General features: G+C 35.5%; 2 protein-coding genes across 9 annotated transcripts; both read right to left on the bottom strand.

The window, feature by feature from the left end:
• Positions 1–495: 495 nt before the first annotated feature.
• Positions 496–49,371, bottom strand: dnajc6 (DnaJ (Hsp40) homolog, subfamily C, member 6). 6 transcript variants are annotated; one of them, XM_058779778.1, is made up of 19 exons: positions 49,187–49,371; positions 42,690–42,822; positions 28,924–29,074; positions 20,724–20,773; positions 20,214–20,362; positions 18,050–18,172; positions 17,752–17,885; positions 17,282–17,476; positions 16,714–16,822; positions 16,507–16,586; positions 16,101–16,294; positions 11,837–12,229; positions 10,651–10,800; positions 9,162–9,257; positions 8,100–8,240; positions 7,507–7,839; positions 6,121–6,269; positions 3,714–3,890; positions 498–3,053 (listed from the first exon to the last, which is right to left on the bottom strand). In XM_058779778.1, the coding sequence occupies exons 2-19, from the start codon at positions 42,700–42,702 to the stop codon at positions 2,952–2,954; spliced, it is 2,739 nt and encodes a 912-aa protein (XP_058635761.1). In that variant the 5' UTR covers positions 42,703–42,822; positions 49,187–49,371; the 3' UTR covers positions 498–2,951. The 6 variants fall into 6 exon arrangements, with proteins under 6 accessions (XP_058635759.1, XP_058635760.1, XP_058635758.1 ...); XM_058779780.1 differs by having other exon boundaries at positions 49,244–49,356; XM_058779779.1 differs by lacking the exon at positions 49,187–49,371 and adding an exon at positions 49,026–49,154.
• Positions 49,372–50,989: 1,618 nt separating this feature from the next.
• On the bottom strand, positions 50,990–57,646 carry ak4 (adenylate kinase 4). Of its 3 annotated transcripts, XM_058779058.1 has the most exons (7): positions 57,508–57,646; positions 57,367–57,425; positions 57,117–57,275; positions 56,045–56,164; positions 55,108–55,280; positions 52,504–52,622; positions 50,990–52,386 (listed from the first exon to the last, which is right to left on the bottom strand). In XM_058779058.1, exons 3-7 carry the CDS (start codon positions 57,256–57,258, stop codon positions 52,260–52,262), a joined length of 681 nt encoding a protein of 226 aa, XP_058635041.1. In that variant the 5' UTR covers positions 57,259–57,275; positions 57,367–57,425; positions 57,508–57,646; the 3' UTR covers positions 50,990–52,259. The 3 variants fall into 3 exon arrangements, with proteins under 3 accessions (XP_058635041.1, XP_058635040.1, XP_058635042.1); XM_058779057.1 differs by lacking the exon at positions 57,367–57,425; XM_058779059.1 differs by lacking the exons at positions 57,117–57,275; positions 57,367–57,425.
• Positions 57,647–63,072: the final 5,426 nt, after the last annotated feature.

Consider the following 63,072-nt stretch of genomic DNA (forward strand, 5'->3'; position numbering starts at 1 on the left):
TGTTAGGATTACAATTCACCCAAAAATAAAAATTGTCATCAATTACTCACTGTCATGTTGTCCTTAACCTTCATGTTTTTCTTTCTGCAGAACACATAAGATATTTTGAAGAACACTGATAACCAAACAACATTAGAGACCATTGACTTAGTAAAAAAACACAGAGACATTTTTCAGATTTCTTCTTTTATGTTCCACATAAGAAAGAAAGTCATACAGTTTTGGAACGACTGGGATTATTATCATTAACAAAAACTAAAACTAATAACAATTTTAAAAATTAGTTACTTGAAATAAAATAAATGTCAGCTGAAATAAAATGTATTTATTTAGTGTATCATATTGTATTTCTATTTATATTGCTAAGGCAGCATTTCTCCTTTTGATTTTAAGTTCAAGTACTAAAATAACTTTAAATAAATGTAAACTAATAAAAGCTATACAACCATATTAAAATAAATAAATAAATATATATATAAAAGACTTTATGTAAAATTACTTTAAAAAAATACTAAAACTTTACCTTTTAAATGTCACTTAAAAAAAAAACACACTAACATCATTGTTTCCCATTTATTTGTGCAATGCACATTATCATATGTACAGCTCCATATGGAGAACAGAAACAGAAAAAAAGACACAGAAAACAAATTCATGTCACAATAATACTGATACAGCAAACAAACACAGAGCTGTATCCAAACCTTACCATTTCCTTACAGAGAACAGCATTATTGAACACCACACATTCACTACTGTATACAGAGGTTAGCTTCCGAACATTATGATATCCTAAGGTTGAAGATAAACGGCTCAGTCCACAAAAGGGGGAAGGAGGTGGAAAAGTTCCATCCTGCATACAGGGCTCCTTTCTTTTACTCAGTTCTCGCTAATCTTTTGTCTTTGTCCATGGTTAGCATTCAAGTTGATAGCGTCGAAATGTGTAGAAGGGAAGATACCGGCAAAACGAAAGAGATAGTAGAGCAGACTGCTTTGATACAGTTAAAGCTTCGGTATATCACCGCATGATTGCGAAAAGAGAAAGGCAAAGCATGAACGAGATGTACAGCAAGTACTGCAAGTTACGACACAAGTGTGTTCTGGATTTACCTAATGCCATTCAAGTGCAAATATACTGAGAAGAGAAAGGGCAGATTAGTGGCTGTACACTCTAGAAACTTCCTTTGGACCACGTGCCACTTACAGTCAAACATGCAGTACATTATGAGGATACCGATATAAAGAGCTGTGTATCCACTTATGTTGCGTAATGGTGATTTCATATGTCAAAATATTAATGATCCACTCCGAATGATATGTTCAGTCGGTTTAAAAGACACCTACGGTAATGAAACAACAGGATTTGAACACTACCCATCGATCATATTCCTCAGTCAAAAAGCTTTGTTTCAGTAGCAAGCATGAATGCGTTTGAATTGTATGCTAGGCAAAGCTTTAATCAAATTTTAGTAGTCCTGATAACCGTCTAGCACTTCAAAAAAACTAAAGTAGCCTTCACATAGAACGTGTTTTTCCCTTCCAATACGCTATACTTTTTCTTATTGTTTTTCCATGTAAACGCTCGCTAGATGGACGTGTTTGAATCTTGCGTTTTGTGTATGATAGCGTTCTAAAAACGCGGCACTCAAGTTTAAATAAGTTTTGCGTTTTCCCCCATTCCACTGGCCGTGTCTTGCGTAGCAAAAATGCGTCCTGTGTGAATATCTCATACGAAAGCGTGACTAGTTCTTTAGGGCACTATTAACCAGTTAAAGAAGTCAGGTTAACATGTATGTAAAGACAGCCTTAACTTTCACCTCGAAACAAGCCATGTCAGAGTTACCTGCAAAACGTTTCTTTTTTCTATGGAATAATTACATGAATAAACAATTTCCTTTGACTTTTTATGTTGTAAACAGTATGTTATTATAGTGCAACATATACATACAAATCAATATTCAGTAGAAAACAACATAAGAATAAACTGCTAGTTAAATCTACTGCATTTCACAGATCAAGTTTGAGAAAACCTCCCGTTTCCTGTACAGTCTCTTATATTTATTGTGCTTCTGCCCCACAGTACTGCGTTGTTTATCTTCTGAAAGAAGTTACTTGTTACATGATACAAGACATTTTTAGTGGCTGCAGGTTTTTGTTGGAGTGTTCTTTCTTCTTTCTAAACCTCTAGCCCCTGACTGAACTAAATACAGAGTCGTAGCTTACTATACCACTTTTATTTTCACACATTTCATTGTTGTCTTGCAAAAGCCAACAAATAAATAAATACTCCTCACACATATGAGTGATTGTGAGTATGTTTGTAGGATTCCGGCAATACAATGGAAGAAATAGATAAGGTCTCGATTCCCAAATACTGCTGTAGCATGCAAAACCTTATTAAAAAACAGCCGACGAAGGTGTTTGACCGAAACATTGAGTTATTTAATGAAGTTTTGCAAGCCAAAGCAGAATTCTGAAGTGTCCAGACATATTTTTTCATTTGTTCAAGATGTTCTTCCTTAGCACTACTAAACCCCTTTAATGAATCAAAACTCACCCGAAAGCTCCTGAATAAATTCTACCAGACATTCTATGATGGTCTGGTTGACTGACAATGTTCACAGAAATATTTCACAGCTGTTGAATGACAAAGTCTGATCTTTGTTATGCAAGTGAGTCCTGGGAAAGACACAAATAAGCTGAATGCTACTTTTTCCAACAGCAGTCTTCTCATACAGCAGTTATGTTGGCCTAGTGCATGATGGGACCTGATACATGGATCGATAGAGAGATACACACAACTATACTGTAGATGTAAGCTCTGACGTCTCTATGAAGCAGGGTCCTGGAGGTGGGAGAGATAACAAAGGAGCGTTTCAAAGACTGGTGGGTTGCAGGATGTCTAATCGGGGCAGGAACTGCTGACTGGTTGTGATCATTTACAGTAAGTCTTAGTACAGTGCTTTCTGTCCTTGGCTTTCAAATTCTGACCAGGCATCATTTAGTTCCATAAAAATCATCTTGGCGTATTGTTCGTAGGGCTGTCCAGTAGCCTGCAAATGGGAAGAGAGAGAAAACTGATGCATTTTGTCTTTAAAATGCCTTAACTAAAGGAGTCCTATCATATTTTCAGGGTCAATAAGATTTTTAAGAAATTAATTAATACTTTATTCAGTAAGGATGCATTAAATTGATAAAAGTGACAGTAAAGACATTTATAATACATTTCTAATTGTGCAAATAAAGGATTTTATAGATAAATGCTGTTGATTATAACTTTTAATTCTTCATAGTGTACTAAAAATATTAAGAAACAACTGTTTCAACATTAATAATTATAAGAAATGGTTCTTGAGCACAAAATAAGTATATTAGAATGATTTCTGAAGGAATCACTTGACCCTAAAGACTGGAGGAATGGCTGTGAGAAATTCAGATTTGCCATCAAATGAATAAACTACATTTCAAAATATATTCAAACAGAAAACAGTTGTTTTAAATTGTAATAGTATTTCACAAATACTACTGTTTTACTGTATTTTTGATCAAATAAAAGCAGCCTTGCTGAACATAGGAGACTTTTCAAAAACATTTTAAAAATCTTACAGATCTCAAACTTTTGAAAAGTAATGGGTTTTTTTCAGCTGTGCTTTTAAGGCTACATTGTTTCGCTTTGGTACATCAGTGTAAGCTGAAGAAAATATGTCTCTCACCTTGTCAGGGTGCACTACCAGCACAGCTTTGCGGTAGATCTTCTTCACTTGCTCTGGTGTGACTAGGTCAGCCATGCCTATAGGTTTCCAGCGTGTCTCTCCCTCCCAAAGCACCGTGTGCATGGTGGACAGCAATGCTCTGATGTTCCTCTCCTTCCCCTCAATCCAGTCCAGGATCTGCCACAAATAACATTATATTAAAACATAATGATGCCATTCACAATTTAACAAATTCATTAAAGGGGTCCTATTATGCTTTTTCACTTTTTGAATTTTAGTCAGTGTGTAGTGTGTATGTTTGGGCTTAAAAAGATCTACAAAGTTACAAATCTCAAAGTCCACTCCAAAGGGAGATATTTCGGTAAAAAAAAAAAATCCCTTTTCAAGAAATACAACGAACGGCTCGTTTGGACTACAGTGTTGTTTTCCGGGTGTTGTGACATCACAAAGTGGCCCATTAGAATTAAAATAAATCATTAAAATAAATCCCGCCTACGTAAATTCGAATGATGCCACAATCCTGAACAGAACGATGGTCTGCGAAGTGCGAACCTACAGTATGGTAATTGACGTCAAGTGGACCGTTCCAAGATGGTGGCCGCATCTTTCTGGAGCGGTCGAATAGGGTGTATATACAGTACATGTCTATGGTTAGAACACTTGGTTGAGTATGGAATGCCAATCCTGCCATAATTAGAAATAAATAAATAAATGTACAAAGAAATGTAAAAAAGCAAATATAAATAAATAAATATATAAATAAATGTACAAAGAAAAGTAAATAAACAAAAATAAATAATTATTTATAATTTTATTTCCTTATTTATGTATTTTAAAAATTCCCACATTTATTTATTTCCACTTTTATTTATTTTCAAATTTATGTATTTATTTACGTATTTATTTCCACATTTATTTATTTATACATTTCTTTGTCTGTAGGGTAATGAGGAGGGTGTGTTTTACCTCAGGAATAGCAATCGAGCCAGAGTAGGCGAGGGGTAAGCTTTGAGGCCACAGTGACACCTTGTGGTGCCCAAACGAAATACAAGAAGTGTAGCCTACATGACGTGCCTGTTGATAGTGTGTGATGAATGACTTAGATGGGCAATATGGCCAAAATCTTATGTCACGGGTCAGTGGCGCAACTACAGACAGTGCAGCCGCACAAAGTGACTATGTTAATATACATATAAATATTAATAATACAATATAATTAGTTCCGAGATTCTTCACAGCAGTGAATAAATACATGTATTCGCATGTTTTGCTCGTGTGCTTTGATAGTCTAGCGGTAGAACTTCTGTCAAGCGTTCTGGGTTCTAATCTACTCTCATGTAGATTTTTTTTTTTTCTTCTTCATTAAAACCAAAAGTGTTCATCAGTGATTGTATATCAAGAGCAGGGACACGTTTTGTTTTCCACAGAATAAATAGACTTGTTTTGGTGTTTTTATATCACTGTATTTCTAAAGGAAACCGACTGTCTTCAGAAAATTTTGGATGTCATTTTAATTTCATCTTGCCTGTAATGACCGATAAAGCAGCGTTTGTGAGAGGAGCTCTGTTTTGTGTACAGCGTTACCAGGGAAACCTCGCTCTCTTCCATTCCAACAGCGCCTCCTGCTGGCAGAGAATTCATTTGCATATATATGCCGCCACAAATAGAGTGTCTGTGGGAAACACTGGACTATGGTATAAATAAATTCAACTGTATAACAGTTTCACTGCAATTCATGTTATAATGTTAGAATTAAAGAACAATAAACATAATGCATATTACCGTTGCACTTATCTGTACATTGTAAATGCAGTTATTTTTAAGGGTGTTAATCTAAATTGTGATTTAGCCAAAAAACAATAACGTTACCACTCTAATATGTCTTGCAATATTCGTGTGTGCAAAGGTTTCAGCGCGATTCAATATTCCTCTTGTTCAGTATTCTCGGGGTCTGAATCCGGCTTAAATAGATATGGCAATACGCCATCCTGCTTTGGCAAGGGGTGGGGCAGTATTGAAACGCCGTCTAAGCTGTTCGCCAATCACAACGCACTGGTACAGCTAACAAATCACAACACATTTCGGTTTTTTTTGGAAGGCGGGTCTTCGTCAAACCCAGAACTCCAGGCTGGGGAGAAAGGTATTGTAATAATGTAAATTATGTGAACAAGAATGTGTTTTTCGAACCACCAAGAATGAGAGCACGTTCTAGTACACCCCCAAAACAAATCAAGACTTTGTAAAAGTCTTTACAAAAACAAGGAACATGTGAGGGACAGTGTAGAGTCAGTTGGACATAATCAAAAAATAAACAGCAAACATAAAACAAGCGACTGACTATCAGAATCAAATATTCCAATCAGCCATGTAATATAAATATCAGCTTGTGTGTGTGCTTTATTTTCACCTTGAGTTTCTCTGGGTCCATTTCTTTTGCCATCTCCTCTTTTCTCATTTCTGCTATGGTTTTTGGCCCCTTCTTCTCCTTAGTGCCAGCAAAACCCTGGCCTGAGAGTAGGTCATCAAAGTTAGCGTCCGCAACCTTTGGTCTGGTTCCTGAAAGAAAAAGGAAATAATTCTTAAGGTTTGAGTTGCTATTTATAATATTCTTTGTTGTTGTAGTAATGAAAATCTCAGAGATACACAATATCGATATCACTGACCGATATTAGAGATCTTCAGTATTAATTTATAATAGATACATAATTGCATGTCCTTATTTTCTCTATTTAACTTAATTTCAATAAAATTTTATTTTTAATTAATTTAATTTAGATTTTTTAAATCTAATATAACCATTCAAATGTAATCATTAGCCATTTTCAAAAACAACATTGATCTTTCATATTGTTCATTATAAATGTTGTGATTTTGTATTTTATCAGTATTAGCTTATAATACATATTTAGTTGTATATGCTCATTTCCTTTATTTTTATACTTAGACTGTCTTTGCCATTTGCCATTTTTCTTTACATTTTATATAAAATTAATTTACATTTATTCATTTAGCAGATAGTTTCATCCAAAGCATAATGATTCATTTAATTTTCATAAAAAATAAATAAATTAAATAAAAATAAAAATAATATATATATAATCTCGCTATTAAATGTAATCTTTTGCACGGCTCAAAAACAATATTGATCTTTCATATTATATATATTACACTGATTCTCAAAGTGTGGTACACAGAGGAATCACTGAATTAAATATAAATGAATGTTAAAACACTTTTAAAAAGTTTGCAAGGTGGCTAAATGATGCCTGTGTTAATTTTTTGATCAAGTACTGTACATTTTGTACTTTACATTTAAGTACAGTCCAGTTTTTTTTTAACTTTTAGGTACAGTACGTTTTAATTTAATAATTTAAGTTTTTTATTTACCTGTATGTAAGCACAGTGCAGTGTTAATGTTCAAACTGTATTTACAATGTTTAAAGTGGCCGACAATAATAAACATTCTTATCAGGAATAAAACTGCCTTGTTTTTAAACTGTGCATAGCTGTAGCTGAATAATTAGGCCTACTACGCTACTGTATTTTAATGTTGGTCATTATGGTGGTACTTGGAGAGCCAAATATTTTCTGAGGTGGTACTTGGTGTAAAAAGTTTGAGAATCACTAATATATTATCTATGCATGATGTGATGCCTAGATTCACTTGTAGCATTTAAAAAAATATATTTTAGTTTAGCATATACTGTATATAAAACTAACTAGTATTAGAACTATGTAAGACTGTACCAGATTCTATGTCGAGTCACTACACAGATTGTGTCCAGTTACTCACCCAAGTTAGGCTGTGCTTTTGCCCCAGTGGCTCCTGGCGAAGCTCCACCCATGCTGGAGAAGCTGACGTTGTAGTTTGGTCTGTTCTGTGGTGAAGTGTGAGGCATAGAGGGTCCTGGTGCTTTAGGTGGGGTCTGGTGCTGTGCACCCTGGGCCTGTGGCTGCCGCTGAGCCCCACCTCCAGGCTGCCATGAGGGGAAGCCTGTGCTGGGATGCCAGCCTCCAGAGGCAGTGTGCTGGGGAGAGGGAGCAGGACGCTGGGGGGAGCCCATGGGTGGAAACGCTCCTCCGGTACCAGTAGGTGTGGTGGGCTTGCTGGAGAATCCTGAGCCACCTTGGAATGAACACACAGAGGTTAACGGTGAATCCATGATGAATGTATTAAAGGGAGAGTTCACCCAAAACTGAATGGGGAAAAGTCAATGGCCACTATTAACTATTTGGTTTCCAACATTTTTCAAAATATCTTCTTTTGTGTTCAGCAGAAGACAGAAATTCATTCAGGTTTGGAACTACATGAGGGTGAGTAAATGAGTAAATTTTTAATATTTGGGTGAACTATCCCTTTAACATAAGGTTTTTTTTCCCATTTACCTCCTCCCAGACCGGCTCCTAGGTTACCCAGATCAGCAAATGGGTCCAAGGTGTTGGGTTTGGCCTGGTGGGTGGGAGTACCATGAGCTGAGCTGGTTGGGCTAGTGCTGGCAGACTTACTTCCTATCACAAAACCTGCACCTGGTAAGACAAATCAAGATTCATAATGTAGTACCTCGAAGAGGGAAATATTTTAAATTATCTGGTTTTCCAAACATTTAGTTGTGAATTCTGCTTCTGTCAACATTTAAAACTTGTCAGCCAAGTAATGTGAACTGGCTAACATAAATGAGGTTTTGTTAAAATTGCAAGAAGGATTTGTGATTATCTCTTGATAGCATCAGAAAAAAATAGGTAAAAAATGACTAACAAATCAATAATGTCCTTTTCTAGAAAAAGTGTTTATGAATTTATGTTTTAAAGTTTCCTGTATAACTATTATCCTACATAATAATATTATTAATAATAATAATAATAATACTGATGTATGATTTCCAGTTATTATTGCAAATTTTGTTAAACAAAATGAATCATTTGACTTTACATAACATTTTTATGTATGGAAATGTATAATAATAAATATTTGTTGTATTTTGTAATAATCTGATAATTTAAAAAAAAAAAAGATTTTTAAAAATTTAAAATTAAATTAGATTTATTTATAATTTATTAATATAAATATATTTTATTTTATTATAAATATATGGTTGTGTGTGTGTGTGTGTGTGTGTGGGTGGGTGTTTGTGTGTGTGAAATTTAGAATTCATTTGTTGGGGCCATTGAAAATATTGAATATTGAAATAATGTACACATTTGACCTTACTATTGAGCCCTGTAAAAAGCTATTAAGAATAACTATAAGAAGTATCCAGCTCTATTGATTTAAAAACCAAATAGTCAGCCATGTAATGTTTCACAAGACATTAACATTTATGAGCTATATGAGCTCATCACACCAGTCCAGATGGCAGGTCATAGTGAGTCATTTTGTTGTTAGGTGTAATTTCAGAGGAGGCCACAAGGAGTCCCTGTGACACATCTTGTGTTTCTAACAGCACTTACCCGCAGGTGCTGGTTTGTTCCATTCCCAGGCTCCTGTAGTGCTCTGCTGCTGGATGTTGACAGTGGGAGTAGTGGGCGGCACAGGTGAACTGCGACCTATGAGGGGAACATACTTATCTTGGTGGCTCTCCAATTTTGTCATTTATTTACATATTCAAACACTGAAAATCAGACAGTTAATACAAATGTGAATGGTATCATGCCATATAATAACCACAGGAAAATGACAACATTAGACTTCATTTCTTAAATTTCTTAGACTAAGAAATTACTGCAAATAATGATAATAATAATAATAATAATAATAATAAAAAACAATATACATTATCGTGTAAAAGTTTTGGTTGGAAAGGTTTTTGAAGACTCTTATGCTCACTAAGGCTGCATTTATTTGAAATAATGACATTATGACAGCCCTGATTGGTTGATGGCATAACAATAACTTTCATCAGTTACTGTAACATGATGTGAAATGCACTGAAAATCAGTCACTTGTAAAACATCTAATATAATCCAATAAAAAAGACATTACATTGGCTATGATATTTATGTGTACTCTAATTGGTACCTGATTATAAATTATTGAAAATTGCCTTATGGTATTTAATTCTAAAACAATTAAAATGCTATAGCAAAAGAAAAAACAAAAAAAAACTACACATTTTCCTTTCGTTGTGTTTTCAAGCTAACAGCTTAGCCTACTAGTTTAGCATAGGATTAAACAAGATTAATTCTTTTGATTAAACAAGATTAAAACAAGATGTTATGACAATGTGCTACATTTTTGTTAGACAATGAGGAAAAGGGATAGGATTTCTCTCATATTTCTCTCATTCTCTCAAGGCTCTGAGTAACAGAATGTAGCAATCTGCAGTATTTGGCATCACGCAGTGCTTCTTTCCAGCTCTGTCGCATGCTTGAAAAATAAAAAGCGCTCTTTGATACAGTAGTGTTGTTTCAAAGCATTTATATTAAAAACCTCTCAATTTTTAGGCAAACAAAAAAAAGATGTATTAAAAGCATATGGCACTGGTGTGACTCACAAATTCACATGCTGTTTCCATACGCATGCAAACTACCAATAACACTACATCCAACAAACAAGACTTTATACAATTTATGTTTGGAAACAGTGCAAAATCGTGCTGCTTTATTCCATATTGATGTTAATCTGCCTCGCATATTCCCAGATACATAATACAGGGTATCAGCTGTCCTTCACAGAGCACACGCTGCTATCGACCACACACATTGTACTTAAAACAAACAGTTGAGCTCAAGGCCCAATAATAAATCCACTTTCTCCAAAACATCAAACATCAGCACTTTAAATACGACGTTCACTACAGAGCTGTTTTATAGAGATAAATTTGCAAGGCTATTTTGCTGATCATATTCTGGAGGATTTGACACAAAAGAGCTTTGCTGGTTGTTATGGTGATGTTGCCCACACACTGACAGTACTGAGAGGCAAAGGCACATGCCTTACCCATGCCCATGTTCTGCATTGTAGGAGATGGAGATCGTGCAGCATGCAGGAAGGGGTCTGGCTGCCCCATATTACCTGGACCCAGGAAAGCCCCCATAAAGTCCTGCGGCTTAGGGGCAGGAGCGGGCCCAGACCCAAATGGGTCAAAAGCTGAAGAATTGAAGAGAGGATTCAGTTTCTTTTGCTGAAATGCACTTTTATAAGACATATAGTTATGACTCTCATCCGATTGGTTAAAACAAATTCAAAGCTGTTGGGAAATTACCAATAAAATGGTACATTATTGCACAAATTTGTCATGTTGCTTATGGTAACTGTAACAACACAGAGTTAGACTAAGAACCTAAGAAATTATTGCTTTATATGTATATACATATATACACACACACACACATATATATATATATATATATATATATATATATAAAAGTGACAAAAAGTTTAAAAAGTTTGCAGTGGGTTAGATTTAATAGTCTCTCATGTTAAGGCTGCATTTATTTGGTCAAAAATGCAGTAAAAACTGTAATATTGTGAAATATTATTACAATTTAAAACAACTGTTTTCTGTTTTAATTTATTTCAACATGTTGTTTTTTTTCTGTGCCGGCAAAGCTGAATTTTTTCCAGTCTTAAGTCTTCTAATGCACTCTTTGATGTTCAGCATTTTTTTAAAATATATATATTTTTATAATATTACTTTACTAACATTGCAAACTTTTTCTTAAATTTCTTTAAACAAATTGTACTGAATATAAATTTGTGAATGGCAGTGTAAATATAATCGATGGACAAACTGCTTATTATGATTAATTAATTGTCATTTATTATTATTATTAATAACAACATAATACTAATGTGTGAGGTAAAATAATAACATGAATAAAGTATCATATTGATAATGTAACTTTAGTTGAATTTGAATGCTTTTATTATATTGCTGTAACAGCAATTTTATAAAAGCAATATACCACGATACAGCAGTTTAAAAAAAAAATTACTGTTCAGTAAATTAGACACTCCACTTTGTGTCTTGATGTTGAATGAATCCCATTCAAATGAATAATTCAGTCATTAAAATTTCCTCTATACCAAGATGCTGCTTCACTTCACTGACTCCTGACAAACATCTCAGCTAAATCACTTCAACTGTCTGTCTTTGTTTAAAAAAAACATAAAACATACTTACTGTTTCCAGATCGAGGTGATGGACAGGGTGAGGAGGAGGTTGCGGATCTCCGCGGGGTGGACTGAGCAGAAGTGGGGCCACTGGCCGGCTGTGGTGTGGGAGGAGCTCCAAACAGGTCCCCCAGCAGGTCTGTGGTGGTGCTGGTGGTCGGAGGTTGTGGGGAGGATGGAGGAAGCGTAGCGGCATCACCATCCAGACCCAGCAGATCTACTTCCTCAGCTGCTGGAGGAGGGGCTGATGCAGGCTGGGGCTCTGGTTTCTTAGCTGCTTTTGATTTCTCATTGCTCATGTTGCTCTGCTGACTAGAAAGGGAGAGCATTTCATCATCTGACGGTTCGCTCTCCTCATTCGGGCCCACTCTGCCTCCGCAACTCCCATGTCCCTGGGCAGGATCTAAGGGACAGACCGGAGAAATGGTTAGATCTAAAGAAGAACATCAAATTAGTCCATATGGTTTGTGTGTTATTTTCCATGTTTCTGAAGCCAATCAACAGCTCTATGTGAAAAACATAATACTGTACCTCCCAAATTCCTTCTCGCTAAAATCTAGTTTTTAACTACTCATCAAATAATTGTCTAAAGTCAACTACAAATCTATTAATCAACTACTTTCTGTTGACTCTCACAAGCCTCCTACACTACATCTTACCTTCCAAGTCCAAGCCCTCCATTTCATCTTTTCAGCAGAGAATAAAGTACATTAAACAGATGGTGTTTAGTTTAATGGGGCACAGACACTTAACAGAATGCCAGCAAGTGACTGATGAGTTGGCTTGTTTAAAGGTTCACTGAGCTCTTAATGGTGACTAAACTCCACAAGGCCATTTTGTCACCCTCTGCCGATTTAGTTTTTTAAAGAAATTAATACTTTTATCTAGGAAGAACAAATCCTGACCTGCTGTTCTTTTGAACGTTCTATTCATCAAAGAATCCTGAAAATAATTTGTCATAGTTTACAAAAAAATAAAAAATATTACACTGCATACCTGTTTTCAGTGTTGCTAATATTGAGCATATTAGAATGATTTCTGAAGGATCACGTGACAATGAAAACTGGAGTTATGGCTGCTGAAAATTTAGCTTTGCCATAACAGGAATAAATTACATTTTAAAATATATTAAAAAGGAAAACAGTTATTTTAAATTGTAATAACAGTTCACATTATTACTATTTTACTGTTCTTATGGTCAAATAATTGCAGCCTTGGTGAGCTTAAAGGGGTGATCGGATGCCCATTTTCCACAAGTTGATATGATTCTTTAGGGTCTTAATGAAAAGTCTGTAACATAGTTTGGTTACAATTTCTCAATAGTAGTGTAAAAAAACACCTTTTAAACCTGTCAAAAACAGCTCTTGTCAGAGCAAGCCATTTTGTAGCATTTTCCTTTAAATGTTAATGAGCTCTTCTAACCCCGCCAAGAAGGGTATAACTGCAGCCTGGAGATCTCCAAATGGGGGCGGGAACTCCAAAACGGGGTGGGAGTTCCAAAATAGGGCGTGGCTTCCTCCCATTGACAGACAGGCACATTACACGCATGCACAATTTTTCCTCCCAATCAACTTCAGCACAAACTCCGCCCCACAGCTGATTCTAAAGATTTTATTGGTTGTGTCAATCACAGTGTTAATTTAATCTCCTATACTATGCTACAAAAAATGCTAACCCCTAAACCTACCCCACATCTGACCCTAACCTTAACCAGTGAAATTGGCTGCACGGCAGGATTGGCGCTGAAAAGAAAGTTGCAGTTCAGGAGATAAGCAGTTAATAAGATTATGCGATATGAGATCTCCGAGCCGGGCCGTTCATAACTCCCCAACCGGACCTCACCGGACAATGGCACCTTTTTTGTTACACCCAGCTTCACTCGTGGGTGATTCTCGTTTATATCATGAAGCAGAGGTTCAAACTGTGGTCCGAACAGCACTGACCACGAGCTTTGGGCTCTGCTCTCACAGAGAATATTGTGTGTGTGTGTGTGTGTGTGTGTGTGCACGTTGGATGGATTAAATGCAGAGCACGAATTCCGAGTATGGGTCACCATACTTGGCCGTATGTCACTTCACTAAAAATATTTTATTTTAGTCTAAACTAGAAACAATGTTTAATTTATAAAGTGTTATTTTGAAATGTAAGTCAATAACAATTGGCTGAAGCCTGAGCCAATGATGAAAGTGAAGTGAAGAGACCCCGCTCCATTTTGGAGGTTCTGCCCACTTTTGGAGTTCACGCCCCATTTTGGAGATCTCCGGTCTGCAGTTATACCTACTTGGAACCCGCTCCTCTCTTCCGAGCTGCTCTCTGAGGGACTGTTTACTTTAGCCACATCCATCGTGAAACTTGCTAATTAGCACATTATTAGGAAAGGCGATTTGCAAAGATTCATTAAAAACCCTTATACTCCTTCTGTAGGTGAAGCTGGGTCACGAATGATCAGGGGGCGCATTCTCTTCAAAAACAAACGTAATCCACTGCGTCTTCAGCGGCTCAGATTTCGGGAGTAAATGACGACTGCTGTATTCATTATTACATCCAACAACAGAACGCTTTTTACAAGATGTAAAAAGACTCTCATGTCCCCAGAGCGTATATGTGAAGTTTTAGCCCAATATACCCCACAGATAAATTTTTATAGCTTGTTAAAATTGCCACTTTTAGGGTATGAGCCAAAACGCGCTGATTTTGAGTATGTTGCTTTAAGGCTAATTGAAGGCTAACAGAAAACGTACTTGGTTTCAAAGTCAGTCATCTGATTATACTGTGCATAATAAATTTGCGTTTATGAATTGCACAAATGGGGAGCCTGGCGGGATAAAAATAACAACATAGCTGGTCTCATGCTATCACAAACTTTATAAGTCCCACTTCTGATCATGAGCTTGACAACTTCAAGCGATCGACTCACATTGCTTTCATGTGCAACCTTTAATGACCACATTCCTATTTAAGATCATTCTGGTAGCACTTGAAGGCAGCATCAGTAAAAACAGGAAGAGACAATGGTAGCTTTAGCAATAAGCCTTACAGAGTGCCAAGAAGCTCTTTCAGAAAGGCAATTTGGAAAACAAACGCGTGATACTTACTTTGTCTGGAGCTGACGTTCGCGCACGAAGCGTTGGTATTGATTCCTAAACATTTACGGGACGTTACCGATTTTTTCCTGGATATTTCCTTCGAAAATGAAATTTAACAACAGTGTCCTCGGCTCAGATGGGGGAGATTATGGCGACTCCTATGTTCATTAGTGCATCCCAAAACACAACACTTGTAAAGCCTCTTTGGTGCTGACATTGTATATATCCCCAGTAATGGCGGACCGCAGCTTCTCACTCAGGGCTGTGTTTATGCTAATAGGGCAGAGAGCATCACAAATGGGTGGGACTTTTTCCCCTCGGTGACGTGAACAGAGGGAGAATCTGAAATAGCTCGTTTGGAAAGACTGTTCATGATTTATTGGTTTTATAAAAAAATTAGTTGGTGGATTTTTAACATTATAGGCTGGTTGTTTTCACATACTGCGGCCACACAACTGTGTTCAAACACCTAAAACACCTAAAAGTGATTTTTGCATAATAGGTCCCCTTTAATCTGAGACATCTTGTCTTCCCCTGCACCGGAGTCGACACAATGGCAGACAGCTCTCAGCTCACTCAGGGCGGGTCTAAGGTAAAACGGCCTTGTCAATCAACTATCCTGGGAGTGGCCTGTACAGAACTACGTCATTATGACAGGAATCTCAGAACAGCCTGATTTGAGAAAGGGGATTTTAAAATAGGGATTTTTAAAAAAAAACACTGGGTGGATTTTTATCATTATAGGATGGATGTGTACACACACTTCCAACACACATTTATGTTCAAACAACTTGAAAAGTGAATTTTGCATCCGATGACCCCTTTAAGAAACATCAGTCTATTTTTGAGATTCAAAATGTACCTCAATGCTTATGTATTTACTAAAATAGGTTAAAAGGGTGATTATTGTTACAACTGAGTTGCAAGATACAAAAGTTTCATAACATGGCCACTAGGGAACTTAATATCCAGAAAAACTATATTAAAATCATTATTATATTCACAATGTTGCTTTAACTTTATATTGTTAGCAAAATTATCCTGAATTTATTGTGAATAAAATATCTCTCAGTCATACTTCTAAAGCTCTCATCAAAAGTTTTTTTTTTTTAAAGAAAGAACCAAAACCACATGTTTGGCTTTTTCATGTTGTATAGCATTATACAACATAGTAATATACAGGATTACCTGCAATAGCAAGTGCATCCTGGTGTTCCTGATGACAGGAGAAAAGCACGTTGGGGCTCAGGTCTTTGGTGGGGAACTGCTCCCACGGTGGCGTGAGATCTTTCTGTTTCTCCGTACTTTCAACCTCAATGTCTAGCAGCACATGAAACAGCTGTGGGTATTTCTCTGGAGAATCACAGGCATCCAGCTCTGTCCTGGACAAACACACACAAACACAGATTTCAGTCCAAAGCTGCAAATAATTCAATAACATGTCCATATTTTTTTTGTTTTTTGATCGTGCCAAACAAAGAGTGACTGGACATTTTGTCTATGTGGAGCAGGATTTTGCATCAATTTGAAAACTACATTAACTGCTTTAGATTACAATGTGATGATTACGAAAGAAGTGAAAAGAAACACTTACTTTATAAACTTTAAAACTGTGGTGCCAGGTGCGATGAAACCAGTATGAAACTGAATCTGGAATATCTGGGTGTTTGTTACCTGCAAACATAACAGAATTTAAACACTGCCAACCTTTAAGTCACTAACAACTAGCAAGAACAAAAAGCCTACAAGTTCTGACAGATTTAAATTCAAAAGAAGTAACATTTAATTACTAGTCTCATACCTTGGCCTGTAGTGCATGGGAACGCATGTGATAGACTGAAATCACCACATCTCCTTGGGCACTCACACTCACAGGAAACACCACTTTGCCCTCTTGAACCCTGTGTTCCCTGAGAGCAACAAACATGATATACTTCACCATTACACAAAAAGCATTATCATTTTTAAATGCTACATAAATTATCTTGTATGCAATTCAGAAATGCTTTATAAAATAATAAAACATTTTCATGGAAGTATAATTAAAATCTTTTTTTAATAATACATTTCACTTTTCAGTATGAATTATTCATAAATATGTTCATCATACAAAACAACATACAGAGTTTTTCCAAGAAACATCAGATAGCATTAATTAATTAATTAATCTTTGAAATACCTTATATTTATTAAATTAACTTTCATTTTATTGACCATATGGTGGACGTACATATTTTCAAATTGGATCAAGACGACACGAAGTAAACTTTGATAGGATACTATATGACCATTCATTACAATTTCAGTTACACAGATAATATAATTTTAAATGAACCATTAGTAGAGTGTCTGTATATAGACATGCTTACCTCATTCTCTCGTACTCCTGAGCTGTAGAAAATATCTTGGTCTCGCCAATAAGTACGTCACAAAATGGCCGACAGCCACTGCGCTGTTTGTTGAAGCAAGGAACAGGACTCATAGTGACGGATTTAATGACTAGTGGTTTGGAGTGCGGTATGGTTGGCTTCTCTGAGACTAAACTGCATACATAACCTATGTACCTAAATAAATAAACACACATAAACAAGACTGTCAATGGTTTTGCTCCAAAGGGGAAAACTACCTTCTGTGGGACATTTTAATGAATAACAATGTTTCATTCTTTCTGTTTACAACTGAGAATGGACATTTCAAAAACAAAGGTACCATATGCCTCACAAAGTGAGCAGTATTATTAGTTCATAATTTACTGTACTGTTATCGTTGAGTATTTTTAATATTCAGTAGTTTTTAATCAGAGCTAGACTTTTCAGAGCTGTGATCTGATTGGTTGTACCTCCTATGGGAGGGCCACAGGCCAGATCCAGGCCTCTTGGCGCTGAGAAGCTGCATGGCTGGCACCGGGTTGGCGAAAAGGTGGCAGAAACAGAACATGGCACAGACCAGCACGCCTGAAGGAGCTCTGCCATCCTGAAAGAGCAAACAAGTGCTAGGAAAGGTTTGGATAATACAGATTTACTATATTATATCAAGGGTTCTCAACTCCTGACTCAAATGTAGACAATGAATCTAGTTTAACAGTCATGCTGAGTAACCACAACAGAACAGACACGAACATCTAGAGGTCTTCTTACCGAACAGGTGATCACACACACATTCTTGGGGTTTTGCTTGAGCCAGTTGTACATATTCTTACACACAGCAAATAGGTTGTGAAGACTCGGGGCCTGCCTGGAAGGCCAATTGCATTCAGAAACCTACAGACAAATGAGAAAGAGAATTATTCTCACTGAGAGGAAGATGTGTGAGAGAAAAAATAGGAAATAGTGAGAACTGAGTAAGAGAGATATATGAAAAGGATAAAGTAAAAATACATAATCAAAACAAGATCTAAAATAACATTTATGTACATTATGAAACAACAGTACACTCTAAAAATAAATGGTGCTATATAGCACTAAAAGTGGTTCTTTGGCTCGTAATCATAGGGGAACCACTGTTGGTGCTGTATAGAACCAAATCTTGGTGCTTCAGTGGTTCTTCAGCGGTTCTTCACCGGTTCTTTGGCATGACTGAGGGGCTATATAGCACCGCTACCATTATACAGAATCTGTTAAGCTCCTGTATGGTTCTTCAGTGGTTCTTTGGGGTGATTAAGGTGCTATATAGCACCACTGCCGTACAAAGAACCTGTTAAGCCCCTTTAAAGGTTCTTTACGAGCCAAAGAACCACGGTTTTGTTGAAGAAATACAATGCAATATGGCACCTCTTATGGTTCTACATAGCACCATTTGACAAAGGTGCTGTATAACACCTTTAAAGAACCAAAAGTGGTTCCCCTCTGATTACGAGCCAAGATGTAAAAAAAAAAATCCTACAACAAGGGATTTGAGTAAGAATGAAACTTCAAAAGTCGTCATATATCAAATATATTATATTTAAGCTAAACCTTCAATGTAAATAATATATCAATGTTGCTCCACTTTTGTCATTTAAATAAGAATATAATCATGGGATCCCAAAACGAACAAAGATATCCTTTATAACTACAGCAGCAAATAAGCCACGAAATTGTTTAGTCATGCAGTTAATCTAGGAAGTTATTTAATTACATGGGAAAAGCACTGTTTAATATTTAATGAAAGAAGGAAAGAGGAGTCATCATTTTTGTATCACCAGTATCATTTTTGGAAAGAAATTAACAACATGTGTCCCATACGTCAACAGTGTTTCCCAAACCTTTTTGTACACCAGAGCTCCGTCAATAAGGCTGAAGTGTGAACCAGAAATGTGTTCCTTTTTTTTTTACCCATACTTAGTATCACTTAGCATCGCATTATTAAAGTGGCCATTATTAAGTTTTACTTTAAAACTAACATCAATCAATGCCGTGGATGAAAAACAGACTCATCATGTAGCTTCCTATTGCTTTAATGAGACATTTGGGAACTGATGTATAAACATTTTACATGACCGATTTAAAATGGATTACAATTTAAGCTATAAAATTAAAAGATTTGCCCCCTTTTTTATATTTCCCATGACATTTTACAGAGGGAGCGTGTTTCTGATGACAACAAAGATATCTTGGCCCATTATACTTCCACTTGGAATTCTGCTGTAAATCGTGTTGTGAGCTTTAATAAAAAATATTTTTGTTGAATAAAAATGGAATGGGATGAGGAAAAAATATTTATTCTAGATATATATTCATTATTCATTAAAAATATTCATATCAAAGCTACATTCTCTGAAACGTCTGAATAATATCTTATATAATTTTGCTTCTTGCTTTTTGTTTAAATTTGTTAAATGTTTAAAGGATGTTTTGACTTTTGCCTGGACATTGACAAAGATACTCATATTTTGTATGCATATGGAAATCATATGCACATGAGGCTCTCTTCATATTAAAAAGTTATACACTTTTAAGGTAAAAGCCCTAAATGTTGTTTGTAGTTTAGCAAACAATTATGGAGAAACTTTCTCTGACAAAGTCCTAAAGGCAAATTTATTTTTTTTCCAGATGTGACATTTAACAAAGGTAAAGTGATTTTCAGTCTTTGCATGTTGCAATTTAATTATGTATGAAATTTTCCCCATGACCACATATACCATCATTTTGTACAAATTTGAATAAGAACATATCACATACAGGCAACAAAGACGAGACTGAAATTCTTTTAAGCACTTCAACATGATCACGAGTTCTTACTACTGAATCCAGTGGCATTTTCATTTGCAAAGTGACGTGAAATGTGAAATGCAAGTCAGGAAATGCAGCTGATTGCACTCACTCGGTTGGAGAACTTGGCCCCCCGATAGTTCCTCTGTGACAGGTTGAAAACAGTGTAATGGTCGGCATGCCGTGAGTCCAGAAAGGAACGGATATCCTCTGTGTGGTTCCTGTAGCCCATCTCCACCACCTCGGCAGGATATGACATCACTGACAGAATGAAAGGACAATTAGGAGACAGTTATAATACTTCTTTCCAGTTGGTCCAGTTTGGCCAATACAAATAGCTGAAACACAAACAACAATTTTAGCATCTGATAATTTTTAATGAAATGCATTTAAACTGGAATAACAGGGTGAGAGGTGTAAGAAATAAGCAAATACATGAAATAAGTTCAAACTGGCTGACGGTTTCCAACAGTTCAAACGGAAAGAGTACATGAGGATACAAGTCTATAAATAATGTTATACATATAAATCCATCCATTTGTGAAAACCATGGAGAAAATGCATATACAGTGGTATACAAACATGGCTATCATTCACTACCACAGAATTATTGATTACTCACCGATAATACGTGAGGTGATGTAGGCAATGTCCAACTCTCCTTTTGTATACCTAAATTACACATAAGAGCACATAAACTCACAATCGACAGCATAACATATATTCATATCCATTTTGAAGGTATAATGTTTCATTAAATTATTTTGATATTCCTAAAAATGTTAAAACTCTATATTATTAATATATTATGGTAAAGTTACAACCCATATTACTTAAAAAGTTGAATTAAAATGTATTTAATTGTATCTTATACCTATGCAACTCTAACTATTATTCAAAAGTTTAGAGTTAGTAAGATCTTTTTTGTATTAAAATTATTTTATTCAGCAAGGATGCAATAAATTGTTCAAAAGTGACAGTAATGACATTTATTATGTTACAAATATTTCTATTTCAATAAATGCTGTTCTTTTGAACTTTCTACTCATCTAAGAATTTGGAAAAATGCATCACGTTTTTCACAAAAATATTAGGAAGCACAACTGTTTTTAACATTGATAATAATAAGAAATGTTTCCTGAGCGTATCTGAATGATTTCTGAAGGATCATGTGACAAATGGCTGCTGGAAATATAGCTTTACCATCACAGAAATAAATTACATTTTATAATATATTAAAATAGAAACTGTTATTTTAATTTTTCATTTGGTGAGTATTAAATACTTCTTTCAAAAACTGCCCCCAAACTTTAGAATGGAAATGTTTTTTTTATGTCTTTGGGCACAAGTCATTAGTCTAACTGTAATTGTAGACATACTGGACAGCATTACACAACACCCAAATCACCTGTGTAATCTGCTGAAGCGTGAAATCCCTCTAACGAGATAATATGTAAACAAGCTATTCTAAGCTTCTGTGCAAGAGGTGAATGAAAAACACTACTAGTTTACAGTGTGTGTGTGTGTGTGTATGGATGTCATTCACCCTTTACATGGTGGTGGAAAATAGCAGCTTGTTTAATCATTACCAATGTATTAGTGTGTGTAAGGGAAAGGCACATAGATTTGGAAAGAGACTTGGAAAGAGAGTTTATTTCATCATTCCTCATGTCGATAATTTAAGTATTTTAATTTAGCAGGGTTATTATGCTGTATGCATGTCCCAAACATGGTTTAATTCATTTTGACATTTTTATCATATTTATTTCATTTTTTCACAATTCAATTTTTAATTTGAATAAGTTCACTATCACTATTTTTGTTTGAGTGGATGTTGCCATTTTTACTCCCCAGGTGGTTTTTAACTTCTAACATGGTGATCTATTAAGAAATATTCAAAATAATTTCTTCGTTTCTCTAGTCATTTTTCTTTAATCGTTTTTATATTTTAAATAATCTGATCTGATTTGATTTTTTGGCTATCTAATACAACATTTACTTCTCACAGAAATGATTTAAAGCCCAATAATGCCCTCTGACTTAGGAGCACCATAGGTAACCTGGTGGATGTGATCTGCTTCTGGGTCTGTAGGGGGTAAAATGCTACATTACATAAGAGCTTGATGCTATGTCTACCCATCAGTGTTGAATGTTTTCCTTTCAGCTGAGTGCTAAATGCACATGAACAGTTCAGGAGCTCTGGAAGCTCAGCTATCCCCTGTATCAGCAGAGAATTCTCTGGATAACTGCACACCAGCTGGGTCACAAAACTCACAACTGTGACAAAAAGCAAACAGGGGTTCCCTGCTGTACAGCTTTCTGCCACAGGTCTGTTTGTACTTATGAAGGTATTGTTCCATTAACATTAAGATAACAGTTGTGTCCCTAATAAGGCACTATGCACTATGCACACTATGCATAGTGTACTGTTGAATTCGGAACAGCATACTAGCCAGAGGCGGACAAAGTACACAACTTCCTTACTTGAGTGAAAGTACAGATACCACTGGTCAAATACTACTCCACTACAAGTGAAAGTTGTAAAGACAGATTTTTACTTAAGTAAAAGTACAGAAGTACTTGTTTTTAAAAGTATTTAAGTATCAAAAGTAAAAAGTAAATGTACTGTTTTATTGTTGCATTGTTGTATACTTACAATACCTTATGCCACTAATGCAACCTACTGAATACACTGATTAGCTTGTATCATCTTTGGAATTAAGAGATTTTATGTTACCAAACCTATAGAAATGGAACAACTGAATGAAGATAATCATCTTTATTTTTTTATTTAACACTCCTACAACATATACTATATATATATATATATATATATATATATATATATATATATATATATATATATATATATAGTAAAGTGAGGGCAGTGATTTTTGACAGATATATTAGCCTACCATTTGTATTGCCATAGTTTAACTACAAAAATCAAACTATAGTTAATATAATGAAACTATGGTAAATTTGTGGTTACTGAAGTTTTACTACAAATAGCATATGGTTACTATAGTGAGATAATAGTAAATTTGTGGATACTGTGATTTTACTGCAAATACCATAGTTATGGTTACTATAGTAAAAACGTGGTTAATTTTCCAAAGGGCTTTAATGAGTTAACACATGCCTTTTTAGTACGCTTTTAGCTGTGCAATAGCACGGGTGTTTAGTGGGGAAGATCCCGAGGTTGCCAGATTTGCCTAAAAAAAAAATCAGCCAAATGTCCATTCAAAGCTAGGCGGAAAACTGCAGGCTTAGAAATACTGTAACACTTGGCAACACAGGAAGGTCCTGGCAGATCGCAGGCCGGATTTTCACAGAAAAAAGGGTTCAGTGAATCTGAAAATGCACACACTGTAAAAACTGCTACATATAACGACTTTCTACTTGGGGACCTTGATATAAATGTAGTGGAGTAAAAAGTATGATATTTGTCTTTCAAATGTAGTGAAGTTAAAGTCGCAAGTTTCCAGAAAAAATAATACTCAAGTAAAGTACAGATACTCAAAAAGTGTACTTAAGTACAATACTCAAGTAAATTTACTTCGTTACTGTCCACCTCTGATACTAGCATACTACTCTTACCATTTGTACCATATCTTTCTATGGCAGGAATAGTAGTAGTATGCTAATATGTGATTCTGAATTCATCATACTGTATGAATTACATAAGGTTATTTAATTATCAGAGGTGTAAAATACTTGAGTAATTTTACTTGATTACTTTACTTAAGTATTATTTTGGGAGATTTGTACTTTATTCAAGTACAATTTAAACTGACTACTTGTACTTTTACTTGATTACATTTCTGAAGAAAAAACAGTACTTTTTACTCCTTACATTTTTATTTTATCTTATGCACATTAAATATGGTAAACGGAAGCTCAAACGTGCATGCTTGACATGAGAAGCAATGATCATTGTTTCATGCATCAAGCACACATATTTCTACTTCATTTATGACTTTCATCAGGTAAATGTCTGGCTTCAAAAGTTCACCATCAAATCCGAGGAAGCATATTGAGGTAGCAAAGTTGCATTTTCCCAAAAAATGTTTATTCATTATTTGTTCTGTTTTGATAGAGCCATTAGCTGTGTAATATATTAGCTGAATGCACAAGATTGAGTGCAAATAAAATCAGTGATGATAATTTAAATACCATTAATATTTTTGTGGAAATATTTTCTTAATTAATTAAAAATCTCCAAAAATGTTTAAATAAGCATTGTGTATTCATGTTTAGTGATGTTCTTACCAGGTAGTGGATAAGTTGTATTTATAATATGTCATTATATGACACATTGAGTAGGAATCAGGACTGTCAATGTTTTTTTTTTTTTTAATCTTTTTAATTACATGATTTGCTCATTAATTAATCTAAATAGTAACAAATAATTATTTATCAATATTTGCTGAGAAAAAAAAAACTCTAAAAGCCCCAAATAAATAATTAAAAGATTAACAACACACAAAAAAGTGGCCTTTCAAAACGTTAATGTTGTATGTTTTAATTCTATGACTCTCCTCATTAATTCAACACATTCTAGTATTCTGTGTGGAATATGTTTCCATCCTCTGCATCACATCTTGCTCTTCAAAGGGATAGTTCACCCAAAAATGAAAATTCTCTCATCATTTACTCACCCTCATGTCTTCCCAGATGTTTATGACTTTCTTTCTTAAGAAGAACACAAGCAAAGATTTTTAGTCCAGATAATGCAAAACAGAACCACTTCAGAACCCACACAAAGTGAACACGATGGTCAAATGTAAAATATTAGTATTTGTATCCTTCTTACATAAGCCTATCATTTCACTTAAGAAGACACTGATTCATTAACGGGTTGCATGCATTACTGTCATATTAACTTTGTGTAGTTTTTGAAGTGTCATTTTTGGATGTCCCATACACGTGATTTCTTTTCCCCTAAAACTCTTAGTTTGTGTTCATCTGATAAATGAAAGTCACGTGGGATGGCATGAGGGTGGAAAGGATGGAGTTTCGTATTAATCCCTTTCCCTGTATTTTTTTTCCCGGTGTTCCGCTGTGCTGCATTTTAATTGTTGTTGCACTAGATATACATGTTTGACCTGTACCATTGCATTTTGTTTCGTTTTCTCCCTTTAACCAAACTTCTGAATGTCTGTCAGAAAAGAAAGTACTTCTACTTTTTTAATACTTGAGTACAATTTAAAGTTGTACTTTTTTACTTTTACTCAAGTATGTTTTTGGCCAGATACTTGTACTTTTAATTGAGTAAAATTTTCACTGAGTATTTGTACTTTTACTTGAGTCAAATTTTTGAGTACTTTTTACACCTCTGTTAATTATCCAACATTGAAGTCTGATAGCCCTCTCTGATGGCCCCCTCCAGTACCAGGGCTCGCAAAATCGCTAGCCCGACGTCCCGGGGCTATTGTGTTTTCCAATCGGGCTACCAAAATGTATCACTGCCTGCCCGACGGGCTCCTTAAATACAGATCTCCCGCGGGTCCTTAAAAACTCTGAAAGTGAGTTGTATCAAAATTAAGGCCATAAAAAGTTTTAAATACGTTAAATGGTGTAAGAAATGTCCTAATTATAATTTCAAGAGGTCTTACAGTTGGGGACGGAAAGACAAGAGTCGCGATACGGCAGGATTAAACTTCAAAAGGCAATGATGTCATTGAATAAATATGAGCGCTGCACGTTTCAAGTCAAAACGCGGCGCGGATGTCTTTATGCGAATGTATCTGAAGGGAACCGACTGTCCTCAGAAACGTGTCATTGGCATTTTAATTTCATTTTACCTATAATTCCTGATAAAGCAGCGTTTATGAGCGCAGAGCTGCTTTGTGTACAGCGTTTCCGGGGAAACCGCAATATTTCAGCGCTCCTAAAGCGCCACCTCGTGGCAGAGAATGAATCTGCATTTCCAAAAAGCCTTTCTTACTGTTTATGGTCAGATCAATGCAAATATCAACTCATGTTTTTACGCAGCAAACACATAGAGTTGTAAATGAGAAAGAAGTTGATGTGCCTTCTAAAAATCTAAACAATTAAATTAACATAATTTATATGCTTGATTGATCCCTTTTCATAAAAACGGTCTATAGCCTGAAACGCTGTTGTATAAGATTTGTTTTTGTGAAAACCTGTATCTGAACTGTAAATCATGTAATTTTATGGCTCAAAACTGTGTTACCATAGACATTGTCCAACCCCGCTCATTCTGTGTTCATTTTACTTGTGCGGCTCTTAAAATGGGTCATAAATTGCCTTAAATATATTTTTAAAAATTCTGCAGAAACCCTGTAAATAGTGAAATAAAATTCCTTCCTTCATATTTGTTGATATTTGTGTATTGAAAATATTTTTGATTGACATTTAAACTCCTATCTGATTTTCTATATTTAAAAAAAATAATAATAATAATAAAATAAAATAGTAATTTTTTAATTCAGGCTAGTTAAATTAATTTTCGGGCTACCAAAATCTGAAGAGTACCTGCCCGAAGGGCTACCAGGGATTTTGAAATTTTGCGAGCCCTGAGTACGCAACTAAAAACTGCAATATTACACACTTAATTTTTTTGCTTCTTCTCAAGTTTCTTTTAACTCTAATTCTTGCTCTATTAAAATATCTTAAAGGATTACTCTACCCAAAAATGAAAACTGTCATAATTTCCAAACCCATATGATTGTTCCCATTTCTTTCTTGGAACATAAAATATACGGAACATAAAATATATTTTGAGAAACGTCTCATTGTTTTTAACCAAATATTTTTTAACCAAAGTATGTTATAGACTTTTAATTAAGACGCTAAAGAATCATATCAACTTGTGCAAAAAGGGCATCTAATGACCCCTTTAAAGGGAGCGCTCCTAATCTCAGCTTGTTACCTGTATAAAAGACACCTATCCACAGAAGCAATCAATCAATCAGATTCCAAACTCTCCAGCATGGCCAAGACCAAAGAGCTGTCGGGATGTCAGGGACAAGATTGTAGACCTACACAAGGCTGGAATGGGCTACAAGACCATCGCCAAGCAGCTTGGTGAGAAGGTGACAACAGTTGGTGCGATTATTCGCAAATGGAAGAACACAAAATAACTGTAAATCTCCCTCAGTCTGGGGCTCCATGCAAGATCTCACCTCGTGGAGTTTCAATGATCATGAGAACGGTGAGGAATCAGCCTAGAACTACACGGGAGGATCTTCTCAATGATCTCAAGGCAGCTGGGACCATAGTCACCAAGAAAACAATTGGTAACACACTACGCCGTGAAGGACTGAAATCCTGAAGCGCCCGCAAGGTCCCCCTGCTCAAGAAAGCCCGTCTGAAGTTTGCCAGTGAACATCTGAATGATTCAGAGGAGAACTGGGTGAAAGTGTTGTGGTCAGATGAGACCAAAATCCAGCTCTTTGGCATCAACTCAACTCGCCATGTTTGGAGGAGGAGGAATGCTGCCTGTGACCCCAAGAACACCATCCCCACCGTCAAACATGGAGGTGGAAACATTATGCTTTGGGGGTGTTTTTCTGCTAAGGGGACAGGACAACTGCACCACATCAAAGGGACGATGGACGGGGCCATGTACCGTCAGGGCCAGGGCACTGAAAATGGGTCGTTGATGGGTATTCCAGCATTACAATGACCCAAAACACACTGCCAAGGCAACAAAGGAGTGGCTCAAGAAGCAGCACATTAAAGTGGCCAAACGTCAGCCTCGAAACCTTAATGACTTGGAGAGGATCTGCAAAGAGGAGTGGGTCAAAATCCCTCCTGAGATGTGTGCAAACCTGGTGGCCAACTACAGGAAACGTCTGACCTCTGTGATTGCCAACAAGGGTTTTGCCACCAAGTACTAAGTCATGTTTTGCGAAGGGGTCAAATACTTATTTCACTTATTAAAATGCAAATCAATTTATAACTTTTTTGAAATGTATTTTTCTGGATTTATTTTAGGGCTGGGCGATATATCGAACACGATATTCATGCGCATCTCGTCAGTAAAGCCGGTTCCGTGATTAGCGCTAAATCTCCATCACCTGTTTTCAAATAGAGTGCCATTTAATACACAAAGCCGTAGTTCACTGACAAGCTATGCAATATCGCGTTCATTATCACAGATGAATCGCCTTTGATAATGAACGCGATATTGCGTAGCAATTATTCTGTCTCTCACTGTTCAGATAAACCTACCATTAAAATTATAGACTGATCATTTCTTTGTCAGTGGGCAAACGTACAAAATCATCAAATAATATTTTTCCCCACTGTATAGTTTAGTTACTATTATATACTTTTCAAGAGGTAATATTTACCTTTAAGGTACTAATATACCATTTAAGGCTACATAAGGTACAATGATGTACCTTTTAGCTTTTGAAACTTATAGGGTAATGACCCAGTGGTCACTCTTTCCTGAGAGTGCAGATGCCATGTTGTAACAAACCAACACCATATCTGTTTGACTGACCATATATTCAATACTAACACACAGACCTAAAAAGAGTCATTACATTGAGGAGTCCTGTTATATTAATAGTAACAATCGTTATACAAAACTAGGTCACCAGGAACTCTATTGAAAGACCTTGACTCTGTTTTCTCTGAAGTCTTACACATGAACACAAGTGCAAACATGCACAAAAACACACAAATTCATCATGGTGGGGAATTTCCACAGACTTCTATTGTTTTTATACTGAGCTACATTATTTGGTATGTTTAACAAGCTGTTTTCTACATAGGGGCAATGTGGCTCTATGTGTGACATTTGATGTACACAAAACCATGAATACACAATGAGAACTTACGTGGCCACTTGGTTCATAACCTTGGTAGAGGTGTCTTTGATGGTGTCTTTCAGGTTGTCCTTGATGTTGCTGAAGAACTTTCCAGCACCTCCCTTAACCATATCCAGAAGTCCCCCTCCATAGTTTCCATCCATATCTGGTGACGGAGGGCCTTAAAATGATCACAATTTCATATCTTTCAACAGACATGCAGACGGAACACCACAAACACACATCTTACATGTCATGACTAGTGATAGACTGGAATATCCAAAAACCACTGCCCAAATTTTTTTTCTTAAAAATCTGAAAATATATATTACAAAAGTTTGGGGTTGCTAATCTCTCATCCTCCCCAAGTCGGCATTTATTTGATAAAAAATACAACAAAAATAGGGTAACACTTTACAATAAGTTTCATTAGTTAACATTAGTTAACAACATTAGACAAGACTAAGAAAGAACAATACTTCTACATCATTTATTAATCTTAGTTAATGTTAATTTCAGCATTTACTAATGCATTATTAAAATCACAAATTGTGTTTGTTAACATTAGTTAATGCACTGTGAACTAACATGAATAAACAATGAACAACTGTATTTTCATTAACTAACATTAACAAAGATTAATAAATAGTGTAATAAATGCATTATTCATTGTTTGTTCATGTTAGTTAATACATTAACTAATGTTAATAAATGACACCTTATTGTAAAGTGTTACCAAACATAGTAATATTGTGAAATATTATTATTTTTAAATAACCATTTTCTATTTTAATGCAATTTGAAATGTAATGAGTGCCATTACTCCAGTCTTCAGTGTCACATGATCCTTCAGAAATCATTCTAATGTGCTGATTTGGTGCTCAATAAATATTTCTTATTGTTATCAATGTTAAAAAACAGTTGCTGTTTAATATTTTTGTGGAAATGGTCATGTATAAACTCAGCAAACCACTAGTCAAGACCACACATTATGCACGCTTATAAAATGACTAGCATGCTGACTAAATAATGCAACATGCACATCAAACATTTTTTAAATAGATGTCTGATGCCGATCACAGAGCAAACTCAAGTTCAAAGCATGTGCTTATCGTGTTTATCTGAAGGTTTAGATTCCCTTGTAAATACAGTTACTATATACTCAAAGATCACAACCTGCTCTTCTAAACTATGAAAGTTTCACTAAAGCATCCTCATACTTTAAATAGGCTAATCAATAACAAATGCTACTGTATGTCAAATGTGCATTAGATGACCGTACGAAGCTGTGTGTAAGTGCAAGAGCCAATAAAACAGACATGAGGAAATGGAGAAAAGAAAACATTAAGCATCTGACATGTTTATGAACATGCGTCAGTCTAGCACACTAAACCACACCCATATTCAAAAAATCTGACTCAGCCACCACCCACTCAACTGCAGATTTTATACACACACACAACAGTATTGAAAACAAGTCTGCCAATTCTCGTCAATAAGGCAGGTTACAGTATTTGGTGGTCCAACACTGTCATGCATCATCATTCTGATACATAAAGATCCTACCACTGTCAGTGAGATTCACACAACCCACAGTTCCTCAGTTACTCTTATTTATTATTGTTTTTAATTACGGACTGGAAGTTTATGTCATAAAATACATGGCCAACATCATGTGGTCCTCCCTTTGCCTGCTATACGGCTTCCACTCTTCAAGACTTCTACTCTTTGTTGGAACGTCTGCTAGTTTTCACTCACTTTAAAACACAAGTATCAGTGAAGTCGAATATTCTCTGGGGTTCAGGGTTTATGCAACAGCTACAAATAGAGGCCAAATCAAAAAAATAGGATGATGAGCATTCCCATGGCCAAACCAAGCCGTCTGTGGATGAGGGTATAAAGTGAGGACTGATGGGACGTTGTTCTGCTTCAGTTCACAGATGATGAGTGAAAGGAGAATTTTAGAATAACATGACAGTCATTTATGACACTTAATTCTACAAAAACAACAGCTTGTTCCACTTGTCATGCGTCATTGCGCCATTTCTTTCCAGTTTCGCGCAGTACATTCCAGTTTCGGTTTATAATCCAGTCAAGTGTTTACAGATTACAAAATGTATACACCACCCTTCTGATCCAATCGAAATTTAATTCAGATCGAGCTCAATCGGATCGATTAAGGTGTTTACATGAAGGCTTTTCAGTCTGATTGAGCCATTGATCTGATTACTAACAGATTATTTGGTTGTAAGCGTAGTAAACGACGTGTGTTCATATTCACGCTCTTGCAAATCATACTAATGCAAATTTCAAGGAAAATGTTTTTAAATAAAGATTTAAAGAGCTGTCGGAAGCTTACGTTTAGCTTCTTACTTATGGCAAAATTTAGGCTTCAAAATTCATAAAAGTTTGTTCATGTGTAAGACCGTGTCCTAACTACACGCGACGTGACAAGATTCCAGCGACAAGCAATTTGGGTGTCCACACCAGACGCGATGCGACACCGCGACGCGACAGAATCAATCAAATATCACAGCCAATCAGAAGCGTGTGTGGGCAGGCTCTCTCTGGAAGCGCACTGCTCTTGCAACAAAATGGATACGTTTATAATCTAATTCATAAATATTAAACCTTTTTAACATCATTAAATGTACATGAGTGACTGATAACATCTTTGTCATGGAATACACTTGTTGGTTCGCAGTGAGTCCACAGTTTTAACGGTCATCTTTGCTTTAAACTATTTTCAAGATCTGAAGTAAGCTATCTGTTGTTGGTTTCAGTATGGCTATAAGGTCACGTAATATGATATATAAACTCATATTAGACACATTTAACTTTGAATAAAGCACATAATCACCTGAGATTATCAACTGTCATATAGTTTGTATGTTGTTGTCGCGACGTCGCGGAAATAGAAACTGTTTCTAAATTAAAAATTTTGCGTGTCGCCATCACGGCTAGTTAGGACAAAAACTCTGATTAACATGGAAAAGATAAATTTTATCGCGTGTCACAGCGTCACGTCGCGTGTAGTTAGGACACGGTGTAAAGATTATTATGAAGAACAAAATATGTAAAAATAATAAACTTCTATTGGTCACAGAACTTATATTCTGCAATAATCTTGAAAAATCTTGAAAAATTGTATAAGGTTTTTGGCTTTGGGTTTAAGTCTTGGGACAGTGCGCAAAGTATACTTTAGGCTTAAGGATGCCTCACATACAGCTCACGAAATCAGGATTGTGTTGTATGTAAGGTATTGAGCAACAATTGCCCCATTGTAAAAACAAAAATGCACCGCATGATCAAACATTTAGGTGAGATAATTATATATTTTTGAAAAACGTCAAAAAAATGGCCCTGCGTCATTATGTCACATCTGTAAACATGAAGTTGTCCTGGCTACTAGGCTATCTCAGGTGAGGATCCTGCAGGTGGCAGATTGTTTAGCCTTTTCTCACAGCAGCTAGAATAATTAAATGTATCATTTTGATGGCAGATTGTAATCCAGAAACGATTATGTGTTTAATAGGGATGCATCGATCCGATACTCAGTATCTGTATCGGCTCCGATATTGGCATTTTCTACCGGATCAGGTATCGGTCAGACGAGACCGATCCAAATCCGATATTGTGCGAATACTATTCTTTGTTATTGTTAAGCCCCATGAAAGGCACAAAAACATTATAAAGCACCATAAAGTCAAAGTCCAAGTGTTCTGAAGCCGTCCATATTTTAATGTGAGGTACAGATGAATATTTAAGTCGTTAAATTCAAGTTCAGAACTCTTCTCTCCGCTGCGGCTGTCAGTTATCCTCCATTCAGCATTCACTGCATGTCGTGTTCAGTTATGACAGTCGATGAAACTCTCTTCAAGAGCGCACAATAACTGAGATTTAAAACTGTTAAAAGAAAAGGCTAAACTAACTATTGCACAGATTTAATACACTACGCATCAATATCTCTTTCCTTTGTGCTTTGAACTTCTCTATGCGGAGCGGTGCACGCTGTGACTCCGTGTTGCATCAAGCACATCATTCTGCGCACGGGATGCGCATAAGCGCTTTGTGTCGCTCTGTATAGAGTGGTGGAACTATGATGTCACTTTGTAGGTGAAAACCCGAAAGTCTATGGAAAAATCCTATTGGCTTTTTGTCGAGGGAACCAGTTTCATGCTAACAGCCGGTCCGCCTACAAAGTGACGTCATAGTTCCCCCACTCTATTGGAGATTTCCGTATTATAATAATTTTGCGCAATGAAAGATTATTTATAGCATTTCTTGTTCTGTCCTGTGATAGGACAGAAAAAGAAAGGCTATTAATAATCTAATGTATAGTACAGTAATGGAGGCAGCGACATATGATAGATAGGACTCCTCTATGTTGCTGCCTTCATTACTGTGCTATACATTTAAAAGAAATGTCTTTTAATTTTATAGTTTATGTTTATATATAACGGTCATTGACGTATAAGGATTTTCGACAGGCAAATTTTAAAATACAAAAAATAATATATTTTGTAGTTGTTCAAACATTAAGAAGATTGTGTACACAAATTCATATACAAATTTTAAATTAAGTGATTTTAGTGTTTTTTCATCTAGATGAATCAGCCGTAGCCTTAAAAAATGTCATGTGGTGCGACCATGATTTATATTAAAATTAATAAATTTTCTTAACATGCTTAAATTTTTTTTTGGATGTTCTCAGTAATTGAAGTGTTTAGAAACAAAGTATTTGCATTTCTTTTGAGTTTTTGCACATAATGATCTCATATGTTTGTTCTATAATTTCAGAGTTGCCTTCTTGTAGTTAGCAGACTTATTTTTTCTGTAAATTGCATAAAACTGATAAAAATATTTTTAAAATACCATTTACTTAAGCATACTATAGCAGTGATTCATATTTCAGCCACAGAAATTAGATGATTTATTTTTTTAATTAATACAGTTATTGCCATTATTGGTCGAACCACATCGTGTTGTCAGTGTCTTCTTTGCTCCATGATGTATTTTTCAATGCATGAGAACATAATGTGTGGCATCAAAGTGCCACGGTTTGTCGGATGGTTTGTCTGACGTAGCAACAGTAACTAAGGGCGGGTCTTTGCTAAGGATCAATTTAGAGTTGCTGGCTCAGGTTCTGAAATGAAATCATAAACATCTTTCTTACAGCAGAAAAATACATCTGGAGTTTGTGCTTAACTGCAGGGTCAGAATTAACATGCTGCCTACGGTGAGTGTTTATTTTAATTTGCTTGGCAGTGGAATCTGGTAAAATAGATTAAAATAGTTATTAATAAATATATAATAAATTACTAATAAATGCAAAATTACCAAACTAAAATTAGATGCTCTAAATTCCTATTTTTTGCATTTTTTCTCATATTGTACAAAGATTACACATAAATCGCTCGAAATGACCCAAACTGCATAAAAATCTATTCCAAATGATATTAAAATAAAGTATTTTGTGTATATAAACCATACAGGATTACAAAACACTTTGGAAAACATGCCAAATAGTGCAGAAAATTAATCTGAATAAATTTAGGGTAATTTCAAAGATGTTTCCAAAACAACAGTTATGGCCGGGCGGTCACACCACATGATGTTTTGACACTTTGAATAACAGAAAAATTACAAATAACTAATGTACCAACTTTGAAAAATTAAAGTTGGTACATATGTGGGAGAGGTACTTCTTATATATGGCATCTTTTTTATGCATTTAAACCAATTTTTAACTGAAAAAATGCAATCGGACAGAAAATGTAGGCGTCACGTCATTGACCCATAAATACATTTACTTGTTTTCACTAATGTATTTTACAACAATACAAACTGCAATGTGTAACATTTTACCAGATTTAGCCCTACACTTATTCACTTTTATTTGTTCCCTACTAAATAATGTTATTTCACTAAATGTTTAGATTTTAAAAAATTGTGCACTCATGATTTTTCTAGAATAACTTTTGCTGCTAAATTATCCACTAACCAAGTAAGTTAATAGCATTTTTGTCATAGTTTATGATTATATATTTTTTCATTTTATATTTTTCATTATTATTAAGTTTAACACACAATAAAGTGACGATCAGGTCAACACACAGAAGTATAGAAATTCTACATTGATTTAAAAAAAAAAAAAACAGCACTGGTATCGGATCGTATCGGAATCAGCCAATACTCTGAATTTTCTGGATCGGATCGGATCTGAAAAAATGGTATCGTTGCATCCCTAGTGTTTATGAAACACATGTGAATGAAATTAAATTGTATTCCAGTTTTAAATGTGCTTTTGATTACAGATAGCCTGGGATTACACAAGATTTGTATTTTAAAGAAAACCAGTTCGAAGGGAGCATAGTTTGCTTTTTGGGTTTTGCGAGTTTTTCCGCAAGTAATAAAAGTATGAAAAGCAGTAAACAAGTTTCACCCAAATTTAATTTGTCTTTTAATTAGTGAAATTTAAACACATTTAATTTTTTTGGTAAATAAAGGGGATTTACTATTAAAATTAAAATATGGAAGAAATATTGTGTGTTTATTTCTTAAAAAATAAAAAAACAATTTCAACAGTAGTAATAGTATCACATACATTCAACTAAATAATAGTAATATATTTCTGGCACAATGTCTTTAAGATAAACTTTTATTTTGACGGGTTGCCATGAATACCTTTCAATTTCTGTGTGTAGCTATATGATATGAAGCTGGTTTTACTCAAATGAAACGGTAAAATGCTCGTGAAGTGACTCTCAGAGCAGTTCTGTAGATATTGTTTATGTATTTATGTCCTCATTGAGACGGTGGATGCTGAAATCACCACGAGCGTCACGCGCGCTTCAGTGTGTGTAACATTAGTAAAAAAAAAAAAAAAAAAAAGTGCGTCTCTGCCATTCATTCATTCACACACACACACACACACACACACAGAGACTCGCAGAACATGCGGGATTCATATCTGAATCGACTTTTGCGGCTTAATATTTACAGATACTAGTCCATGTTGCGCTTTGATTTAAGTGTAATGACCTACTTTTGATTAATTCATCCAAACTTTGACAAATTCCGTGACATTCCGTGCTAAACTGTAAATTCCATTGTTATAACTGGATTCCGAGATTCCGTCCGCGTTTTCTGCATCGCGGAAATCGTTGGGCCGTACGGGTCAAGAACTGGGTTGACCGGGTATTCGGTACCACCGGTACTTAAAAAAACCTGGTACTGTGACGTTTTCATTTTTTTTGTACCGACTTAGTACCGAAGTACCGGGTCTTTTGACAACACTAGTAGCCAGTTAGTTCCATGCTATTTTGTGTGTATAAGACAAACGTGTACAAACTTCAAAAAATTATATGTAATCACAACAGCAAATTTCCATTCAGAAACGTTTTGTAAACGTTTTCTGCTTGACTCTCTTCATTACCGCTTTCTGGGTCTGATTCTGGCTCAGTTGGCACATGCAGCTGTCGCCCGTGAAGGTAATGGGCGTGTAGTTTCCGGACAATGTGCAGTACGCAGTTTAGCCAATCACAACACACCGGCCCAACTAACCAATCTGAGCCCATTGCCTGTTTCTGAGGGAGTGGTTTCAGAGAATCAGGAAGTCAACCGGTCGTTCAAGTGACAGAGGAGAAAGCGGCTTACAATAAAGGTGAAATATATGAAAAATAAGGCGTTTTTTAACAAATGAAACACGAAGACATGTTATATTGCACCCCATAAACACAATCAAGCAAAGAAAAAAAGCAGTAAACCACCCCTTTAAAATAATTTCTTAATATGAAATTCGAATGGTATGACAATTAGATATTAGACGGTAAAGAAATTAAAATCTACACACTATTCTCATAGCCAACGCAAAGCTGATGTTGTTAACATTAATAATTTGAGAATAAAGTATAACAATAATAATACTTTGCCAGGTTTGATGTGATATGAGCCAACCAATCTTTAGATTAAATCACCATTGGTAGCATGATTTATGGTAATGCTTTTTTCCTCAGTTGGGCAGAACTTACTTGTTCAGATGGCAATATACGGTGAAAATTCTTATTCGAGTCATATATTCCAAGACATATGGTAGAATCTGTGATTGCGAAGTACAGTAAATATCCTCACCAGTGCGGTGACTGACAGCTACACATTCACCTCAAAACATTAGATTCATCCACGCTGAAGCCATGCTGGAGCACAGCCCAAGCAAGCAAGATAATTCCGCACACAGCTGCAATTCCAGGTTTTCAAACAGAGATGGCGACAAAGAGGCAAAACTTACGAACTGCAGCTTTAAGAGTCACTTCATTTCCCTCCATTTTCAAAAATGAAATTCAGGCCCTGAATAAATGTCTGTAAAAATCCTGATTGGAATATCACCATAAATAATTCCACATGTTAAAAAGAAGAGATCGGTATCGGTAATAGAATCGGCAGATACTGCTTCCTGTGATCAACGATCAGTGATCGGCTCCAAAACTCCTGATCGGAGCACCCTTAGATGACTCACTCGCTTGCTTTGTTACTGAATGAATCAGTGGTTTTGAACTAATTAATTGAATGAATGATTCAATGACACACTCAAAAAGACAGTCTCTTGCCACCACCTACTGGTGTAATGAGTGGAATCTTTCCTGTGGAAAGAGACATCAAATGAAATAAAAGTGATCTCGATTCAAATCACCAAGATCTTACAGTACACAACAATGATTCAGATGTCTATTAACACTTTGTATGTTTCCACTGGTGAAATCATACACCATTACACTGATGTGCTTTGAAAATTCTATTTTTACGCTGCTGCTGTTTTGTTCTCAACACTGATATCTACGGTAGCGATAAACATAAAATAGATAGAAAAATAGGTCTCCACTGCTCGCCTGTGCTGCATTTCAGTGTAAACAAACATGACAGCAAAGATAATCACATACAGATGATAATAGGCAATAATTATTTAATAATGATAAAATTGATCATTATAAAAGTTTAAACAACAGTTTTGTCCTCAAATTTGTTTGGTCGAATAGCATTCCAGTACAACTGACTTTTCAATGTTAGTATCCTTTGCTTGTCTGTTGTTGTTTTTTTTGACTCCCTCATTTTGTTATAACAATAGGTGGAGGCAAATTACTTTTTATGAAAGAGCCATTCATTCAAACCCACTTTATTTATTTAGGAATGAAACAAGGAATGAAGCAATTAAATGCCTATTAATAAGTCACTGTATCACTCATTCAACTAATTCATTAAAAAACTATTTTGTTGAAATTAATAAATATTTAATATTAATCTTTTTTAAAATCCAAATTTCATACATCAGAAATATATAATCTTCTCCCCCAGTGACAGGTTGTCTAACAGGGGTGTAGCTAGACCCTTTTCACTGGGGCATGAGCCCCAGTGAAATACTGCTGTGCCCCAGTTAAATATTACTGATAAATCCTGATGTGTCAATGAAGATTACTGTATACCAACCTGAGAATCATTTTCTCAGATAATATTTCAGCAATCAAGTCGTGTGTTTTTATCAGCTGTTTAGAATCATAAACTAGCTAGGCAGGTTTGCAAATGATCACTCTTTTGATCTAATCGGTCAAACAGTTTTACAAAAAGGTCTGAAATTGTTCACGCTTCAGCTGGAGTCATTAAAACAGTTCACTCACGCACTGAATCATTTGCAGTGGTTTCTCACACCAAAATAGTAAGGGGATATTTTAAAATACAGAAAAGAAAAGAAGATTTGATAAAAACACTGAAGCAAAGCGATTTGTCAGAATGGCTATTAAATTTCTAATTTTTAAAAACAATTTTAATGCACTTTTTCTTATCTCTCACAAAGCATACGCAGGTTGTGTGTACACATATCCAAACTGAATTTAACTGTCAGCACATGGCAACATCTGTAAAAATACAGCCATTTTCACACATTTCTATGTTCATTTAGGATCACTTCCTTGCAGCTGAACACTTGTGCACTTACACTCAGATTAAATGTTTTTCATTCTAAAGAGCTGCAGCCATTAGAGAAGGCTGTTAGTGTTTAGTGCGCTCTCTTTAGATCTGCTGAGACGAAACATCCTGTGGGGGAAATAGTCTTCACAGGGATGAGAAACATAAGAATACACACATCTGTATTTGCCTGTGTTTTTAAAATTTTGCCTCATGCTGTGCTATGGCCTTACAAGGCCAATACACGCCTTTAAAAAATAAAAAATTATAATAATGTACTATAATGAATAATCATATATAATGAAATATCAGCGATGTTGCTTGCCATATATAAAAAGGTGTTCAAGAGCAATAGGAATATTTAATTTTTTTCTCTTGTGCTCACAAACATACAGTAAAAATAGCAATATTATGTAATACATATCATCATTCTAATATGCTGAGTGATTTGCTGCTCAAGAAACATTTCTTTATTATTAATAATAAAAACAGTTGTGCTTAATATTTTTCTGGAAACACTGATAAACTTTTTTTCAGGATTCTTTGATTAATAAAAATAAAAAATAATAAAAAGAACAGCATTTATGTGAACTATAAATCTTTTGTGACATTACACAGGTTTTTTTTTTTTTTTGTGTCACTTCTGATTAACTGAATGTATCCTTTTTGTCTCCTTTTTTCATTTTACTTATAATTACCTGAAACCTGAATGGCAGTGTATCACAGATTTCACAAAAAGCTTCATTAAAAAAGCTACATAAATCTGCATTAACACTGACATTGACAATAAGAAATGTTTCTTGAGCACCAAATCAGCATATTAGAATGATTTCTGAAGGATCATGTGACACTGAAGACTGGAGTATTAACTATTCAAACAGAAACTTATGAATTGCAGTAATAATGTTTACCAGTTTAACTAAATTGTACTATTACTATCTTTGACCAGTAAACAGAGAAGAACTTCCAAAAAAGAGACCTTGTCAGCACTTTTCTGCCTCCAAATTGTTGTTGTATCTGAAGAACAGGGTGGCCTGGCACTGCTTTAACAGTGGCCCCGGCCAGAGAGTGGGCTTCCTGTCAGACTTGCCATGAAGGTACAGAGGAGCTCTATTCTGAGTGAGCAAATATGCAGGAGTGCAATTGACTTCAAAGTCCAAGGCTGCCCCTCTCACAGAGCCCAGAGTCTCTGAACTCCTACCAATGTCCCTTTAATCGCACAAAGAGCCCAAGAGCGCTTGTATGTGTGTGTCAGAGAGAGGGGGCTGTCCAGAGCACAAAGATCAGATCAGTGCATTTGTAATATAAAAGAATCGGTTCCTAACACATTTCCTCTTTTATTCTCTATCGCTATCACAATCCTCCTTTCTTTTGTGCTTTTAATTCAGCAGCATTGAGCCACAGAGAGGCTCTGTGACGTGCAGCCCCCTGTGTGTGTTTGTGTGTGTAATTGTGTGCTTCTGTGTCTTGTTACAAGACCCGACTGGCTTTTCAATTATAGATCACCTACAGGCTCAAACAAACCTACTGTCCTTCCAAGCAGCAATTTAAAACATTCAAAAATCCCTCATGAAATTCAAAGTGAATAATTATGAAACTAAATGAACAGAAGTTTGAATAAGCACAGTATTTTATCTAAAAATAGCGAATATTAGATTCACGCTCTAAATTCACTGTGACTAGGCTACATGCTGAAAACATGGCCACTGCAATGAAGCAGCCATAGAATCAACAACCCAGCAACACATCACAACAAATCCCACAACACAAAGCTGGACCTGCCTCATGATGTAAACCTACTTTTATAGTTCATTGTGTCAGAACTTTCTTCTGAATGAAGACAGAAGAAGCTGTTGGTTAACCACACCATTGTTTTTTTAAAAGACAGGTTTAACATAATTGTAAAAGAAAAGTATATTCAACAAAGCAATGTGCATACTTTATGGTGAAACATTGCTGAAATGGATTTTACAATAGAACAACTAGAGAAAAATGGCAACCTAAAAATGGTATTAACTGGCTGTATTTAAGCCAAATATTGGTAAATTAACCTAAATACATGAATTTATACAAACAAAACTATTTTATGCATCATAAATACCTCTTTATGGTAACAATTGCGGGGTTTTACAGTGTATCGCCTTATAATCAGCGAAGAAAGGGGCATTCTTCGTGCTAACCATCACATTTGTTTAGATTTAATTTACAAAGTTGTGTGTTCTTCATTCATGTTATCAGTTATATTGTGAGGCATAGATGTCATTTATAATGATAGCATCTGTATGTTATGATTACATGGTTATATGAACTTACAGTCATCATGTTTAAATAAGTTTAAAATAATATCGCAATGTATTATTTTCAGTGCATTTAACAGAAAAGAACATTTTAATAGCTCAAATACAAAAATCATAACATCTAAATGAACTGGTTTTATTCAATTCGCTGAATCAACCTAATACAGTACATTTATACCAACAGAACTCAATACTTTTTAATGCGTTGAATCAAGTAGAAATATCTCTTCAAGATATTGCAGGTTACCACTTTTTACAGTGTTGGTTAGTATAGTAGCATTACATAATTCAATCATTTTTATTCATGATTAAAAATATTAAAAATGATGTAATTTAATGACTTATGTAGAAACTGTAAAATTGACTAAACTGCCATCCTGTAATGCTTGTAGTTTGTAGTCACTGTTTTTTATGTTCTGGTACACAGGGCACTCATTTTTTACTGTAAAATTTAACAAAAACAATTACGGTAGTCTATATAGGCTAAGTTTTCTTTCTCACAAACACATGCAAAAACCCCAGACCGAAGCAGACATCAGCTGGGACTAAAACACCTGACACTAGCTCTTCCTCATGTCTCAGTCCTGAAGGCCACCTTTCATCCCAGATCACTGCAGTAAAACAGCAGCAACCCATATAATACAGACAAGCAAACTCTTTTTTTAGGCATTGCTATCCTAGTCCATAAACTACTTGCAAGAAACCCAACTGCATGCACGTCCAAAGCATGTTGAGCAATCCCTTGATGGTCCTGCATAGCACATCAACGTATATGAGGCAACAACATATATCATTTAAACATATATGTGACCATGGAGCACAAAACCAGTCATAAGTAGCACAGGTATATTTGTCGCAATAGCCAACAATACATTGTATGGGTCAAAATGATAAATTTTTCATTTATCCCAAAAATCATTAGGACATTAAGTAAAGATTATGTTCCATGAAGATATTTTGTACATTTCCTACCGTAAAGATATCAAAACTTAATTTTGATTGCTAAGAACATCATTTGAGCAACTTTAAAGGCGATATTCTCTCAATATTTTGATTTTTTTTCACCCTCAGATTCCAGAATTTCAAATAGTTGTATCTCGGCCAAATATTGTCCAATCCTAACAAACCATACATTAATGGAAAGCTTATTCAGTCAGCGTTCAATGTATAAATTCAGATGTATAAATCTCAATTTCAAAAAATTGACCCTTATGACTGGTTTTGTGGTCCAGGGTCACATATCTAGTTCACAAGACTCGAATTTCAATAGCTCATCTATCAACTAACAATCAAAGTAGTTAGTGAAGCTTCCGATACGCCAGCTTTGTGACTTTGATCAATTGTCATGACACAGCACACGAACAGACGACGACACGAAGCACATGCTTCCGGCGGATATCGCCAACTAATATTTAATCCACCACCTTGGATTCTTACAGCAAAGCAGCATGCCTTAAAAACAAACAAACAAACAGACACAAAACAGCTTGTTTGATGCGTGTCAGACGAAGGAGCGGCATCCGGTCGACACGGTTTTCATACCTGCGCTGTCCATGGTGCTGTAGTCGTCCTGCCGCGCGGGGCCTGTTTTAACGCTTCCGAGGGTCACTGCCGTCAAACCGCCGCCGCCGCCGCTTCGTCCCCCGGTGCAGAAGTCTCCGCTGCTATCGACCAGCTGCAAAGATTCGTAGCCATCGTAACTGCTCTTTTTCTTGTAGCCACCTAGCAGGCTCATGAGCACAATTGGGAATCACATAGACGTACGACAACGACGATTTCAAGAGACTAGGGGAATGCACATGTTCTGTGGGACAGCTCGGAGGGAGGGAATAATGTCCCGCTACATACGGCCGCTAGCTGCAGGAGAGAAGAGGGCGGTGTGTCATCAAGCGCCGCATTTACTACGCTGCACACACACAGAGCCAGCAGCCAATCAATGCAGCCGGTTAACATCCCACTCTGCACCCTCTGTCCACATCCTGTGCCTGCTTTGTATCTCATTATTTCAATTAGACAAACGTATAATAAATCTAATATTAACAAACGTTATTATGATGGCCATCATAACACAGGCAAATAGTTAATACATGAAAAGAAAATGTTATTTTGCATTGCTACTTTATTTTCATAACAATTAAGCTCATTTACCATTATTTTAATTTGAAAAATCATTGTATTATAGTAAAAGTTATATAGCCTACTATGAAGTTAATTAATATAAAAGTTGTTAAATATCGCCGTATTACAATAATATGAATCATCATTGAGAATAATAGATATTAAATAACAAACAAAAAAACTAATCTAAAATGTTCTGATACATTAATTAATATTTAGGAGGGAAATGTGCTTAAAAAGGGTTAGTTCACCCAAAAATGAAAATTAGTCCATGTTTTACTCACCCTCAATGCATCCTATGTGTATATGACTTTCTTCTTTCAGATGAATCCAATCGGAGTTATATTCAAAAATTGTCCTGGCTCTTTCATGCTCTATAATGACATGGGCGGGTGTTTTTGTTCAACAGTGCATATGTAGTCAAATAAAGCGCACACATTCATATTAAAACGTGCATCACACGGCTCCGGGGGGTAAATAAAGGCCTCCTGTAGCGAATCGATGAGTTTTTGTAAAAGAATAATTAATTAATTAAAAGCATACAAAACAGTTTTGTGTAACTTCCGCTATCTGTCAAGGTTGTTACCTTACAAACAAATGTGCTATCCATTCTTTTTACAAAGACTTGTTAATAAGGCTTCATATTAGTAAACATTGCAATATTGACCAATTGAACTACCATTGAGTAGTTAGGTGGCAGATATTTATACTTCAGTACTGTAGTACATTATAAAACAGTGTGCAATAACTTATTGAGTGTAAATTATCATACATTTTATTTGATGAACGCCACTTTATTGGGACAAAAACCTACCTACAGCTAAACACACTGTATTATTAATGAGGCGTTTAATTTCCACTTTTCGAATATTTACTTAAATTTTTATTGAAAATAAATGCCTTTCTGATCTGGTATGTGATGGGAAAAGGAGTTGCACGAGTTTGACAAAAGCCGGATTCAAACTCGGATCGCTCGCATCAACAGCACACATCTCGCGTCTTTTACTCTCAGCGCCACTGATTCTACAGAAACCCACGTGTCTTTTGCAGTGCTGTTTATCGCAGCCAGGCATTGGTGGGCGGAGTTAATGTAAAAAGCCTCTGCTAACAGATTGGTCTATTTGTCGTTAGAGTAAACGACAAATAAAAACTTTTTAGAGTTGCTTGACAGCAAAATTTAATTATGTTTGCATAATTGAAATATTAACTTTATTTATATATTATATTACTGCAATATTAATATTACTATTTAATATCTTTGAAACAATGTATAAAGCGCTATAGAGATAAAGGTGATGTGATTTGACTTGATCGGAGTGCCGTAGAGATTAAAGTACAATTTATGTCCTACTAATGATATTGTTTTTAGATGCACAGCGATGGTTTGTAGTTTACATGTATATACGTACATGTACAAATCTTACATTTATAACTGTTCCCCGACCTCCAGTTCACTCATGCGTTTGAAGATAAAAAAAAACGTCACATGGGAAACACGTTGCTTTCTGGGAAACAGTATCCCATGCAGACATCAAATTTCAGCAAATGTAGCAGGTAATCCGGGCATTCCATGCATACAGAAAATTCACATACTATTCACAGTATTCACACAGCATACTGCAATATAGTAGGAGTTGTATGATAGTATGCCATTCGGAACACAGCTTCTGTACTGATTTCAGTGTACTTGAGTTATATTTAGCAGATTTTGGCAAATATAGTAGGTCATCCGGGTATTCCATGCATACAGAAAATTTGCATACTATGCGCAGTATACATACTGGATGCTGCAGAAATAGTAAGAGTAGTATGATAGTATGGCATTTCGAACACAGCCACTGCCTTTCTGGTGGATGACGTAGGACGTAGGCGCAGCGCATGCGCGTGTGAGTCTCGCAAAAACCAACGTTTGTTGACAGGAGCAAAGCAAGTAAAGTTTCCTTACTTTACCAAAGGAAAACCAGTCTCCTCTTGGCTTATATTGAAATCCTCCGACATTTTTCTTTACAAATCTTCGTTCTGTGCTTCTAATTCGTGACCGGCACATACAGTATTTCATACGTCATCCGCCAGAACGCTTCCGCGTTAGCAGAAGTGAGAAAAAGGTCGTTTGGGAATGTTTCGAATAAAAAGGAAAAAAAAAATAAAACATAAGTGCTGTTGTGGCTGCTGTGTGTCACATGACAACATACAACTGATGATGATGATGATGATTATTATTATCGTTTTAAATATGGATATTTGTCTTACAAAAACGCATCGATTCGCTACAGGAGGCCTTTATTCACCCCCTGGAGCCATGTGATGCACGTTTTAATATGGATGCACACACTTTATTTGACTACTTTTGACCTGTTGACACTACCACCCGCCCATTTCATTATAAAGCTTGAAAGAGCCAGGAAAATTTTGAATATAACTCTGATTGGATTCGTCTAAAAAAAAAGTCATATACACCTATAGGATACCTAGAGGGTGAGTAAAACATGGACTAATTTTAATTTTTGGGTGAACTAACCCTTTAACTGTCATGAAAATGATTAAACAAAAAATTAAAAATTAAAAAAAACTTTTAAAAAATTACATTTCTTATTCTGTAGAATTTCTAACCAGCCCCAAAATCTGCACATCCAGATTGTTAATAAATCACCCCTTTCTTGTTTGTTTATTAACTATTTTAGCCAATTTTATCATGCATGCTTTTAGAATTTCTCTCAAAATAAGCATAAAGAAATTGGGGTGCAGAATCTGTCTATGGTTTATTAATAGAATCTTTTTTGTTTTGTTTTGTCTGAAAAGCTTCAGCAAACAGCTTGTTCTTGTTCAAATCTGCTTGTTTTTGCTTTGCATACAAATAAATAAACATTTCAGAACAAGTCATTTCTAAACACTAAACACTGTAAGACTTGATAACAAAGGCATGCATATTTAGTATGTAAAAGGTAAAAATCCCTCTTCTCCAGTAAAGAAAAACCAAGTGTACTTTTATGGCTGTTTGGTTCAAACATAAATTTGTCTTGGCTGTATCTGTGCACTGCAGTGCTAAATAAATGTTGTTGTTATGGCATGGGCTTTGCATTGTTTTCTGTGCCGAGCAGTTACACAAAAAATACGCTTTTTTGGCTTTATAGTCTATGGGTAACCCTGATATAGTGTTTAGTGCTTTGCCAGTGGAAGTCAGGCAATCCAAGACTTCCTCTCTGGTAGGATGATTTATCTCTAATTGAGCAACTTGATGCTTCCCTTCATGCAGCCCCCTTGCTTGGCATTCACTGTGGCTACATGCTTTCTCATAAGAGAGCTGAAGTCCGGGCAACCCTTTGAGACGAGTGAGACTGAGAACACAGCATGTAGGAAGTGTCACCAAGAAAAAGGCTCTGGTTGCTGTCTGCCATAAATTACCAATTTAACGCTAACTCCAATTCGTTCGTTTACCTTTACCGTTATAAAAACAATCAGTAAACGTGACCCGGGGTCAGCTAGAGGACAGCTGAAATACAAACTTTAAGAAAGACAAAAAGATATGATCATGTTGCTTTAATCCCATGGTACTATTTGAAGGGCAAGAGAATGTCAATATTGTTATTTCAGTATATATAATGAAAATCATCAGCTGAGAAAACGGTAAGCATTTTTGTTCAACAGCTTTTTTAAAAATTATTATTAAAAAGCTTGCTTCTGCCACAGGATAAAAAAAAAATGCACCTATTTTTTTCCCATGACTGAGTTTGTATCTCACAATTTTGATTTTTTTTCTGACTTTTCCTTGCAATTCTGACTTTTTTTTTTAGAACTGTGATAGAACTAGAATAGAATTGTGAGATATAAACTCTTATATAAAATATAAGTATTTTTATTTTTTTGTTCAGTGGTGGGAAAAAAACAATTGTGAGACGTAAACTCGTAATTGCAAGCACAAAAAACAGCATTCTGAGTTTATATCTCACAAATTTGAGGAAAAAAAGTCACATTACCTTTTTATCACTTTTTTTTAAAATCTCTTGGCAGAAACGGGCTAAGTTAATCTTACACTCACACAAGGTTGTTTTTTAACACATCTTGTGATCTTTTTCAAGGCCTGTAACTTGTAAATGTCTGATAATCTGTCACCTACAATGTTACAAGCGTCTTTCAAAAAAGGCAGATCTTGTACTTTATACATGCGTAGAAAGCAAGACTGGACTGAAGGAAATAAGCATTATTTTCTCTTTTTATTTTAATATGTTTAAAAGACAGCCTTCATATTCACAAACTGGTATCTGTATAAGACTACAACGGATTTTATGAAACCATTAACAAAGCTAACATGCCTCACGCACTGTAGGTGATTCAGGTGACACTCAGACCACAATGTATCTTGGTTAATATGTCGGCTGAATGAAGTGGACTTGGATTCATGACTGGGTTTGGATTAATTTTTAACATAACGAAAGCTTACATTGTAGTAGCTTGCTTAAAAGAAGTTACTAAGGTTGCATTAACCCTTATAGTTTAAACCGATAGTTTGTTGCAGTTGGTAAAAAATAATATAGGCTTAAAACTCACATTGGATAAATTCAGCTGAACAGCTAATATGTGGCATCATCAGTCATGAGAAACATACTAAACTAAAGCAGAGACTGTGAGGACATGCCATTTTGCGTCCATGGCAACAGAGGCAGGGAGCGCACCCTTCTGCTCAGCTCTATTACAGTGCAAGGGATTTCCCTTAACCTTTTAAACCATCATAAACTGACCTTGTCCGTATTATAGATTACACATTAAAAGCAATCAAACAACATAACACCTTCTTTGTCAATGATCAAATTTCAGTGATTTGTTTTTCTGTTAAACATAGAGAAGATGGATCAGAAGAGATCATACAATTTTGTGCCATTTACTACCATTTTCCAGAATAAATGAAGAGCGGATTTAATCATTGCTTATCAGTGGATCAAACTAACAGTAATATTGTACGGAATAAAATGAACTAGCACACATCAGGTAAATTATCAGATTCCTTTTTTTTCCTCATTTGCCCTGAATGTGTTTATTAGTTTAGCTATTATATTATATATTATTTAAAAATGTATTCCATAAAATGTTATATTGGAGATCTATTTATCTATATACATTTGTTTTTATTACCCTGTTGGAAAATTGTGTTTTAGAATATATAGCTGGTTTCTATCTGGTCTAAACTGATCAGCAGCTGTTCCATGATGGTACCTTCTTGTAGCATCTTGGAAATGCTAGCTAGCCAGCTACATACATACATACATGCATACATAAATTAATAAAGTAATTAATGCATACATACATAATAAGTAACAAATACATAAATCATAACACATAAAAGATCATAAAAGCTTAAGATGTTCAAGTTGTTGTTTTTTGGCCGATGGTAGCTGGCTTGCACCTGCTAATATGCCAAGCTAAAAACTATCTACCAATCATCTACAATCTTAAAGCTAGATTTTCCTTGGTTAATCTTTAGTCGAAATCTCGGTTCATCAGAATAAATAATAACAGTAAGCGATGATGATTACTAAACCATCAGCTCCTGTGCATCAGCCACCGATCAGCTGATCTGCTTTGCATGTCGTGACTCATGTAGGTTATTGCTTCTTAAAACAGGCCTATGTCATATAAAAATTCTCAAATGCGATATTAAGCTGCAACGATGTTGACATGATGAAGACCACATCTAAACAAAACGCCTATGGCACTCTATAAAACGTAATAGTTATTTAGCAATGCAGAAAAGGATAAAAATCCAACCTCGGGATTGATTATGACATCACGACAGCCACGACGGTTTATATATTAATAACAATTCACTACATAATATCCAAGATGTCTCGTTCAATGCTGTATGGCTACAGCTAACGTTACTAATAATAAACACATTCAGCGGTTTATAAACAGCGTTTTCCTCCTACCTTTCGACGCACGGTCTCTCATTCTCCGATACTACAGCTGATGTCAGAAACGCTGACCTTTCATTTGTCATTCGCTGGCTGTCAAAGGTCAGATTGGCGCGTGTCCCGGCGAATCGCGCTGCGTCTCGAACAAGCGCTCGGTCAGATGAAGAGCTACTTCAGCATCATCGAATCAAAACCTTCAAGCCAGATCCACAGCCGATCGTCAGTTTGATCTAGATTAATAAACATGCATATTTATTATTTTTTATTTTCAAAATGTTTAATTATTCTAACTGTACAAAGTATGCACGTAACCGTTCATATTTAGGAAATATTTGAATTGGAGTCAAATCTATCTCTGATTTGTTGTAGATTTATTTTAAACGACAGGCTATTATACAGTCAGACTTGACTATTTATTTATTTGTTTTTCATGGGAAGGATGATGATAATTATAGCTGTGTGTCATATTGTGGATTTCCGTGATCCTGCGCACAGACTACGGACGCAGATGGTATGTGCTACTATGGCTGAGGCTGAGCTCTTGAATATTAATTAGATTACGGTGACGTTGTACGGCAAAATTCCTGGAACGTCCAACTGGGAGCGTCTGTTATTTTACCTTCTTAATATTCATGAGGCAAGCCTTTGCCGTAGTAGGATTTGTAAACCTTAGTACACATAAACGAGCAGCCCCCATAGTCAGAGTATCCCACCCCTAGGACAACCTTCCTAACAGCTGGCCAGATGCCACGCCGCTTTTGCGTAGACATTTTTACCTGCAGAAAGCTAATAATAATCATCATCATCATCAGTTGTATGTCGTCATGTGACACACAGCAGCCACAACAGCACTTATGTTTTATTTATTTTTTCCTTTTTATTCGAAACATTCCCAAACGCATTAACTATATCATGAAATATCTCGATTCTCACCTTTATAGATTTTGTTGATAGTGGGCGATGGTCAAAGTAACCTAAAAATGTAATCTATTAACTATAAAAACCTGTTTGTTTATGGGTGTCATGCCATAACATATTTTTAATACGACTGACTTTATATTTAATGTGAATTTAACATTGAAAGTTAATGTGAATAAAAACATTGCAAGTTAGGCTACTAATCTGAACAATTTCATTGTACAGAAAGAGAGCAAAGAACATTTACATTATCAAAGAACATTTTCACTGACAGTCTAGAGTTCAAGCACTCTCAAAAACTCCCATTAAAATCACTGAAGCTGTTTACACTATGAAATTAATATCTTACAGATTCGTACACACATTTGCACTTTGTTGTTTCTGACCAAAATTCGCCAGAAAGAGGTATTCAGTCAACGAGCGAGTGAATTTTTAGCGACGACTCATCTGAACACCTCTGATTGGTCATTGCATTCATAAGCTCAACAGAATCGTGTGTGATTGGTTATAATGCGCAGTGCTGTACAAACACATCTGTCTCTGGCTCAGCGCCAGCCAGTGAACACAGAATTGAATTTAGCAGCTGATGATAGACGCACTGAACGTTCTAATCACGCTGGTGTGATTGTATCAAATATAAAAAAATACGAACCGGCTATTTTTGGTCTTTTGGAAGCTGCATTCAAAATCCACTTGGCTCAAAAATCTGAGGGGGCACGTGCCCCCTCACTTTGAATGGGCATGATGCCTCTGAGCCTAATAAAAATGCTCATTTTAGAATTGTGTATTGTTTTTATGTTGTGAATACATTTTTATGTGTATTATACCACTTGTGGAGGTCCAAAGACAAATTTCTGTGAAAATTAATAATAAGGATTCAATTCAAATCAAAAGACTACATTCAACATTTCTGCGAAAATAAGTTTATTTTCTTTGGAAAAAAAGGAAAGCTCAAGCATGTAAATTCTTGTATATGGTATTGCACAACAAGAAGGTGTGGATATACTTTGAGTGTTTTCTCCATTCTGTATTGTCTGGTATGTAAGACTGACATAGACTCAAACAGAACATGGGAGAGAGAACAGGAAGCAAGAAAGAATAAAAGAAAAATAAACAGAGAGAAATAAAGATAGGCTGATAACTATAAAGTCATGTGTGCCTAACACTCCTTCAGCTTCTCTATGTTTCAGGGACAAAAATTGTAATCTAATTGTAATTTAATCTGTGGTTTTTGATAAAGACTGTTTTAATCTTCTGGATAAAAAACAAAAAACAAAACCATCACTGTTGTTCTGGTTGAACAGTCACAGTTAACCCCATTAGATTATTTTCTATCAACGGCTCTCCCAGATATGGCTCTTAAAAATGCAATGCTGAACAGTATTTATGAAAGAAGGCAGTGTTTAAAGAATATCTGGTATGGTATAGGATTATTTTATCACATTATACTTATATATTGCCATTTGCTAAAAGTGTTACTCATATATTGGTTTGATTTTTAACACAGTTACACATTCTATCAATGTATTTCAAAGAATAATGCCTGGTGTTTACAATAGCCATTTCAGCAGATCAAGAAATTGAACTTCTCCAAGGCATATCTGGCCTATTTGGATTATAGAGCTTGAAAAACACATAAAAATAATTATAGCATTTTTTATAGTATATAGAAGAATGGTAACACTACTATGAAATATATAAGAAAGGCAAACATCACAGATATAAAATAAAGCCCCTTCAGAAATAATTAAATCTCACTGGAATGCTTGAACTGTTCAGTGTCTCATTCACTTACACAAGGTCACATGCGTCTACCCTTCAATATTCATATGCGATTTAATCACATCTATATAAAATCTGTGCACTCTGAGTTGAAATCTAGGAAACATTAACACTTTTAGAACCATTGTACTTGTAAGATATAAATTGAATTTTACCCCGACTGATTCACAGATTCCAGTAAATGCTAAAAGCAGAGAACAAGTACTTCAAATGTATGAAAACTTTTCAGGAACAGAAATAATCAAAGCTAGCACTATGAATAATACTATGGACAAGTTGCGACGATAAAAATGCATGGAATCTTTGGAAACCAAATGTGGTCAATTAGTAAATCCTCTGAGATGAGGCCACGCTGTTTTCTTTGATATGAGACTGTCAGAGGATTCCTTCAGTGAGTTGAAGCACAACGAGCATCTGATTGGATGGTGGGGATCTTTGTGCTGAGAAGTGTGTTGATATACGGCCAGATCCGATCTGTCTCTGTGTCCGAGAATGTGTACAGGATGCCTTTAGCCCTTTAACATAGAATTACAATGCTTTTTAGTAAACAGGGGAACAAGTTTTCAGAAGGACATTACAAGCACACTGGGTGAGACTTGGTGAGACTCAAATATATATATTCATGAGCTTACTTGTAAAAGTCTGTGACAGGTTTGGCAACATCTTTGTAGTGTCTCAGTCTGGCCACCAGGGCTTCTGGTCTGTCATCCTCCTGTTGAATCAATGGTTCTCCTGTGATGTCATCGATCCCCTGTAAACACAACAGATGTTAGCAAAACCGTTATGATTTGATTGTGATTGTGTATGTTTAAATTATTTCATCCAAAGCAATTTACAAATGAGGAATGCAACAATGCTAGCAATAGAAAGTTTCATACATTGCCCATAATAGTACAAGCTACAAGAAGGATGGAATAGGCTAGTTCACCCAAAACTGAAAATTTGCTCAAAATTTACTCACCCTCAGACCATTCAAGATGTAGATGAGTTTATGTCTTCATCAGACCAGATTTGGAGAAGTTTAGCATTACATCACTTGCTAACCAATGGATTATCTGTATTGAGATTTCACTGCAGAGAATCACTTTCAAAATGAGGGTTCAACATTACACGATCAACATCCGTGTGCTGCGGCTGACACAGAACAGCATACGCTGTTTGCGTGCAGTGGATACTCTTCAAAATGGCGCTACAGTGATTTGTTGAATAACGTCGTTATTTTTGTTTTGTTTTCCCTGATGTCACATGGATTATTTTACCGATTTCCTTGCTACATTTCTGGACGTTGATCGTGTTAATTCCATTGCTGTCTATGGGAGGGTTAGACAGCTCTCAGAATGCATCAAAAATATCCTAATTTGTGTTCTGAAGATGAACGGAGGTCTTACAGGTTTGGAACGATATGAGGGTGAGTAATTAATGACAAAATTTTCATTTTGGGGTGGAGTAACCATTTAACTTAATTGCAGTGCATGTTTGTAAGAAACAAATCATAAAGGCAACTTAACTTTAAACTGTCACTTCTGGCCAAAATACCAGTCCATAATCCATAATATTCCTTCCTCCAGTGAAAAACTTCATCCCCGTTGTCCTCTCACTCACCAACATATTTGTTGAGAACTGTTTTGGGCTGTTTTCACTTGTAAAATGGTGCTTGACCTTGTGCATATTTCTCTCCTAATTCAAACAAGACTTATTACTTATGCAATATTATGGATAGAGGACTTATATTTTTATTTTTATATAAGGTTTATACAAGGTAATGGTTTGAGGTTAATTAAAAACATCTTAATTTGTTCATTACAAACACGCAGCCTTTTACTTCACTGGACGTTAATTAATGGACTGGAATTGTAAACGTGGATTACTTGTGGATTACTGTGATGTTTTTATCAGCTGTTTAAATTGTCATTCCAACGGTACCCCCGTTCACTGCAGAGAATCCATTGCCGAGCAACTGATGTAATTTTTTTCAAATATTTTCCAATGAAGAAACACATCTACACCTTTAAAGGCCTAAGGGTGAGCAAATTTAAGTTTTTGGGTCAACTACGTCTTTAAGTGCAACTATTCCTTAACGAGATACAGCTAGCAGCGTAACACAGCTAAAAAACGTTCAGGTTTTTGTGAAATAAAGCCATACAACAGGTGTGTACCAAGTCCTACACCTAGAGGGCCAGAGTTTAGATCCAACCCTGCTTCAAAACACCTGGCTGCAATTTTGAAGTAATTTCAAAGACCTTTATTAGCTGGTTCAGGGGGCTTTAACGCTGGGACTAATGCAAGAAGATAGATGAGTTTTATAAGGGTAGTTTAAAATGGAAAATTTAAATTCTGCTATGCAGAAGCATTTACTGTTTTCCATTTGAAGAAAATTATGTTTCATTCTCACTATGTTACTCACACTCACAAATTGGGAAACATTTGTGTCTCAATCCACTGCATAGTTCAGTGGTAAATACACTGCCCAGGGAGTCATCCAGACTAAAAAAATAAATAAAGTAACTAAAAACGGTAACATATAAACTAATGGGTTTTATTTCAGTTAAAAGCATTATTTAATATCAGTAAATCAGCCTAAATACATTGATTTACACCTACAAAACTATTTTTATGAGTCAGATTAGGTAAAGTAACAGGTTACCAGGTTTTACAATGTATTTCTGATGCTGCTCTTCTGTCCAAATCATTCCAGTGCATAGAAATGTTTGCGCCTTAGAAATCAGAAATAGGACTGAGTAGTAGAGTTTAAATAATATGCAATAATATGTATAATTTTTTTTGCAGAAACAATGATATAAGGGAATGGAGATTTGTTTTAACATTTATTATTCTTTCAAAACCAACTAACTTTTTGCTATTTTAATGTTGCTACATACCCAGTTACCAAAAATATGTTCTAAGATTAATTTTTCAAAATGTTTAATTTTTCAAAAGGTTTTTCTTGGTTATATGAATGTTAAGGGAACGTTCCATTGTATCATTCTGCAAACATTATAACATAAAGTTACTTTTGAATGGTCTTTGACCATTCTGAAACAAACCCCCAGCTAAAACGTTTCAGAAAAAAATTATTCATATGAGCAATGTATAAATAACATATTTATGCTAGCATTTTGAGAACATTATTAAAAACCAGATAACTCTGAATAAACATTCTGTTAATATTTCTCAAAGAATGTTTTGTAACTTTGAGAGAACCTTGCCAAACTTAGCTGAAAGACTAAAATGTTCACCTGGACGCGGGGAGGATTGAAGCACATGTTATACACTCTGCCACTGGGTGGATGTATCCATCGATGTCGCAGCCTTTCCTTCAGTGTTTCCAGAGGAATGTTAAGATTGATGGCTACATCCAGATCACAGGCACTGTTCAGGGCTTCAGCCTGAGCTAGTGTTCGAGGGAAACCTGGAAGGCAAGTGCACAAAATGACTTCTAATACTTGAATACAGGCCAAAATGGATTATTCACATGAGTAATTACATTTCCTTTCTTATTTGATTATAACATTTTACAATATTAGCATTAGGTTACAAATAAATACTATTTTGAAATGTCACTTTAGTTGCAATATGTAGTTTCGTAACTATGCATAAATGTCAAGTGTTGCAATACTACATCCTTATTGGGTGCAGGGCATTATAGTGTTTTGTATCATTATAAACTTGTCAGTAGGGCACCTGCTTTCATTATTTATGACCGTGTGTAGATACTTTTTTTGTGAGTCTACATTAATATTAAGCTTAAAGTTTAGCCTTTGGAGTTTCAGGTTTAATGTTTACAGTCCTGCAGTAAAGGATCACTAGTTTTACTCCATGTAGCAAGAATATTTAAACCTGTTTTGTAGGTCACGTTGCACATCTTCAAATCAATGTTTGATATCCTATCATTCTATTTTAGGAACTTGGACTTTCTAAGCTAGCAGCTGTTATATCTTGACTTTCTGGTCTTACAAATCAGTAATCAATTGATAAAATGGAAATAGGCAAGTCATTTTCAGTACTCCTTAGCTTACTTCCTAACAATACAGACTGTTTTGAGTTTCTGTTGAATGAAGAAATGAAAGTTCCCAAAGAGTTCCTCTAAAGAGATTTAGCTTTAGCTTAGTCTTAAACAAATAAAAAATATTATAGCAAAAAAGATCAAGTATTAAATGGGATTTACCACCATACCATCCAACAACCAGCTGTATTTGGTCATCTCCTCCAATCTAGGCAGCAGAAGACGTGTCATGACATGGTCTGGTACCAGCAATCCTTTTTTTATATACGTCTTAGCTTGAACACCAGCCTCTGCAGAAAAGACAATGAATGGAACACATATCTTGCATACTAATCATCAAACCTATGGCTTTACACATATCTTTAATAAGCTGCTTTCTATGACATTTCTTCAAGAATGGAAGCTAATAAGATTTTAATAAATTTTTTCTACTTATGTTCATACTTAAAATGCACACATAAACTTTAACTGAGACAAATCAATTATTAATCATATGATTTTAACCAGCAACTAGAGTGTTAATCATATAATAGATTGGAACAGTCACATGAGGGTTTTGAGACACTGAGACCCAATAATCACAAATTACAACCTTTTACAATTTGCAACAACTATTGATTTTTAGTGTATTTCTAATGCACAAATAAATTTAGTATAAATGTGTGTTAATGCTACATTTTTTTTAACCTAAGGCTTTATACTAAAAGGATTTGCCAACCATAACTTTACTGAGCATGAATAAAAAGTCTACTCTAAGTAATGTGTTAATTAGTAGGCTATACAATATGTGGATTAGCATGAACATTCCTCTTTACGTGTACATGTAAAGTCTTTATCTACATGTATGAGTGCCAGCTTAAGTCTTAATAAGGGAGGTGGCATAGCAACAATGCAATAAAACAGAAATGTGGAGTGGCATCTTGCCAGCATGGCAACTTTCTAAGGCATTTACCTCACACGAACTCACACATCATGACGTCCGAGGTTATACTAACCACATATTCCAGATTGGGAAGACTAAATGTTGAAGTTAACGAATCGATAAACCTCTAATCTTAACATATAAACCACAACAGTGGTTACGCCCCTCCGTATGATCAACGATTCCCTTCAGTTTTACAGTGGCTGTGTCTCAAAACCTAGCGAGATGCCTATCTAGCATTTGTTGGCATCGACAGGCTTTCCAGAGCTAACGTGAGTCCAGGAAAATTTAAAGTTTGCACATTTTTGAAGAGCACGCACCAGTTTTCGCAGCGATGTTTTCTCGAACAAAGTCTCCACTGGACAAATGTTTAAGGCCGAAACTGTGCGCAATCCTCTCCGATATGGTCCCCTTCCCCGAGCCTGGTGGACCCATGATAACAGCCCGGAATAACTTGGACATTTCCTCACTTAACTGCCCTGTTTACAACAAACGAGTCCAGCATTACACGTGAAATCATGCAACTCGTGCACTTAATGTAGTATGCGACGTAGTGCGCGTTTGCATTACAGTTCAGATTTTACAGTTCTGTTAAAGCAGATCTTCAGTGCAGAATGAGGGGTGGGGACCTGTAACATCGAATAAAACCACAGATTCACACAATACAAGCGACTTTAAAAGTTATCGGTCAAAAACAACAAACAAACTTACCCACACAACAGAGTACTGTAATATTAAACTCTAATTTCCACGGTGAAAGTGGAGCCCGTTGTCACTGTTCATGAAAATTGGGCAGCCTTTCGCTGACGCACCGCCTACTGCTCTTTATGTGGAAGTGAGCGTCTCCTCTCTGCAAATGAATGGAGGAGAAACATAAACGCCCTATTTTAAACGCCTCTGGTACAGCATCGCACTGAAAAATATGCACAAGCTGTAACGTTACCGCACCGCATAGGAGTCTGGTCGTTGTAGTATTTAGTTGCAGCGCACTACATAAAATATCCTAAACAGTGTAAGCAAATTATTTTGTAATATGTATATGTACATTTACAATTAAGTGATAAATAATGACAGCTTGACTGTTATGCCGAAACAGACCGGGGCGGTGTTGCTACGGTTACCTCAGGCGAACAGTTTCTGTTTGTGACTGTCTGTTTACTTGCCGCAAGTTAAAAACATTGGGTTTGCTGAAAAAATCCAACTTTCAGCTTCCTGTTATGGTTATTCAGAGAGTCAGAGACACATATGACTATTATTTACAGAAGAAAATTACGGGCGTCCCAATTTGCGTAGCCTACTTGACCACAATATGTGCCATTTTATTTCAAAAAGTGCATTTTAAATGCACATATTTAACTGAAAAAGTTGAAACTCTTATCATATCGCAGATGTTATATGACAAAATAACCTTAAATAAATTTCATACACTACAGGGTATAGTACAGTACATACATCATTTGGAACACGCTACTGTTATTCTCTTCACATGCGACAAGCACATGGGTAAAACTGGTGTGATATTGCCCCCTGTCTGATTTAGGACATGATACACTTGTTGACTGTTATGACTGAAAAAATTCCGCAGATGCCACAGCATTGTTTTCTTCAAAAATGGGGCACTGACAGCACTGAAGCCATAGCGCAAATTGGGCTGCAAAATAATAAAATCATCTAAAAACTGTAACAAAATTATACCTTTTCTTAAATACTAAAACACACACAAAACAACTTTGATGTAAACTGACATATTTCATATTTTAATTCGTCGCTTCAACGACTGTTGTTATTATTGAATAGCATAGACCGACTCCTTAGAATCGCAAAACTAATCGGTTAATTATTTTTATTACACATTTGTTTCTGTCAATAAAAAGTTTAAAAACAAGCTGTTATGTCATCGTTACATCAAAAAAAAATCCACAGGAAATGTTTTACATAGGTGGCCTTGGAGACAAAAAGGTTAAACCCCCCTGAAATAGTCAGCTATAATCCCCATGTCAAACATTTATTTCCGAGGTGCCTTACGGTGGCGTCAGAACATAAGACATATTAAACGCAGTTGACTTCGGATATGTAATGTCAAAATCAATCGACTTTTTAAACCTTCTATACGGTAGGCGTCATTCTGCACTAAAGAAAGTGGTGAACTTTGAGCGTCAGGACCCGGAAGCGTGTTATTTTATTGTCACATGGCTTGAAGATTTCAATAACAACAAAAAATGGCGACAATCACGTTGTTCGCTGTAAGGCTTGCTGCGTCATTAAAAATATTCACGTAAACAAGGGAGTTCAGCGTTGAAAATGCAGGTAAGTACTTTTGCAGTCGGTAGAACAGTACATATGTCTACCTGTGATTGTGTTATTATATTAATGTTTTTACGTTAGAAGTATGTGGTGTTTGTTTTTGCCATGAGAGGGGTGTGTGCGCGCGCTGTTGGGCGTTAGCACGCATCAGTAGGCTACAGTACAAAATAAGACGACTTACAAGATATCAGACAAATAAACCAATCGATATAGCAAGTCAAGCAGCAACCGATATACACGCAGTATATTTACAATAGTTGTTGTGACGTATGATCATGTAATGCTGTTTCGTGTAATAACTTATGTATAATTGATTGTAGACTATATACTGACCTCATGACGTTCTAACAGGCTTAGTATAGTTTCATGTATAAATTATGTTGCTCGAATGTTCCTAACATAAATTACTTTAGCCTATTTAAAACTGCACTTTTATCAACCATTAACATTTTTCTATGAGAAGTCTCAACACACTATAACAGCTAATGTTTCCCGTTTTAACCCATTGAAATGGTTTTCTTTCCTTTTTCCCCCCCTGAAACAGCCGCTAGAGGAATGTTAGGCAGATGTTTTGTCATAATTTGGCAGGCGTTTCCACTGTCCTGAGATGGCAAACACGACGCGCTGATGGAGTTGTTTACAAGAAGAGATTCGCACGAAGGGCGGGGGTGTTGTGGGCGGGGTCTGCGGGATGATGTGGGAGGAGCCAAGCGCATGCCAAATACGAGAGCAAAGTATAGTAGGTGGAGTCAGAGTTACCAAAACAAGTCTGTCGTCACAGGGGTGGTGTGTATGAATAATTAAAGCTCACAACGAAGGTATTGAATCTCTTGCTGTCAGATAGGGAGTTGACATCTAATTCAGTGTATCCAATGAAAATATGGCGTAAAGTCCAATCATGATATTATAATTTCTACTTTGTACAAGTTATGTTTAATAATAAAATGTTTGCATCTACTCGTTCCTATAATATACACAGATGGAAATGTCAAGTTTATTTAGCCTATATTGATTGTTATATCTTGAAAACAGTAAACATCACACTATGATATTTAAAGTCAAAGTTGATATCCCAGAGTGAACATGGACAAGAAGATGTGTGAAGAACTACTGCCCTGGTTCTGCTTGATTTGACAGGCTGCCCTGGTTCAGTTATCACAGTGCTGATGCTGTCCATCTTAAAGGTACAGTACTGTGATAACTGAAGGATGGCTGCCATCTTGACATCTAGCCTCACAAAAAATATTTTTATTTTTACAGGTGAAAAAGAGGTGAATAAATAAAATGAGAAAACTAGCAAAACAATAAAGATAAATGCAGAGAAATATGTTCTGAATTATAATAAACTGTGTCAAACTGTTGGGTGCCTTCTAATTTTATATATGAAAGTATGCATATTATGGTTGCTGTCATCAGTGTAATCAGTATAACTATCCTCCTAGGATCTAGCAAAAAGTTTTTGACATTTATTTTGACATTATAGATTTTTTGGGAAATAAAAAAAAACAAACTTTAAAATATATTACTTACATTTCACTTTCCTGTAGACATCAGGACTATAAAGAAAATTAAGACAACATTTCAGTTTGCATTTCAGTAAATGTTTTCGGTAACACTTTACAATAGGGTTCATTAGTTAACATTAGTTAACAACATTAGTAAACATGAGCTAAGAATGAACTACTTCTACAGCATTTATTAATCTTAGTCAATGTTTTAATTAATTTGAGCATTTACTAATGCATTATTAAAATCACAAGTTGTGTTTGTTAACATTAGTTAATGCACTGTGAACTAACATGAATAAACAATGAAAAACTGTATTTTCATTAACTAACGTTAACAAAGATTAGTAAATATTGTAATAAATGCATTATTCATTGTTTGTTCATGTTAGTTAATACATTAACTAATGTTAACAAATGACACATTGTAAAGTGTTACCAAGTTTTCTACAGTTTCTTTTTTATGTATCCTCTGTAACATTTGATATGATAAAAAAAAAAAAAATTAAGTTTATGAAGGTGCTTTGTATTTTATGCATATACATATGAATTGGTTATCTGTTTAATTTATACCTGTTTAATGAAGGAATGATCTGTTTAAAGGGGAATTTTGGCACAGAAATGTCCTTTTCAAATAAAGACACTTGTAATCAAACTTTGCACATACTTTAGTTTCTATGTTTTTCAAAGATTACAAAATGTATACAAGTTACTACAACATTAGTTGTACATCCTTATTTATTATGTAAATTGTGCAAATATTAGTAGAAATGGGAGAGAAGAAATCCCATCCTTCTACATACAATAACATTTGTTTTAGGGCAACTTGCACTACAAAAGAAAAAGAAAAAGTTTACTTACATGAAACACTTTGAAAATCAAATAGAAGTTTCATGAAATAATACCTTCTTATTCTGTTTCTATAAAATTGGGCTGATTTGTGATGTCAGACATTTAAATCCATGAAGGGAAAGACTTCATGGCCAAACCCCAAAACATTTGGAATCTTTGAAAAGCTCAAGATGTCAACTAAAATTGTTTCTGCAGAGGAAGAAATTGAATTTCTCAGTTCTAGAAGGTTATATTGAAAATCATTATATATAATATACATCAAAGCATATATAATGTATAAATTATAATAAAGTTATTGAAAACATTTTATGTTCATACCATTTTGATGCACACCAAGAAAGTTTAACATATATGGTATTATAAGTGCATTCTTCCTTTTTTATATATAATTACAGAAATGTACCCACGCTGTTAGTAAACTAGACCCAGGCATTATCCTCTGTCACTTGCCCCATGTTACACCACCCATTTTAACTCTTTGAATCATCTGAACATAATGTTGTGATACATGAAAATGCAAAATACAACTGTATGTTTAAAAAAAGTTTCAGAAAAAAAAAAAAATGTTTTCTCATCTGAAGAGCTGGGTCGTTTTCAATTTGATGTTTACATGTGTTTGGGAAATCCTCTTGTCTAAATATTTGTTTGTCCCCTTCGCTGAATTTCTGTCATTCTTCAGACGAATAACGCCTTATAGCTTTTAGATGACTGCTTATGGCAATGTTGCACGTAGACTCATCACGGACCAATTATAACCTATGACTCACCCAAAGATAGGAGTTTCCAAATGGACCTGTTTACAACAGGTCCCCCAACAGATTTCAACGCGTATTTGACATAAATGTGTAATGTTGCAAAAAATCATGATATGTCTGACATCATATGGAAATGTATGTATAAACAAAATTTTATTTAATAGTAGCGTTTGTACTTATCATTTTACTCTTAAAACCTATCAAACTCTAATACACACAGTCTAGTATTGTTTCATAGCCTATATCTACCGAACCTCTGTTGAACTTATTGATCTGCCATATTCTACCAGTGCTCTGCAGCCCTCTTGTGAAACTGCAGCCTACGGTTTCTGGCAACTCATCTGATGGTGAGGACGGGAAGTACCTCCCTCATGGCAGGCTTAAACCTCTTGGTCTTAAAGACCTTCCAGAGAGGGGTTTGTGTTTTTGCTGATATCTATTTTAAAACACAGAGACTGTAGGCTACCTGTAAAACGGACACAGCTGCTTCATGAAGTTAGGTTTAGGACTTTATGGACAAAAACAAAACAACAACAGTAGTGAAATGTAACACCTCATTAATAATATATTTTTTTATTTCAATATTTATTTCTGTAGTCTAAATTATTTATGAATAAATTTATTATTTATGAATCTGTAAATCATCTTTTTACTGTTTAGCCTATATATAGGCTAGATAAAATATATATAACGGCAGTAATGTCTTAGCATTACTTTTGAATAAGAAGAATAGCCTAATAATGGTTGGTTAGCAGTATTTAATATGCGAATCTATTGTTGTAACAAGCCCTTTAAAGTGGTTATGTAACATACCATTCAATGGACATAATTTCGTCCACATTTTAATGCTACTGCAATAT

Source organism: Onychostoma macrolepis, chromosome 06 (genome assembly GCF_012432095.1).
Source record: "Onychostoma macrolepis isolate SWU-2019 chromosome 06, ASM1243209v1, whole genome shotgun sequence".
Lineage (NCBI taxonomy): Eukaryota > Metazoa > Chordata > Actinopteri > Cypriniformes > Cyprinidae > Onychostoma > Onychostoma macrolepis.

What these genes read in the sequence shown, in the direction of transcription:
- dnajc6 (XM_058779775.1), bottom strand. Translation starts at nt 42,882, where the DNA reads ATGAGCCTGCTAGGTGGCTACAAGAAAAAGAGCAGTTACGATGGCTAC. An exon ending in CAGCACCATGGACAGCGCAG is followed by an intron (nt 29,075 to 42,689) that starts GTATGAAAACCG and finishes GATCATTTTAAG; the next exon opens with GCCCTCCGTCACCAGATATG. An exon ending in CAGGAGTACGAGAGAATGAG is followed by an intron (nt 16,823 to 17,281) that starts GTAAGCATGTCT and finishes TGTTGCTCTCAG; the next exon opens with GGAACACAGGGTTCAAGAGG.
- ak4 (XM_058779057.1), bottom strand. Translation starts at nt 57,258, where the DNA reads ATGTCCAAGTTATTCCGGGCTGTTATCATGGGTCCACCAGGCTCGGGG. An exon ending in AAACATCGCTGCGAAAACTG is followed by an intron (nt 56,165 to 57,116) that starts GTGCGTGCTCTT and finishes TCTTTTCTGCAG; the next exon opens with AGGCTGGTGTTCAAGCTAAG. An exon ending in CCTGTCACAGACTTTTACAA is followed by an intron (nt 52,387 to 52,503) that starts GTAAGCTCATGA and finishes TCTATGTTAAAG; the next exon opens with GGCTAAAGGCATCCTGTACA.